The sequence below is a fragment of the Cyclopterus lumpus genome, chromosome 19 (assembly GCF_009769545.1).
Source record: "Cyclopterus lumpus isolate fCycLum1 chromosome 19, fCycLum1.pri, whole genome shotgun sequence".
Classification (NCBI taxonomy): Eukaryota; Metazoa; Chordata; class Actinopteri; order Perciformes; family Cyclopteridae; genus Cyclopterus; species Cyclopterus lumpus.
Window position 1 is genome coordinate 11,386,058 of NC_046984.1, and position 72,089 is coordinate 11,458,146.

At 41.0% G+C, this 72,089-nt stretch overlaps 2 protein-coding genes across 2 annotated transcripts; both read right to left on the bottom strand.

Moving 5' to 3' along the window:
- Positions 1 to 8,254: 8,254 nt before the first annotated feature.
- LOC117749006 (SH3 and cysteine-rich domain-containing protein 2-like) lies at positions 8,255 to 30,284 on the bottom strand. The gene is made up of 11 exons (XM_034559187.1): positions 30,201 to 30,284; positions 18,915 to 19,281; positions 17,384 to 17,478; positions 12,009 to 12,093; positions 11,729 to 11,841; positions 11,557 to 11,620; positions 11,127 to 11,182; positions 10,834 to 10,922; positions 9,818 to 9,869; positions 8,586 to 8,723; positions 8,255 to 8,353 (listed from the first exon to the last, which is right to left on the bottom strand). The coding sequence occupies exons 1-11, from the start codon at positions 30,282 to 30,284 to the stop codon at positions 8,255 to 8,257; spliced, it is 1,242 nt and encodes a 413-aa protein (XP_034415078.1).
- Positions 30,285 to 43,479: 13,195 nt separating this feature from the next.
- med1 (mediator complex subunit 1) lies at positions 43,480 to 54,837 on the bottom strand. Its single transcript, XM_034558395.1, is given in 30 exon segments — positions 43,480 to 45,060; positions 45,062 to 45,121; positions 45,123 to 45,221; positions 45,224 to 46,174; positions 46,176 to 46,211; positions 46,213 to 46,797; positions 46,799 to 47,050; positions 47,053 to 47,094; positions 47,096 to 47,681; positions 47,683 to 47,741; positions 47,743 to 47,792; positions 47,795 to 47,975; positions 47,977 to 48,021; positions 48,106 to 48,161; positions 48,164 to 48,230; positions 48,349 to 48,440; positions 48,945 to 49,146; positions 49,993 to 50,120; positions 50,226 to 50,350; positions 50,574 to 50,685; positions 50,823 to 50,986; positions 51,315 to 51,389; positions 51,544 to 51,615; positions 51,731 to 51,759; positions 51,937 to 52,069; positions 52,256 to 52,287; positions 52,289 to 52,311; positions 52,698 to 52,776; positions 53,185 to 53,291; positions 54,653 to 54,837. Coding segments are annotated over 30 exon segments (5,520 nt in total). The 5' UTR covers positions 54,774 to 54,837; the 3' UTR covers positions 43,480 to 44,103.
- Positions 54,838 to 72,089: the final 17,252 nt, after the last annotated feature.

Sequence of the window (72,089 nt, forward strand, 5' to 3'; positions counted from 1 at the left end):
TAAGGGCAGGGGGGGCTGAGGTTGGGGAGGTGAGGCGTGAAGAGGACCTGTGGGAGCACGCTCTTCCATCATTAGAGGAAACGCATAGAAAGAATCTGAGAGCAACCTTCTGTTTAGTCAGAAGATCTCAGTCTCTTCCGTATTTTATATATATATTTTATTACACTCCACTCAAGCCAAAAGTCCTCATGACCCTTAATTCTAATGCTGCTTGACCATCCTTGATTTTCATTTTTTGGCCCGGATTGAGAGGCGAACAAAAAAATCAAAGCTAATCAATAATGATTGCAAAAGGTCAAAGATGATGACAAAAAACACAAGTGGTCAGTACTGGTGGAGTGGTGGGTTGAGTGAAATGCTGCAGAGTGGTTGAGTGAAAGCACTGAGAGCAGGTGTGGAGGTGGACTGGATTTGCAAGAGTGGAACTTAGTGTTTATGTTTTCATAAGGTGTCATAGCTTAATTCAGAGCCACATCTGCGATAACCCATGAAACAGCCATCTGGTTTACAGGGCAACTTCCTGGGTAGACATTCACCTCAGTTTATCAGGTGGAGAAACAGGGATAGTTACTATGGGATAAGAATACACTGGACTTGACTGAACTGGTATTAGCACAGGAGGAGAAGCAGGTTCCATTACTGCAGAACATATTTCTTATCAGCTGGTGCCACAGTCCGTGTGAACAAACTCATTAACAAATCAAGGCATTCGGGAAGTAAATTAACTCACCGGGCGAACACGTCACGTCTGAGGTCAAAGGTCTCATTAAGTGTAAGTGATAGCACCTGACGGGGCGGTGCATTTCCATGCGGGAGCGTTTGTTTTATCCACCCTGCCTCAGGTTCTTTCAGGCCAATCCCGGAAGTTAACATCGCACTGGTTCCCTCAACAAAATAGATGTGGGATTCATGATACTCACACGGTTTGTTCAGCAAGATAATCATCACAAACAAACATAACCTTTAAGATTTTTTTTTATCATATATTTAATAGAATCTAAAAAGCTAATATTAGGCTATAAACGAACAACACTACAGTCACATGAGACGGTATATACACAACAAGGCTATAATTGATGTGATGACATTTGGTATTAGATAACTTCATCATTGTAGATAGCTTAAAATGTTATATTTCAGTATGTATTATTTTAGCACCCTACATCTATAGGGTGCAGATGCAGCTAGCTCTGTGTTAGTAAGCTACTGTAGTTAGCTAAGGCACTCGCGTTTGCATTACAGCTATAACAGTTGCATTCCTTCAATCGGCTTTAACGTAACTTACAGAATTATAGTAAATAAATCTGATATTTGGACAAATGCTTGTGGCACATGTAACATGAGGCATCCTGAGTGCCAGGATCGCACAGTTTCCCATTCTTCCTGCTGATGCTCACTTAATTGTCCTCTTAAAGAATCTGTTTTTTTTTCTTCGTTTGGCAGCTTATGAAAACTTAGTTCTGGGTTCTTTAACCTGTTGGCAGTGCATCCCATAAACACGGCAGCTTTAAGGACTTTTCTGTTGTTTGCTGACATGGAGGCACCGTCACACATTGTCAATGGGGAGCGATACATGTTTTTTTCCTCTGCTGTGGGCAGGACTTGATTGCGCTCAGTCTCTATGGTCGGCTACACTGACCCCCTAATAGGAATTTGATGATGGCAACTTCCATTGACATGATTTTATAATTGGTAAAGATGTAAATTGAAATGTCGTGATTCATATGCCTGTCTACGTTGACGAGTCGGAGAGGGTCAATTCAAGGTTGGAGGCTCTAATTTGTGGGATAAATACTGTTAGCTTATGTTTTTGTACTTATGTGCATAAAAGAGGTGCTTGATGTTATGGTTGCTCAGGAGCAATCAAACCAAAATAACATCTTTCCAAGCACTGATGACCTTGTATATGATGACAAAGCAGCAATTCCATCAATCACATTTTTTTTCATTAGTGGGATTTCTGGGATCCTCTGATTTCAAGTAATTACAGTAATGCTGGATATCGTGCAGGAGCCCTTCAATTGGCTACAGAACTAATTCGGTACACAAACACATGTACAGTAACATTAGATACCCAATTACTAATTACAATTTATGTGCAAAATATAATAAGGCTGGTAATAGTATTTCCAAAATTAATTTGTTTCAAAAACACATTTTCTGAAAGCGTCAAATATTTATTTCTGATGTACTCATGCATCATTTTACCCAGTTAGATCTTTTCTTCCGAAAACCAAAATTAATATAAAACTTACTTTAGGGTTGTTTCATCCTGCAGAGCTCTTTATGTGTTTCTACAATGCCACTCTTTTCAGAAATGTTTTATCAAGAAGACATTGCTTTTAAGATTAAAAAAGGATGAGTTTGAAAACTGTTCAGGGGACAGTGGTTTGAAGCTAATCCATCTTCATGAATACAACTTACTTGATCTCCTGTTATTGTGTGTGAGAATAAACAGTAAATCGCCCTGGGCCTCTCCTAAAATACTCTATTGAAGCAAAGAAACATATGCGATGCCTCAAATCGTAAATTCCCAGTGTAGCATTCTTGCAGCTTTCATGTTTCAACCCCGGGGCCTATTTTCTTCATCCTGCTCAACCTCTAAGATCAACTCAGAGGATATATGCGCTAACGTTTCATCGTTCAGACTCGGAGCCCTGGACTCACCGACAGCGTGTTTGTGCACGCAGCATCCTGAGAAAGCAAAGGTATAAACCTCAGAGGCAGGAGATGAGACCATGCATTAAACATGGCGTCTCAGTGTACCTTCTTCATTTTTAATGGTCCAGTTGGCTGGGAGTGTAAACACGACTGGAACCTGAGGATGGGGACAACATAAGACAGGGAGGAGGAAAATTAACACCAGAAATCAGCCGTGGTCATCAAAGGCTGCAGGTGGAGCGTTGATAGTCTGAGTCACCCGAGTCGTCTGGTTCAAGAAATAATATGGTTTGGAAAATGACTTGCAACTATCAGTTGAATCCATTACCATTTATGTCGAAGAGTGTTTTTTTTTTAAGTCTAAAAACCTAAAACCAGGGGAGCAAACCAGATTGTGATCACAGCTATTTATAGGTAAAGCTGAACAATGCATCAAAATTCTTTCCCTTTTTATTTCGGGCGGTACAGAGACAGCTATAAACAGGTGCAGGTTAAGTTTTAGGTAACAGAAGGTCAAATGCAAAAACACAAGGCATGCTGCAACTTTGATGTTCAGGCAAGAAGGCAGGTTATACACTGCAGGGCTGAGGACTGGAAACAGATGACCAGGTGTGCACGGAAGGTCATGACTGCAGGGAAAGTCTGAGGGCATCTGGGGGACAGGGAGAAAATGGAAATGAATGGGCTTGGCTGCAGGGAGAGACAGTCAAGCAGAATCTAACTCTGTTTTGTTTCAGTCTCACGGTTCAGCTGTGTTCAGCAAAGCTAAAGATAGAGTTAGTGATTAGCTGGTGAAAAAAGTGGAAACTTGAGCGTGTATGTTGGACTTACGGTCTTCTTCCCTTGAAGAGATTTGGGTGTAATATCCTCTCACATACACTGAATTAAACAGACAGTAAGAGGAAGTGAGGGATTATTTTTATTTGCGTGTTTTTTTTATCTTCACGTCTGCCAAGCAGCAGAAAGCTTTATTTCTCCCTGACAGTGCTTTGCTGATCCTTCTGCCTGCCTATATAATCAAGTGCTATTTTGGGCACATATTTTGCATTTGAATTTGCATTGTTGCTATATTCCTGGTCCTTGTCAGGGCCCTTGTGCTGCTACCACCACCCTTACTGCGAATCTAAAAGTGCAAAGAACTGAGTGTGAAGAGTAAAGGCAGGAGATGACAGTGTACCAACTCACATATTTAATGAAACATATGACTTCCTTTTCTGCAGCAGGGGCGTGATATGCAACCGGACCAGCATATCTTTGATAACCGGTTTGGATTTGTTGCTCCAAACTAAACCTTCAATGTCTTGTTGTGATGTTGATGGGTGTAGCGTGAAAGAAGGGTGAGAATGATTTGCTCAGGGAGAGACCGACACTCAGCCGTACATCTTCTGCTTATGGCTGCCGTTAGAGAAAAGAGAATTTCAGAGACGGATTTCATCCTCCTCTGCTCATTGTCATGAAACGGAGAGAGAGAGAGGGAGAGAAAGAGAGAGAGAGAGAGGGAGAGAAAGAGCTCAGTGGTACAGTAAGTGCAGAGCACCATGCCATCTTGAGCACCAAAGTCAGCAGTTTTATGAAATGTAAGAGAAGCTAGATGTTCTGCCAGTTGCACACATTTCCTTCTCTCTCTCTCTACAGAGATGAAAATCATATTTGATCCAATTTGATAACAGAACTGGGTCATGATTTGAGAAATGTTCCTCACACCACAGCAGGGACACGGACACGCACATGCACACGCACTCACACACACACACACACACACACACACACACACACACACACACACATACACACACTCTCTCTCTCTCTCTCTTTGCCAGCTTAGTCTATGGCCTGCCAGCAGCTTCTCCGTTGCCAATTAATTTAATTGGGAGTTAATCACATTATTTATGGTCATTAAAAACAAGGAGTCCTCTCAGGCTCTGCTCTGTCAAGTCACATGAAAGATTTCAGTATATTTCTGTGGCCATGAAGGGAGACATTTTCATTTTGGATTCAAATTATGAATTTAGGTGTGAAGTTACATGTTGAATATGAGGTGAAAGTGCAGCAGTCAGCAGTAAATTAGTGCATTTTCTTGATAGTGTTTTAGTCATGCTAGCAGCTCTATGGCTAGAACTGTCAGTCCACCTCTTTTGGCTGAACAGACATTGATTACCAAATTAAGTTTAATTTGAATAACTTTGACCAACATCAGGCCAGACTTGTTACCAATACTGAGGACCAAATTCATACCTACGTATGACACTTATATCAGCCTCAGCTTTGTGCTTATTAGCAAATGTTAGCATGCTAGCATGCCAAACTAAGACCTGCTAAACATTAACATTTGAGCGTTTAGTCATTTTGTATATACATATACATATATATATGTATATGTATATACATATATGTATATATGTATATACATATGTATATAAATGTATATGTATATATGTATATACATATATGTATATACATATATACATACACATATATGTATATACATATATACATATATACACATATATATATACACACATATATATATACACATATACATATATATACACATATACATATATACATATATATACATATACATATATACCTATACATATATACACATACATATATATATATACACATATACACATATAATATATGAGGGATCTTGAAAAAATGGTGTGGAAGTACACAAGTACTACTCCAACTACAAGTTTACTGTGAGTCTCCAGTGTCCCAGTATCGGCCAACACCAGAGTGTTCTTAGCAATGTGTTTTATACAATGGTGGAAAGTCACTAAGTATTTACTCAAGTACTTTTACTTGATTATTAAGAGTATTATTCAAAATTATTGTTCCAATATATTGACATATTAGAGTGAAAGATTTTTGATATCTCTTTGTATCTCAATAAAAAGAAAATAGCCATTAACATTATAGCCCAACATTTTTTTTTTATGATTAAGATGAACAAACCCCTCTACAGAAATCTTCAGAATACAGAGGAGTGGAAACTTGATGTAAGAAAGTTTAAGCAATGTTTTGACCCAAGGTGAATTGAAACAATATTTTTAACAAATATATATAACCATAAAACTTCCCAGTCAATTACTAAGATAAATACAATATGTTTTGTATTACAAGCCTTTTGAAGCGTTATGTTTCAATATGTAAATGAGGCATTATCTAAAGCCAAGTTGTGCTAGATTTAGGAGATTGTCTATTAGGTCGCTAATAGACAATGACTGAAGACATGTTATAAACAAAATAAATAACCCCACATCTAAAAGATGATCAGTAGATGAAAAACATTGTTTTTGCCTATGATGCATTATTATAGATTACGGTAGCAGTAATAACATGTGAGCTAATTAATGCATTAACAATAATGATACCATAATATAACAATGAAAAGGTCCAGTATACATAATTACTTTACTTTGATACTTTTAAGTTCTACTTAACAGTGGCTTAACACTAAACAATTAACAACAATATGTCAGTTTGACAGAGCAACACAAAGAACGGAACGGAGGAACAAAGTATGAATTACTTCTCAAATAAAAGAGCACACAATTTGACAGTTTGTCTGACTTTATTGAGAGATGTGAGCATCAAAGGGCAGCTAGCCATGCAAAGAACTAGCCTGGTAGTGTGCATTAAGGTGAGAATCCACCTGGGTAATACTGATCCTGAGCCCATCTTGGTTCTAGCCAGTGAAGGTAATGTTTAGGATTAGTTCGGTGCTGAATGATCCAAGATGGACACTTTGTAAAAGCAGGAGTCCAAATTCAAATTTATGCAAAAAGCACAGGTATATACAGACATGTTTGTGGCTACGCAAGAAGTACAAAATAAAGTGAGTGACTAGAACTGTTGTGCATAGTATTGGAAAAGATTTGTGCTGGCAGGGCTGAATGTTAATTGAGCAAAGAGATGCATACATTAGTAAGTGGGACAATAAATACTGATCTCGTCATTTATAACAGAGATTAATGCCCTTAGTTGGCTCATGGATAGTTGCAAACCTCTTGGTCAGAGAGCTATTCAGAGCATATATATATATATATATATATATATATATATATATATATATATATATATATATATATATATATATATATATATATATATATGTATACAGTATCTTCATAAAGGCTATTTACAAATACAGTCATATCTTTATTTACAGTTATTGCCGCAACAAAGGCAGTGTGTCACTGCCTTATTGTTTATAATTACAGAGCAATAAATCAAATGGTGTACGGTGATTTTGACTTTAAGACCATAAATAACAGAAACAATAACAGTCCCTCAGAGTTACTTAAAAGTAATCGCATGCGCTGGGAGAAACATCAGCCATTCAGAAAGAATTCAGCACATTTTAGACAGCTGGAGATGTGAACATGATGGAGAGACTCCACGTGTGATAAGCTTTCGACACTTTTCTGACAAATAACACTGTGATTGATTTTGTTTAATCCATCATCCTGAATGAAAGTATTTCATTGCAGTGCTCTTCCGTGCAAGAAAAGGATCAGAAAGTTGAGAAATCCCACCATCCTCAAGTTGGAGCACAAAATAAATAAATATGGCTGCGAATATCACAGGACTTGAAATACAGATTTTAAAAAATGCTTACAATGTAATGGCAGGAAGCAGATACTAGTGGTTGATTTTACAGTTACATGGGACAGAGTGAGCGACAACAATCTGTGTGTGTAGGGAAAGTGTCATTGAAGGGAATAAAAGCTCCCAGAGGTGCACGCAAAGCATTTGTCACATCGGAGCTGTGAAGAGCAAAACTGTACAGTAATCTAATCTCTGGAGAGCAGTTTGAAATATAGAAAATCCAGTGTGTGTATGTGTGTTATGATTTTCATTGGATCAAGATGTAGCGTAGAAGACTGTTTTTTAAATCCTTACATACACACAATGTAATACCTGAATCATTTTCTATTTGGAGCAGGAGTGACACACATGCTAATCATAAACCCAGATGACAAAGGCTGACATGTGCACGACGTGAGCTGCAGTTTGCACACACAAAAATGGGTCGTCAGATACCCTCCGTTGAATCTACTATACCACATCTCTTAAAGTTGATGAAACAAGCTACAATAAAAAGCTACAATCTTTCACAACGTCTTGTTTTCTTTCTACACAAACTGTGAAATGAAGACAGTTTGCTCACAAGGCTTCTGGACACGTCTTGGCATCAAAGTAAGGTAGTCCTCTCCCGTCTTTCGTAGAGGGATGACCAATAGAAATGGCTAGTGAGGTAGCCAGACGTCCTGCACACTATCCTCTTCAACGTGATGCTACATTTCTTTTGTGAGTGTGATTCAAACCACACAAAGTAAAGTTGTGCTACAAGAGAAGTAGCTCTGAAGGAGCCACCACCGCCTTTAAGTCTTAAAAGCTTCTGCAGTAAAAAAGCTCATTTGTGGCTCGTCGTCCACTCAAGCTGCAGATTCACGGCCACTTTTTAGAGGGGTGTGGGTGAGTGTTTGGCGGTCAGTGAGGTGTCGGGTAAACACTCCTGAGTATACCTCCCTCATAGTGAACTTATTTTTTGAACTGAGGGTCAAGGAGAAATGCGCTGCCATCATATTTCTAGCAGATTCTTCACAGGGACCAAGCCTCTCTTCTTTCCGCTGCTCAGCCGGAGGAAACCGTCAACCTCCTCGTTCTTCCCCACACAGATCTACAGAGGGAGAGAGGGTGAGGGAGGGAGGGGAGAGAGGACCATGGAGCAGGAGGAGGAGTAAGTGACATTCAGTAATGTGAGAGAGTTTGTGGACTGAGGGGAAAAGTGAGCTGCATCGGACGCCACAACATGCTGTCCTCTGTAATCTCAGCAGTTTTCTGCATGAATTTGCATCCATTTAAAAAGATGCATACAATGTGTGTGTGAGAGAGGAAAATTGTGTGTTCACCTGGGCCTCTTTCACAGTCATCTGGCCTTTGTCTCGGTTGCCGTGGAAACCATCCGTGACCTTCCACACACGCTCACCAGGGCGCACCCGCTGCACGAAGTTGGCCGGGAACAATCCCACCTTGTCTCTGCTTTTCCCCTGACACACACACACACACACACACACACACACACACACACGCTTGTAGTAAATTAATGATGCTGACTCTTGTAATAAGCCACAATTTGCCACCTTGTTGACAAACAGGAACTACTGTATTTTAATTGTCTGCCTGTCTAACCCAACACAGACAGCTTCTACTACGGCCTTTGACAGTCCTTGGCTGAGCATACACAATTAGATTCTTTGTGTTTTCATTTCTGTTTACTTGGCCAGGTGCCAAAATATGCATCACATTTCTTTTATCACAGTAACACATTGGAATTTAAATAAACCATCACAATTAGCTGAGAAACAGAAATAAAAAGATAGTTTGTTGTTCTCTAATTAGCCACGTCAGTACCAGCCCAAAAAGCATCTGCATTTTGCGGAGCCCTAATCCCTCTATTCTCTTCAGAGGCACACAGGCGTGCAAAGCCTCTGGGTGCCAAGTTGGCTATTTTGCTTGTGTCCTGATGTTGGTTCCTCCACATTAAGCAGAGGCATGTTTACACTAATAATGGCAGGAGCGGTGTTTAGGTGTCAGTCTTCTGTAATGTAATGGGTGAAAATGACTCTCAATACTATAATAATAAAGATCCTTCATCGAGGTTTACTTTAAAATCTGCTATTTAACATATATTTGGAGTAGATCCTAGCTGACATTGGGTGAAGGCAGGGTACACCTCGGATAGGTCGCCAGGCTTTTTAAACCAGTAATATAGGAAATATAAATACGATTACTCTGCTTATTATTTATTTATTTACTAAAGTGGATGTCTCTGTACTTTTCCCTGGTGACAGACCTGTCCGTCCTTCGGCAGGTGAGGGTTAGTCTCTTCCGATGCCTCATTAAACACCGACTGCAATCGCTCTTCTTCCTCTCCGTGATAAGCAGCTCTGCTAACACCCACACCTGCCGTCCTTCAAGCACATCCCCAAATCTCTTTAGTCTTACGGTCTCCGAACAACTCAGCTTTGAATGACACAACGTCAACTGATTGTACCACCGTCTAACTGAAGTCCATGTGTGTGTTCCCGTCATATCTATTCAAAGGTAATGCGGAGATTTGTAGTGATAATATTGAATTCACCTTCCACCAGTCCTCGTTGGAGTCATCTGTGACTTGAACTCTGTCGCCAGGCCTGGAGGAAAAAAAAAAAGAGTCAAATAAAGGGTTCGACTTGTAAGAGAATTTTTTAAGCATTTATCACCACATTTGTGGAAAATGTGCTTTCTTGCGGAGTTGATGTTTGTTTGCTAAATAGGAAGCTACAGCCAGCAATAACGACTGGAAGCAAGCGGAAACAGCTGGACTGGCTCTGTGTCTTTGTTTCTTTCTCCTGTACAAAAACTTACATTTTAAGGAAGTTTTCTGCTGGAGCCAGGCTAACTATTCTCCCCCTTCTTTCAGTCTTTGATGCTAAACTAAACTAACCGGCTGTTGCCCTTAGCTTCCTGAGTGAACAGGCATGAGAGTGGTGTCAATCTTCTACCCCTCAGCATAAAAGAGAGATATATAGCTAAAATATTCCTTAAACAGAAACATGTTAGTCACATTACAAGAAGTGTCACATCATGTGCCACAGTGAGCACCCTGAGTGGCATGTTGACTGTTTTTACATCAAGTTATGTTTTCAGTTTGAATCTCACACACAGATTAGAAGATTAGGCTACTCTAGTCAGGTTGGACTCCTTGTTCAGGTGTTAAGTATAGTACTGTAAATGTCACCATGACAATTTCTTTTTCAGAGAAAACGGCACTGTTCTGTGCACGTGACAAAACACCTCGTGCACGGTCCTCTTGCACAGACGCATCCTCCAGATTAGTGGTGGGTGTCAAGCCACACTCAGCAGTTTCCTGCACCTACTAACATACATAAGACTCTTTTTTTTTTCTTCATCTCACACACTCAACACAGTGGTTTGTCCTTCTCAACCTCCCCCCCCCCCCCTTTCCAATCCAAACCTTGCAACCCCCCTACAATATTCCTGCTGAGGAGGCAGATGGTGTGTGAATAAAATTTTGGCCAGGTACACACTTCCTCCTCTTCTCCTGATTTCTCTCCTGCGCACAATCAGTACAGTATGCAAACAAATTGTACTGACTGTAGTTCCAAGTCATTCTTCTCCTGAGGCAGAAACTTGTAGAGAGCCACATATGTGTGGATGGAGTGGACCTCTACTTTCTTAGGAGTCTAATGAAAAGAGGGAGTATCAGAGGACACACAGAGACAGAGAGAGAGACACATAGAGAGACCGAGAGAAGATTGTTATCTGCATGCTTTCTCATGTGGAAGTCTGAAACTGAGTGAAAAGGATGAAGAGTTTGAAGGGGGTTGACAGAGTGCATGTTCAACAAGGAAAGAAAGGCTGAAAGAAGAGGAGTGCTGACTACTCACCTTCAGGCTGACCCTGTCTTCTGAATCAGCCTTCTCGCTTTCAGGAGGGGTGAGCACTGGATAGACAGAGAGGGAAAAGAAAAGGGGAAGGGAAGACAAAATGTGTGAAAGGAAGGATTGGAAAAAACAGAGAAAGGGGGAAAAAGTGCAGGTGCAAAAGAAAATAAAGGGAGGGATACACAGAGAGGTCTTGTTCTCTTTGTGGCAAACAGAGTGAAGGCAGAAGTCAAGGTCATTTACTGTAACGTGGCAGCAGTACAAACGGAGATGATTCCTTCCCCCGGGACTAAAGACAGAGGTTAGACTATTGTGGGGGAAAAGGGCAACCGAGCTCATTTCCTAAAATTCCAAACGGTTCCTTTCAAGTCTTTTCAATATTTATCTTAATAGCTGCAAAAATAAAAAATTCAAGGGGAAATGATGGACTTACTTCCTGGGATATGCTCCTCTTCTACTATTGGCTGGTTTTCTGGTTTGTCTTGCAGTTTTTCCTCCTGTCATAAAGAAAGAGTTGCAGCCAGCAGAGTCAGCAATATTCTTGGTATGATTAATGTAAACATGAATTTATATGAACAAATAGGGCTGTACGCGTGTTTTTATACCTCGTGACAGGGCGACTCTGAGATACTGCTGAAGCTGGAGCGACTCAGCTGAGCCAGCGACGTCCCATAGCGCAGTGCCTCATACACAGGGTCGACAATGCCATTATCTGCCTCTACACAGACACAGAACACTTGTGCAGTTTTATAGCGGACACTATATTGACACACACATACCCCCCTATGTACACAGAGGCCACCTGGGATCGAAGGCCACAGACATGGTGATTAGTCATCCTGAGATTTTAGTTGTTTGTCTTGTGAGAAATCAGACATAACTCACCTTGGGCAGCAGGAGCCTCTATGACCACACCCAGCGTATCAGTGGCTAACAGAGGAGAGCTGAAGTTTCTCTTGAAGGCTCCTGTCTGACAAGCCGGAAGGGAGACAGGGGAGAGAGAGGACAGGAGAGAGAGGACAGTGGAAGGAGAAACGTTACTTGAGGCAGAGAAAATTGACAGAAAAGGACCGATGTAATATTTCGCTGTGAGGCCATACCCGTGTGGTTTTATCTGAGAGATGCAGTATGCGAGATGAAAATGTGCACGTATTAAGGGAAATCTCCTATAAATGCTGATATATTTTTCATTTCAGAAATGCTTTAAAAAAGGGAACATGTGGATTATAGTACTTGTTAAATTTATTTTTAGGAATATAATAAAAATCTCCAATATAAAAAAGACACAATAACACACAGTGGTGGGAAAGTAAGGAAGTGCATTTAATTAAGTACTGTACTTCAATTTAGATTTTAAGCATTTCTATACTTGTACTTCACTATATTTCAAAGGGAAATATGCTACTTTTTACTCCACTTCATTCATCTGACAGCTTTTCAGATGGATATTTTTCATACCCTTTCAAACATTTATTTGATTATAAGAGAGCTACAATACCTCTCTTTGTTTACATATCTTACTTTCACAGCTAACATGTTTAAGTTATTCCGCTATAATATCTGTGCATGTATACAAACATATGATTTACGTACAATGAAGGTTAGGCATGTAGAAATGTTTTTAATGGTGAGGTCAGGGTTAAACTCTCTTGCCTCATTACCTGACATCTCTCTACTGTTGGCTTTCTAATAAAACCGCCCTCTACTGTCGATAATACACTGAATAATGGATAAGTATCTCAAACAGCAGCAATACAAAAGAATCCACAGCACCCCTTTGATTTGTTTCCGCATCTAAATAAACGTCACACCTGGCATAGACGGTAAATCACTGATGCAGGAAAGTTGCACACGCAAGTAGACGCCTAAAAATGTTTTGCTCATTTTCTGCGGCGTGGCCACAAATAACAGAAAACATAAACCTGACAGTAATAATCCAAAAATAAAAACCGTTAACATCATTTTCATCTCGACACATAGATTAGCTCATATGATCTATGACTGCAAAACGTACCACTGGTGGTGGCAATAATACACTCCCCATTAATTTTGACAGGGAGCTTCTGCAAAATGTCCCCCAACACGGTTGCGTGGCTAATGGGGCATGTCTAAACCTTTTTCCTATCTGCCTTCGAGCCTATTCATTCATGTGGTCTGTCTGTCTTTGTCAAATTGTGCATGTGGCGCTGAACAACTTTGATATCCGATAATGTTTCTTTCTTTAGTTTTTTGTAAGTTTAGCTTACAGCATACGACTCATGAGATACAATTACAAAGTCCTGTTTTGACAGACACTGTAATGAATCGGTTCCGTCTTCTCCAAATAGAAACCGTTGATAAAGATAGTATCTTGGCTTTATCTAATCTCTGTATCTCTTTTCATCTGTTTTACAGTAAGTGATATCTGCTGATAACATGTCAACAGAAAAATGTCTTTAATCTTTGAGTTATTTCTCTGCCGTCCTGTGCTACATTCAGAGGTTGAAACAGCATTTACAGGTCCATGTATTATTGTGCTCCATGGTAAACGTGTCACCTTTTATCTAGGCAAAACTGAATTAAAAAAAAATAAAAATGCATGCATATGCTGTGTCATGATGTATCAATATAATTTACCCATTGACTGTCAATGATCACTACAGTCATTTAAAGAAATTGAGCAGTTTGTGTCTGAAAGTCATAGTAAAGAAATGTATGTATCAAAAGGGAAATCAATTAAAAGGACGTGCCACGGCGATTTGGCAGATCTGGTGAGTGTAGACCTTCTGCAAAGTACAAAAGTCATCCAAAAGTGAAACATTGCTTTAAGGTTCGGAGGGAGTGTGACGGCTGTTCAGGACTGACAAAAGAAAATTGCCCAGAATCTCTTCTTTATCTCCTTCGTCACAGAACACAAACTTCACCTCGGTACTGAAATAACTGCATGAAACACTACGCTGAACCATAGCTGAAGAGTGTGATCTCCAACAAAGTTATTATGGGATCTACCATTTGTACCCATTTAGAAAGCACACGGTTACTCACGTAATAATCTGCACATCTTTATCATTGATTAATTGATTGAATTATAAGAGTGAAATATGCAATTCAGTACAAGATGGCGTCATTAAACTCCTTGCATTGTCTCAACCACAGAAATATTACATTTACAATTACAATCAAATAATATCAAGTAATGATACAAAATAGTTCATTTGTTGTCAGTCAAACGATCATTGATAATAATAAATAAATAAATGTTTTCATCCTCCTTTTAATCTGTTTGCCACAAAGTGCTTCACATAAAAAAAAGCACAGAAACTAAATTAAAGACTTCTCTGTCTATTAAATTAGGATGTGATATCTCCTCGTCAGTGTTCCTCAGCATTAGCAACCTTGAAACATCCCTCTCACATGCAATGGTCAAAGACTTACAATTACTATTACTATGACCTACAATGACTTATCAACATAGCAGTAATGGGGACTGTGGAGCATGAGTGGACAGTTTAAGAGAGCAGACCAGCTGAAATCTCACTCTTTGGTCAGTTGAGATCCACGGAGAGCAAGATTGGACTCTGAAGAAGACTCGGGTGAGGATGAATGTGGGCGTAAAGCTTTCCCGCAGAAGCAATTATTTTGTGCAGTGCTCAGCAGGCTCAGACATCTTTAAGTTTAATTAACATTGACTAGCAGAATGTTGTCAGGATTCCAAAGTCATTTCCAAACGCTTCATTCTGGAGATGTTTTAAAGCAATCGGTCATATATGGGTGCACTCAGCGAATGGGTTGAGAGCGAGCCAGAAGAACCGCAGCCATCGATATTCCTTTTTAATTTTTAATTACACTAATCTACTCTTCACTCTAGCTTGTGCAAGTTGTGCCTGCTAAATTTTGTGTTTTTATTGTTCATTATGAATGATCAGTGGGGACTCAAGATTCTTTACTCAACAACCTCACTTTGCAAAATACTCTGTTACAAGTACAAATCCTGTATACCCAAGTAAGTATACCACATCACCAGAAAATTAATCTCTGAGGTGTTAAGGGCTGAGTAAAATAACTTCAGTTTTTTCTGAGTTTAACATCAGGAAGTTGCAGGTCATCCATGGTCAGACATGCTTGAAGTTTAGCGAGCTGGCTGGTCTCTTCTGGTTTGATCGATAGATATAATTGAGTATCATCTGCATAACAATGAAAGTTTATGGAGTGTTTCCTGATAATATTGCCCAAAGGAAGCATATATATGGTAAATAAAATTGGTCCAAGCACAGAACCTTGTGGAACTCCATGATTAACGCTGGTGGTCATCGAGGCTTCATCGTTTACAAATACAAATTGAGTTTGATGTGATAAATAGGAATTAAACCAAGTTAGTGCGGTACCTGAAATGCCACTCGACTGATCCAGTCTCTGTAATAGGATGTCATGATCAATGGTGTCAAACGCAGCACTAAGGTCTAACAAAACAAGTACTGAGATGAGTCCTTTATCTGATATAGGAAAACTACAAATACCTGAAAAGTGTACTATGTCACCTTCAATGAATGACTTTATTTAGTATTTGCACTGATGTATTCATGTTTAGTCACACTAAGATGGCCTGCTCATCCTCTTTAATGAACTCTCATGTCCCTGCAGCGACTACATCGCTGCTCTGTCTGTCCTCAAGTTATCCTGAGAGTCTGACTGCATTTCTACTCAGAAAAACAAGTTTCAATTCATTTTAAAATGTCTTCTACACGCCATTGTTGCTCAAAACATTCCGTTTCCTAAATTTCCATTTCATTAAAATGTATATGATGAATGTTAACACATAAATAAAAGAAAAATTCAGGTACAATTTCACAAGCAACCTTTATGCATACAAAAGCTTAGGATGACGCACTTCGGCTGAGAGTCAGTGAACCCCAGACCTTAAGTAACGTAGGTGCATAAGAAGGAGCTTCGCACTCCATCAAGCGTCCGTAAAATGCCTAATCCTCGCTTTGATGAGTGTGCAGTGATCGAAAAGGACACCGCGGAAGGCTTGGCGAAAGCTGGCCGTGTCATATCCTCGAGGGATTGTGTGCGTTCCCAAACACACTGAATTTCACACTGAATTAGCCAGACCAGCTGGTACAGGGAGATATTGATTTTCTAACAGAGTTGAGAGGGGAGGAAGGAAATGTAGCACCCAGACAAGAGAGAGGAAGATTGGATGTCGTTATGTGAGAAGAGCAGCACATGCAGCAGAAAGGACAAAAAGGCTGAGTGAAAAACAATGATGGGACCCGGCCACTGAAACTTTATCAGGGTCATGCTCCTCGGCTGTTGTTCCTTTTATGGCATTTACAGTTGGCAGATGATCCAACTGCTGCCCTTTCACACACTTAACAGTGCCTTAGTCTACCTTTGAAAGCTCTGGTCAACCCACATTCCATTTATAACCTCTACATTTCTGTCTCTGCTGGTTGGCTTTATCCTCTTCTCACAAGACAAGGGCTTTGAGGCTAAGCATATTACCAGGACTATAGGCTATGCCAACAGACAAGTACAGCATCCAGATGCTGTTTAATTCTGCTGACACAATGCATTCTGGGTTAGTTACTTGCCTATAGTGAACCCTTACATTTCCAGCACATTGACAAACAAATACACAAAAATAGGAAAATGTAATTAACGATGTACGGAAATGTTTTGCCCCTAGTAAGCCTGGCTCCTGGGAGATAACTGTACCAAATGAGCAAAGCAACAAGGGTACATTGAATTTAATATATCATTAATTAATACACAGCTGCCCTGACCCCTGATTAAGAATCGTTTGCTGGAGAGTTGTCCCTTCAAGGGTGGCATTCCACAGGAGAATGAAAAAAATACAATTAAACTACAATACCAAAACATTATTATTATATATGTTTTAAATAAAGCAACTAAGGACTTCACAATCATGAGAAAAAAAAGAAAGAACAAGTTCCAAAAAATGAATGAACATGTGATGCATTTGAGGTTAATCATTATGATGACTACAATGCGATACCATTTTATCAAGATTAATAATAATAATATAATAGCAATATGTAATACATATTTCCCTGCCGTCTCAATGAGCAGGTAGCAACTTTTGGAAGATTGTGGAATAGCATCTCAGAGATTCACACCCCCGTTAACACTGGAAGACCACATCTCTGGGCGTCCCATCGCTGCCAGGTTCACTTGAGTGTTACTATGTATTTTATGTGGGAAGTGTAACTATTAGAGGTGCATAGTGCGTGGGAAAAGTCTGTCTGAGGTGTTCTTACCTTGCCAGTACAGGGCTGCTGAGAGAGCTCCGACGAGCACCAGAGGTGGGCTGCCAGCTTACAGGCTTTACAACGCAGCCCCTGCTTGGAGTTTCCTGTAGACAAGACAATTCACTTCAACACATCTTAGTTGGACTGAAGAAGATGTCAAATTTGATATTATCAGCAAAAGGTTAAGATCGCTGCAAACCACAACATCAGGTGCGGTGATGGTAATCGCAATGGAGGTGGGAAGCAATCACGTTGATTTTGTGTTGCTGCTCAGCATTATCTATCCAGAGTGGTTTTATCTTTTGTATAATTAGTGAGTGAAACGCTGCTTTTTCTGCCAGTTTATCATCAATGGTATTCACAAACCACATTTTCTAGCTGTGTGACTGTTTTCCAGTATTTGTGTTGTAAAAGAATTGCAATTGTAGGCGCTTCAAACAATTAAGAAGACTCCAGAGATGCTTTGTAACTGAATTTTAATTGTTCCGAGTTTATTTTTGCAAAAAACTATGCACACCAGATTTTTGCCTCACATGTCGACCCACAACCAAATTAGACTGTCTAACTATCAGTTTTGACACTCACATGCTTCAGGTTCTGCATGCAATTGTTTCTAGTGGACTGGATTGTATGTTACAAAGTAAAATACAGTATGTTAAATGTATTTGTTTAATACTTTCCTAATTTCAATAATAAGTCTCATCTAAAGCATTTGAGCTACAACAATGAAAGCCCAGTAAGTCCTGGTCTTGACTTGTGAAGATCAGGTCTGCACGTAATTAAGCATTTAGAGTTCACAAATGTGTCCCCTGTAAACAATTATCAATCCTGAGTTGATTCTGAGCCACAGCCGAGGTCTTTACCCAGCTGATTGTATACCAACTTTAAAAAAAAAAAATTTAATCTCCATTTCATCACCGTTTGGAGGAAGTTACCGGCCATCCTAATCAAACAGTAGCTGAGTTTTCTGGTAAGACATTGGACCTGTTCAACCAACTTGGTTTTCATGAACGGCTGAAACATGTCAGCTTGCCAATTGTAAGAAAAGGAGATACAACTCTCCAGGGAGGCATGTAAACATGATTGGACCACACAGCTTGTTTTCAATAATTTCCATTGGGACAATTTTATGCTGAGGAAATATACCCACATTAATGCTCTTCAATCATTTGAGAACCACAAACAAAACTGCTTTTCATTATTTTGGGTAAAGAATTGAGCAGGATTCCCAGTAGACAAAACTTCAGTGAAAACACTTATCTACAGTTCCCTTTAAAGCTGATGTTCCCTCAGGCCTATTTTTAACTTATAGCTTTATGAGCACAATAATTAAGCCAGGGACTGTAGTTTGACTAAACTTCGGTAAAAAAGTAATATGCTTGCCGAAAATATATAACCTAGAATTCAGCAAAATCCACTCACCAGTTTACAAGCCTTTTGGTGGATTCAGACTTCCACCTCTCTGAACACAATCATGTCCTCTGTGCCAGTGATGAAAGTAATCAAAATGTTCTCGAAATAACCGGCACAACTGACCTACCTTGGATCATGTGTTTGCATCGCTGGCAGCTGGCAGGCCGACGGAAGACATGCTCTTGGAAACAGTGGGTCTTGACCGGCTGGGCCTGAGACTTTGGCTGGGTTTTGAAATTCATTGATTTGGAGGGACTGATTGAAGGTGAGCGTGATGACAATGAGGGGTTAGGACTGGTAGACGGGGAATGTGACGGAGAGCGCTCATAGGCCAGGGGGGACTCGGAGATGGGGGGAGGAGATGGCGGGGGTGGAGGTGAGGTTATAAGGGCAGATGGAAGGCGCAATTCTCCGTTACTGCGCTGGAAAAAGTTGTCTGTACTCTTGCTGCGCATGACTGATTTGAAGGACAGGGAGCGCTTCAACCGCTGTAACTGGAAGACAAAGAAAACAACAAGAAAACATGAACTTGAAGAATATGTAAAATTACAACTGGTTCAAAGATAAATGTGTTTCCACTAAAGGAAATAAGAGCCAACCTCAGTAAGCACTCAAACAGTCTGAAAGTCTCAAAGATCCTATTTTATCAATCAGCTACTCGCTGTGAAGAAATGGATTCAACATAAACCCATACCAAAGTTAAAGGTTTTCACATGCAAAATATATGTATGTGTTTTTGCCTGTGCTCTGAAGTGAGCTTGGCTCAGATCAAGAAAGGTGACGCAAATGTAGTTTGATGCACCAAGCAACATTCAATCAAAATGTGACGAGCCACACCAACACAATCCCCTAACTTTGAATTTGATTGTCTAGTTATAACGATTTCATGTTATAGAAAAATAGTTGTCCAGGAGTTTTAAGGTCTTAAAGTGATTATTGAATACAACTTGAGAACCATCCTTTCTTTTACATGTGACACGATACACAGCAACGGGTGACCGTTTTAACTAGGAACCATAGAAGTGGCTTTTGAATTGCCAGAAAAATAAGTTTCGAGCTCGAGGGAATGTGCAGTATTTGAGAAATCTGTTAACTAACGGTCTGTCAGCTCTACCCTCTGACTGCCCTTGCCATGCCAGGCTGGCTTCTGGCCATCCATCTTCAGCTTTTTCACTTCTTTCCTTAGATCACAAATGTGCCATCCCCTGTGAAGCCACACGCGTCAATAGCCCTTAAAATTCACGTTTGATTAGTTTTATTGAGCGGCCTGCACCTTCGCATTTGAAGCAGTCAGTGACGCAAACACTGTGTTTATCTTGGACTCTGCCGGCCTCGATTTCTCCCATGTTTCCTATCCAGTGCTTTTGGCTACAATAAAGTGGAACTGATAATGACAAACAATTACGGGGCCTTAGGAGCGATGGGATCCAATATATGGAAGTAATACCTGCTGTGGACTCATATCAAGAGAGTTGCCTGGAGGATGAGGGCAAGGATGTAATAAGTCCCTGAGACTGAAGAGCACCTCCTCATTTTACACAGAGCTCATTAGCTGTCTGTGCTAGCGAATGGATTGATAAGCAGAGACCTGCGTCTGACTTTAAAGTTCAACAAAGTTGTATTAAATTATGGATATTTTTCTTTTTTTGTGGCGTTAACAGGTTTTTGCTTTTAGGGATGTGTCCTCTTCTACAAAGGGTATCCTCATTGCACCTTTAAAGCCATCGGGAAACCCATGACACTCCTTCGCAGAAAGTCTGATCAATAGCATTGAGCAGCACGTTCCTCTTTTTCTTCCTAAAGCTTCAGATTCACAGATGCCAATTAGTTTGAGTGATGAAAGAGTCCTCTCTGTTGACCCATTAGCGAGTGCCTCTCATAAATGTTTTCTACAGGGAGCTGAGTCCATGCTTTCCTTAATGGCCTTTTCTTGGCTCGACTGGTGGCCCATTCAGTAATGGATGTTCCTCTCTATTAGATTTTTTACTTGTCTGACTTTGTTAATCTTCTCTTTGGTGAGGGCCAGTCTTTGCTCCGGGGAAAGGAACAATGGCTTGAGGCACAGACTAGGCAACACATGACTGATAATCAATAGCTATATACCACCCTGAGCTTTTACTAAGATTAAAAAAAAAAAAACAGGACTCATCTGAAGATAAAAAGAACAAACGCTTGTTTAATGCCAGATGTAGTAGATTTAGAACGTTGACTAATCATGAAAATTGGACTTGCACCAGTTTAACTTTCATTACAATCAATATCGCAGTCACACACCTGCACTTAAAAAAGTAATAAATAATGAAAGAACAAATGAAATGTAAGTGTGTGTTTTATACAGTTGGTTCTATTATTCAATGGTTTCTGTATCTACACTATCCCATTCATCATGTCCTATAAAAGGTTCATCCAAGATACCGTCGAAGAAAATAGTCTTGAAAAAAGAGGTTTATGATCAAAATGTACAAAGATGCAATGTGTTTTAATTGCCACTCTGGGCACCTGCACAGTTTGACATTAGGCCAAGCTGAATTACACTGAATGGCCAGAAGTGAGTGGACATCCTTGTTCATGTGTGTACTTTTGCTCTTCGCATATTTTTTTTAAAGTTTTGGTCAGCACCTTACTTTAAATTAAAGGAAATATTACACTACAGAATATAATAGTCTGGATAAATGTGTGGTTCTAACTTTCTTTTTCTGTGACAATGCCCTGATGCACAAGTTGAGGTCCAACTGGCCACAATAGAGTCATCACATGAAACCCTTCCAACAACTGACACATTATCTATGACACAGGCCTTATTGCCCAACATCAGTGGTCAACATCACTGATACCTTTGTGGCTGAATGGGAGCAAATCCCTGCAGCCAGGTTCCAAACTCGTCTCAAATAAGTAGGATCTGTCAATGTCCTTGGTTTTGAAATGAATTGCTCCTGTTCTAATGTACGGGTTCAACATACGACATTTGCATGCACTTTGGGCCAAAGCAGTCGTGGTTTCACATTCAGGACCAAGGTCAGTTCTTCACATTGTCCTCCAACCAGCTCCAAACTGTCCTATGGTTTGGGGTACTACATCATAACAAGACGGTATACTTTAAAATTGCTTCTAGAGGAGTTTGGTGGGCTCATTCTGATTGGTGAAGCCATTACGCACTTCAGTGTGGTAAAGAGCATACAATACCTGTTAAAAGGGATCTGATCATAAAATCAGGGTTTAACCTCAGATCTTTAACACATTTAGGCAAGCTTGTTTATAGAAGTACTAAATAAATCCATCTATCTTCTATCACATCTAATTTTAGCCCGGTCTCATTTCCAGGGCGTTGAATACTAACACTTTGTCACGCCTCTTGGCGTGCAACATTGACGTTAACCATCATAGTTTGAAGCGCTGTGCTACCCAGTGCATTATCAAGGGTCTCTACTTAAGGGCACAGTACAAGTACTAATATGACAAAATCATTATTGTAGCTTGCCGAGTTTATCAAATTTTGGAGCTGCAGGGCATCAAACGCACCACTATCTTGATTATTTCCAATTATTTATGGTTACTCGTATTATACTGTATGTGGGGCTTTGTGTTATAATAGATGCTACTACCGCTTCTGGTGTTTTCTTCTTACATCCATAACATCCTCGGCTGAAAACAGAACAGAAATCAAAAGCAAAGCTCTAATGAATGCAAATCTCTATATTTCTCCATGGCCTTCTTGTATCTCTCTGTAAGGTTTTGAAAAGTCTATTTATGGATCACAGAACTGGAGACCCATCACCACTGACGGCAATTAGCTCATCACAGTGAAAGTAGCATGGCGTACTAGAGCAGACTGGTGTTTGAGAGAGAGGAGGAAGCAAAGAATAAAAGAAAAAAGAGTTACAATTTATAACTGCACACTATGAAGCATTAGTTAAGTATGAGTAAACACTTAATTCATAATTTATAAAGCATTGTTCCACACTTTATAAACGATGGATTCACCATTTTTAAATTAAGTATTATACAATGCTCCATAGCGTGCAGTTATTAGAAAGTGTTACCGAGCCATAGGACCAGAGAGAGACTTCTCTAGGCCACTGCTGCCTCTACGTGACCAAACGTTACAGAGATAAACACAAATAAACGGCAACAATTTATAATAACTGCACACTATGAAGCATTATGTAACACATAATTTACAAATTATCAATCCATCGTTTAGAAAGTGTGGAACAATGCTTAATAAATGATGAGTTAAGTGTTTACTCATACTTAACTAATGCTTCATAGCTTGCAGTTGTCATAAAGTGTTACCGAAAACAGTACGAGGGCACTCAAAGAATGCTAGGCAAAAAATAAGTAAAACTGAAGAAAAAAGCCGAGTCAGAGAAGAGATGGACTGAAAATACACCACCACTATACACCCCTCTCGTCTTTGAAAGCCCAAAGCACCAGGGCCTTTCTCTAACACCCCTCTGACAGACAAATGGTACAGTGGAGATAGAGCAGCCTTGTTCCTCAGCAGATTTAAAATGAGCACAGAGCAAAGGGATGTTTGGTGAAGGTTTCTATAAATAGGCTGTTGTGTGGAATGCTTGGCTATATTAATGATTAAGCAGTGTGGGGGGTGGGTGTTCACACAAGATGCCTGCGAAAGGCAAACAAGTCATCCTGCTGCCACTACGATATAGTTCCATCTGCAATGCTTTTATTTGTTTACACTATCGAGGTGATGCAGGGAGGCAGACTGAGGAAAGAAAGAGAAAAATATCCCTTATAATAGTTCTACATGTTAAAAAATCATGATGTTAAATACTTCGTTTGAGGTTATGTCTTAAAAACACATACAGCCCATTTGACTGCATTCGTTCCATCTTATGACCAATCTATAATCAATCCTGCTATGATATCAGACTACCCATGGTGTATTGTTGGACTGTAATTACAGTTTTCTTTACAGAAATAAAAATAAAAACATAAAACAATAACAATCCTGTCACTTAATATCTGCCAACAGTTTCAGCTGCCAAATAGTGGGCGCATGTCCTCTGGCGGTCTGATGTAGTCACGGTATCAGTCCATTGTGCAGATACATGCAACTCAATTAAAATACATATGAGCACTTTAGGTATAAAAGCCTGGTTTAAGTAAGAATGCTTGTTTTAGCATTGGTCTGACACCACTGACATCCATGAGCAGAGCCAAAGCTGCCATTGAGCCTTAATATGCACAACCATTACACATCAGTATACTGCATTGTTGAGAGCTGTAACAGTATATTAATTATGAAACATTGATACATTCAAACACATTGTATGTTCCAGAATAATTCCTCTTATTCCTACAATATTAGCATAATACGCACAGTGTTGTGTGCATGTTATTCCAACATCTTTTAAAATGTTGGCTCGGTGTATTAATACCTTACTGAGCAGTTAAGATGACAGCATTTAAATGTCAGCTAATGCACCAAAATTAAAGTAGACCTCATTAGGTATTGTTCCAGCTGCACCCTTTTAGGTTAAAGAACTGCAGAACTGTGCAGAACTGACAAAACAGATTTTCCCTCTATCAATGTCGATAAGGGATTTATTTACTTTCGGGGGTGGGGGGTTCACACCATACAAAAAGCATGTATGAGAGGTGAAGCCCTTAGTATTTCTGTAAAGTATTTAAAAAAAAAATCACATTCAGATGTAATGACATTAATTTTGTATAAAACCTTTTAAATGCTTGGGAGGTTGATCTGAGCCGACATATGGCTCATTTGATATCCACTGCATTACTTTCCAAATTACTCAAGTCACATAAAAAACTTTATTACTCAAGAGAATATAGATTGAGGCAATCACAAACTCACAGACGGGAGGACAAGCTAAAATAAGTCTTTTTATTTTAAGCATTTTCCAGATGGGAAAGGGAACCTAAAATGAACCTGAAGCATTAGAGGTGTCTCTGTGATCACTACTATACTATAGGTAAAAGGAAAAGATGTGAATCGAGGTCAATTATTCTCCTAGCCTCCTCTCATTGGCACATTCGCAGCTCTTTGTGCGGCTCCGACAGACCGAGCCATAGTTCGGAGCGCTGTTTCCTCGTGATGCCTCTTGCTTGCAAAGACCTTTCCAGCTCACAAGCTGCCTTCCCGAGTGGGCAGCAAAGGAAGCTTGCATTTCCTCATTCAGCCGTTTAAAGCGCTTAACTGCACACGGGGCTTTTGCAGTTAGCATTAGGTGACTGCCACAAAGGCTCTTCGATTTTAACACAATGGTTAAGGAACAGTACTCATTAGGATATTCATAACAATTTGGTTACCCTTTGATTACTCACTAGGACTAAACTTGCATTTAACACAGATTAAAAAAGGAAAAGATTGGTTACTGATGTCGGTTTTTAATTTAAGTTACTCAGCCCTATAACTGCTACCATACAGTAATGCAAGTGGATGATATAATCCTGTTCTTCTATATTAATTAACATCTACGTATATCAGGACAAGATCCTTATATTCATATTTAAAGCACAACCTTTGCAATTGACTTCTACATTTATTTCAGATACTTGAGGGACAGATGTAAAAGGTGAGATTCAGAGATAGATAATTAAAATGGCAAACCACAGTGGGGAGCAAGTTAGTCTATTTTTTTAACTTTAATAATTTGATGCTATTTCAAGCAAGTAACTTGCAGTACGCTCTTGAAGAATTTATTATAAAAGGGACTTCATAGTTGCTAAGCAACACAAGCTCTTGTTCAGTGATTATTTGCTGATGTATCAAATATTCAAGAAGTCTTGCAGCTACATGTGTACTTTTCATAGTTTTTCTCAAGGTGAGTTGGCCATTTGGAGCTGGAGATCAGAACTATAATTAAAAAAAAGTATTTTTCCACTACATTAAACAGTAATGTTTCAGGGGACAAAAGTACATCTGGAAGTCCACTGTCCCTAAAAGCACCAACCTAAGATCATCTCTAGACAAAAGGACTAGATAAAAGGCCATATGTATTCCCAAATAACTCCGCTCTAACCCCGACACTGAACATGGGATTCTGCTGGATCAGCAGAATTTTAGAACTCAATCAAAGACAGTAATTCAATGACTTCATCATTATTTCATTCATTCAAAGCGACAGTATTGGTATCCTATTCCTTGTGTGTTTTCTGTCTTTCTGAATATCCGTCCCTCCTTCATTGAGTCTGTCTCTCTGTAACTATTCATCCGTTTTCTGTGCAGACCATAGTTTGTTTCAAAGGTCAGCGGCACAAGTCAATCATTGTGGTAGGAGAAACACAAACATATCATGATCTGTCAGAAGTGAGTGATGTTTCCTCCTGCTAGCGGCGATACGGAAGAAACAAACATGGGGATGCAGAATACATTTTGTTCAGAAATGTCATCGTCAAAGTAAAATCCTTTGAATGGCACGGACGCATTCTGGTACACATGAGAAAAGCTCATTAAAGACATTTAGATACCTTCTGACGCAGGACCTCAAAGTTAACCATAGGAAATTAAATGTCTCCACAGTCAAAACTTGTCCAAAACTAATTAAATAAAACAATATCATTCTCTAATTTATAGCCACACGTTTGTGTTTAATGATGCGTTTCATGACCTGAAGAAATAACAAATTGAAATTTGATTGTTTTCATGTTTGCACATGAAAGTATCTATTTGTTACTGTAGTTGGCTTTAACTGACTGAACTGGCCACCCTAGTCTTGTTTAATTGCATACTTTAATGCTCAGACAAAAGGAGACATGTCTTCAGTCTCTCGCTTCTTCTTTTCTAGTCTTAATTTGGCATTCTTTTCTCTTTTACAGTTTCTTATGGCCACCTTCCTGCTTTCCTCCTCACACATGTACTTCACCCTTCTCCTCTTTCTCTACATTTTTCTCGTTCCTCCTCCTCAGGCTGGCTAACCTATTGTTTAACCACCTTTATCCTCTCGAGCACTGTAAAGAAATTCATTAGACGAAGAGAGGAGAAATAATGTGGCGGCTGATTCTTTGCACAGCTCTCCTTTCCTCTACTAATAAATTTAATAAGTTTAAATACATATAGTTTCACATTTTGGGAAATATTAGTTTTCATGACGAGAGGTAGATCAGAAGATCAATATCACTATTATGTTAGTAAGGTAAATATGAAGCTACAGTCTGTTAGCTTAGCTTAGCATAAAGACTGGCAACAGGGGGAAACAGCTAGCATGACTGTCCAAAGAGAACAAAATCTGCTTCCCATCACCTCCAAAGCTCAATAATGAGCACATTATATGTTCTTTGTTTAATCCATTCAACATGACAATTTGCCTTTTAATGCAAGCCTCTATGGTCAACGAAGAATGAAAAACCGAAGAAAGGTCTTGATGAGAAGACAGCGAGAGTATATCAAAACATCCGTTTACAAACGTGTGCAGTGCAATCCAAGTCTTACTGATGCAGTCGTATGCTCACTACTACTTCCCAAACACATGCATCCTAGCCAAACCCTTACTATTTAAATACATACATAGTTGTGAGAGAGTTTGTAAACAGATGTCTTGATTAAGTTTTGCTGTTGTTAAACGCAGCCTCCCATTTACAGACTCTTCTCTGTTCTTTGATTCCGCGTTCACTGCGGAGGCAATAATTCAAGGTAACACGGAGTGAGTAACTGATATACAAATGATCATTTTGTGGGTGAAGTATTCCTTTCACCATTGCTTTCTTTTCCAAACATGTCATCTACTTTATTGTACTTACCGTACCACTATTTTAAACACTACTCCCCAAAACCGGACTGGTACACTCCAAGATGTCGTCCTTTTATGCAGTTCTTTGGTTCCCCTATTTTAGTTTGTCTGTTCTGCTTTATTTTGTATTTGTAATTTTTTATTCCTCTATTGTGTTCATTGCCTATATGGAATTGTCTCCTTTGCCTCATGTATTTTCTGAAATGTTTACTTGTATTGATGTTATGTTTTTACCTTGCTTCTATGTAGAGCACTTTGTAAACCCTGTTTTTAAAGGTGCTATATAAATACATGTATTATTATTACTATTATTACTATATGCAAAACAATTGAATGGCATGCTATCCAAGTGATATGGCCCATAGGGGTAGGAGGTGGAATAACTATTCATTCGCTGTCACAGCATATATTAGAAGCACTCTAGAAAGCTGGTAGGCCCACTTATCACTGTAATAAACGCTCTGAGAGCCGAGGGACGCCGCAGAGACAGAGAGGGAATGGAGAGTGAGAGATGAAGTAGAGAGAGCTGATGAAAAGATGAGAAAGACTGCAGAGAGAGGCGGTAAGAAGAACTGAGAAAGAGACAGACATGGATGCAAAAGAGGGAAAGCACATTGAAATAGTTACGAAATGCATACAGCAATTCACGCAGAAGTGAGAGGATTGAGAGTGACAGAAAGAAACAAGTGAAGCTCTAGAGATACCCTCGAGCAGACTACTCTAAAAGAGACCCAGCAGTAACACACATTTAATCTTTTTTGTCCTCCTCATTCTACTTCGGCGGGATGTGGAGCGGTCGCGGCTGCCAGCAGGGACTTGGCAGACACAGAGCTGCGCGGCTGACGCAGCTCGGAGGATTGCTTCCTTTCCGTTTTGTCCAGTCGACCATTTATGTGAATTATGACCCAGCCCCCAGCAAGAGACACAGCAAACATCTGCCAGCTGATTGGCTCGTAAATCCACGCAGCACCTCAACGCCCACCATCCATTGTGTTTGTCGGTAGTCAAATAGAAAAAGCAAGAGGCCCCTCCAGCCGGGCTTGTTTCAGGTCCCTGTCATGACGACCAACAAAACCTTAATGTGATTTGTTGTGGCGATTGCTGCTGCAATTAGGGCTGTTCTTAAACTCATTTGACAATGTTAAAAAAATAAATGTGATGCAGGAGATTACGGTCAGGTCAGAAAGTGAGAATTGATTCAGCCCCCCTTTTTGTCAAGAAAGATCAAACAGCGAAGTCAAGTCCATCTTTTCTTTAAAGAAATACTGACGATTAGGCTTATGGAGGATATTATACTCTTCCGGAGTACCAACAAAGAAGAAGACTGCCATAGGGGCCGAGAGCTTTGGGAAAGCTGTTTACTGGTTTGTACTAATTCAATTGAAAATGTGGATGTAATATGCACACCTGATACCATGATAAATGCCTTCAGGTGGGTCGTGCTTTACTTCTTAATCTTGGGGCACCTTTTGGAGGATAGTCAAAATCTAGTTTTAAACCATCTGTCATCAGTCCCATTGGAAACCTCTTTTGCAAAAGGGCCACAACAGCAGCATAAACAAGTTGCAAATACAAACAGAAATAGAAAGAACAATAAAAAGGCAACTGTGCTAAAAACAAGACTAAAAGTAAGCTGAAAACTGAGAGGAGTAACATGGAGTTAATTACCCAAATTATGCCACATATTTCAGATTCATATGGCTAGTGCAGAACACATGAAGGCTTTCTTTCCCATCTTTGACCATACATCAGCGGCAGATATATGGCTCGGGATCCGGGATGTTGAGTGAACGATGAACTCAAGATGGTTATGGATTGCATACTCCTTCAGCTAATCTGGTGGCGGATTGTATTTCAGCAGGGGCCGCACAGGAAACAACGTATAGGTCACAGAGAATGTGAAGTCGGGACCAGCAGCCCTAAAGCAGGTTAATCGGTCAATGCCTCTAGCATGTTTGCCATCCTGGTACCTGTGATGGTGCCATGGGTTTCGCTAGAGACAATATGCTAGCCCCCCCCACAAAAGGTACAGGCTGATAACTCATCTGGTTGGATGTATCCATTACTGCATGTACACAACATTATGGATGGCTTCCTTCATATCGATCTGAAGCACAACAACAACATTATCTCCAAGCATCTCATTCTCTTTAACTGAATAACAGTTTTAACCTGTGTTCATCACATCATTGTAGTTCAAGTTTCTTGAACTGGAGTCCTTAATATATAATATATCACACACACACACACACACACACACACACACACACACACACACACACACACACACACACACACACACACACACACACACACACACACACACACACACACACACACACACACACACACACACACACACACACACACACACACACACACACACACACACACACACACACACACACACACACACACACACACACACACACACACACACACACACACACACACACACACACACCTCTGAGGTCAGGTATATTACAATAATTAAAGCGGCTATCACAGCGGCTTAGAGTTGTTATGCAACCACTACAGAATTAGCCTCTTAACACAGAAACCACCGTCGTCATAATTGCCAGAACAAATCCTGTGAATGTGAAGACAGAGCAGTGACTTTCGAGACAAACGTGTTTTATTTTTATTTTTATTAAGCCTTGATACAAACTAAACAATTGATTACCCAGGTCTGTTGTTACCTTTGACTCGGGCTGGCTGGGCACGGTAGCGTGTGGTCGGTGAAGGTGTTGTGGTTCGTTCTCCTTTTCGCTGATTTCCGTCATATCGTGTTGAGCAAATGCTCCTTGAACAGCAACACCGAACCAAACGTACACGTCCACGGTGACAGAGGAATGGAGGGAACTATGTACGCACAGGGTTAAGCATCGCTGCGGTCCAGAGAGGGAGAGCTATAGTTTTAACTGTCAAGTCATCTTTCATCGGAATGATACGACGTCCCGAGAAAAAGGTGCTTCTTATTTCCCGTGGAAGACTCTAAATGTGTGCAGAAAAGACCGATGGAGACGTAATTGCTGTAGGTAAATATCCAGCAGCCGCTGCCGGTAGGTTTGTCCACTTCTCCCCGCTGTCTCGAGCCTCTTTCGTACACCGGCACCGTTTTTCTCCCCACTCGCGCACACACGCGCTCTTACAACAACTTTGATTTCGCCGTGACGAAGCGCCTGGCTCCTTCTGATTGGTCGAGGCGTCTCAAAATCCGCTCGTGGGACCGGTAGGGCGCGTGCTGATTGGCTCAGGGATGATGACGTTTGGAGAAGCAGGTGCTACGAGATTTAGGATTGAATTCTACGTTTTTGGGGTCCAGCTTTGTAAGCGTCATCCTTTACTTTCCAGTATAGACACATATATGACATAATTCACTTTCATATTAATCGGAATCAAACCAATTTGAAATCAAAAGGCCATTGATTCAAATAATAAATGATTCGCAAGCAAATACTTCCATTGTTGGGGTTTATTAATTATTTACAAGCATGAAAACAAAAACATATAGAAACTAGAAAAATATAAAAAATATACCCTTACCATGCTGGTCCTGTGCCTGCATACTAATATAAACCTGAGATAAAAGTTTTGCTGAACAAACAAAACAACTAGCAACATTAAATACAATCCACAACTATTGTGAATAGAGCAGTAAATCAAATACTCAAAACAAATAGTAAATAGCTGCTAATGCTCTTTTTAGCTACCATGCTGGTGCTGAAATTAATTTAAAGTAGGTTAAAGCAGACTGTAAAACTTACTCTTACTCTTTGAGAGACCCTGTTGGGTGGAGGAGACCTAGGGGTCGCCCATGTGCCTCGTGGCTTCGTCAGGTTGATCGTTACTTCGGTGGAATGGGGCTGGGACGAGTGTCCGCCTGGAGGATGGCCATACGGAGACCCCGGGAGTACCGTCGGAAGGTGGACGCAGCAACGTGCTGCCTTGGCGCATGCCCCCATACCTGACCTACCTGACCTGTAAAACTTATCAGGCAAGCAATGCTGATGCGTAACACAGTTGTTGAGAGCCACAGGTGACTAGAAAGACACACCAGTCTGAAGAAAGCACCAGTAGCCAAGCACAGGTGGCTGCTTCAGCACCAAGGACAGCTCCTCTCTGCCTGCCTGCATGTGACTATTCAGAAGACTTCCCTTCATATAACTGTGTGGTTTCATACTCACCCGAGTAGGTTTATTTTTAATCGAGACACTGGGAATTTATTTGTGTACAGTATGTGCTGTATTCTACTAGTATGAGCTAAATATAGATACAACTTGGAAGAAAGAAATGGCGCTGACTACTATTTGTTTCTGCTTCTCACCCAAGCAGGCATAGTGCATGATAATAACCCGAACCCTAGATGCATAGGCACATCTATCTATGTCTATGTCTGTCTGTCTGTCTATCTATCTGTCTGTCTGTCTGTCTGTCTGTAAGCGAAGGTAATTATGCAGATGAAAGACCCCATTATTTTATCATGAAAGGCTGCTCACTGTAATTGTGTGTGTCAGAGACAGAGCTAGTATCAGCTTTAAAACTCAATTGGGAAACTGAACTGAAGAAGGTATGACCTTACTGCATATATAGGCAAAGTTCATCAGTCAGGCAGACACCACACAATGTTTGAGTGATTATCTGTGCAGGGCGGGGGGGGAGGGGGGGGGGGGGGGGGGGGGGGGGGGGGGCTGCTTGTTGGATCTAAATGCCCAATGGCTATTTGTGTCTTATGAATGCAAGTTTCATAACTATTGGTCCCTGAAAAACATAAAAAACAGCATCAATCTTTCACGGCAAATCACATGGAAAACAGATAAAAGAATAAAAACAGTCATATCTTTTTTTCTCTTGTCACGTCAGAGCTATAGCTGGTATCCATTTTGTAGCATCATCTTTTATTTACTGCTCGGGGGAACTTTATTCACTCTAGTTACGATATATATTACCCTCCATCCACTCACTCTGTCTCTGTCTCTTTTACACACACATGTAGTACACACACACACACACAAAACGCACACGTTGGACTCTCTGTAAAGGGCAGTATACATTTCTTTTACTTTGAACATAACACGGGTGACCAGGTGTCTGACTTCATTTACATATATGATACTGAAAGTGCACAATTCACTCTCTCAGTATATATCCTCTCTTCTTCTCAGCTCTGCACTCTTTAAATCTGTCAATACACTCTCCCTCTTGTTTGCTCGTTATCACTCGTCATGTATGCCAACTTTGTATCTCATCTATTTCCAGAGGAAAAGGAGCCATATCGCAGCAGGCTGTCTGGTGAGACAGCTGACGTCAGCTGTTTCTTAGCGCAGGGTGGCCAGAGATTTTAGTTATTGCTTTGGGAGGCATTGGTTCGGCTCTGCTTGGTTTGTGGTTTATCTGGAGTCTGACAGGTTCCCATGTGGTGCTGCTTGGCCACCATTCAATACAGGTCCTTCTCCACAGTGAAAATAGGTCTTAGATTTGTGTTGTTTTGTAAAATCGATGCTGTAACTGAATACACATTGATGATACGTACAGGTATGGTTGACTATTATCATAAAACTATTACATAAAACAAACCATAACATCCCTGGAGTAACTTTGATAAGTTGTTCTCATACTTCAGCACAATTCAAAAGCTTTTTTCTTCCTCACTATATGCACAGACACTGTGGGAATGACCTCGCTTAATGCACATTATCTCTCTAACATCGTATCCCCAACTTCAAAAGAAAGTGCAGGAAAGTAAATTAAGTTTGCACACATCTAACCCAGGGCTCGGGAGCTTCCCTGCATGGTGCCAACTGATTTTATGAAAGACCCACAGAATTAATGTGGGTAACATGTAGTTGTAATTAATGCATTTGTCAACAGCTTAGAGGTAAAAGATAATACAATTTAGTGGTAAAATTAAAGGTAAAAAATGTGGGAATAAAGGCTGTAATAGTGAATAAATAATCAGTATTTTACAGTAATAGTGGTAGCTGCGGCGTATTGAACAGATCAAAGAAAGTACAGTATCTGTGGCCATAAAGGACGCATGGATAGATGGATGGATGGATGGATGGATTTTTTCTACATATGATATTCAAATTTCACAAATAAAAATGTCACAAATCACAACAATTCATAATAATTAAATAAATCAGGTCATCATCATCCTCACTTACATCCCTTAATGCATTGACAATCGTTGCCCTTTAGGTACGTCCTCAGGCTTCATTGAACAGAATAAACTAATATTTATGTGATACAAAGGATTCATTAAACACTCAAACTAATATCTGTTACATTACTAACCAGATGGAATACAATTATAGGAGATTAGACATTTCTGTATCATGGCTGGCTGGTTGGTTGGTTGGTGTCGAGGTTAAAGGTGAAATCTACATATTATACACATCAAAATACAGGTATTGGGGCGTACCACTGCATATCTGAGAAAAGTTGTGACTTTTGTGAATCCTGAAGGAACTGCGTAAAATCTGCCAGTGACATCAATTGAGGCAATTGATCAGATTTCACACACAGAAAAAAAAGTGAGCTTCCCATTTCTCTGTAGTCCATTCTTTATCTCTGTTTGAGGCAAGCAGCCTATATTAATCTTAAAAGAGGAAGATTGCATGGTATATACAAGAAACAATATATGGTCAGACAAATTGATTGTTTCAAACTATCCACCTTGGGTCTGACAATGTTTGAGAAGAGCAACGCTAAATCAATGCTGAGCTCTTTAAAGATCAAACTAAGCATTTGCTTTAGCAACTAAATTCCAACAGATTCCTTCCTCTCTTGGTCAGGCCTGCCAGACACTCTCAGCAGCCACATTTCCCTCATGTCACTAAAGTCTGAGACACACTGCATGATTCAGATTGTGATTTTAATCCTGAGTTGGCCCAAACTACAGATTTTCAAGATCTCGGAGAGTGTGAGCTGGTATGTGCAACATCGGGTATGTCACTGCGGACAATTGCCACATGTTATCTTGTGGTGAGCAGCAAGGTTTAGGATGCAAATCTCCTGCCTCCCGACTGAGGATCAGAACTGTCGCAGAGATCTTGATTTGAACTTTACGACTGGAATCTAGACAAAATCTGCATGCAATTCCCTGGTAGTTGGTTTATGATGGAAATATGAACAAAGAAAGTGATTAAATGTGTGCTGCTGGAGTGTATGTTGGAGTTGTAGTTGTGTTGGAGAGTAGATTTCAAGGGCAACGTGAATTTAAGTTTGGAGAGAATCTGAATATTCGGGGGAAAAATGAAGAACAACTACTCATCCTTGTTGTCTTACAACAGCAAAAAAAAAAGCTACAAGTCACTCCGCCTTGCTTGAAGATGTAAGCCCACGAGGTGAAAAACTATATCATCTATTTAAATGAGTTGCTTAGTTTAAAGTCTTTGATGCAATGCACATGCACATATCCCAGCTGTATCTGGGTCAAACGGTAACCTACTAATTCCTGATGGAAGACAAATCTCTTTCATGATGTAACAAGCAAACGTTTGCTCATGTGCGAAGCTGCCTTGTTTTTTTATTTATCACTTTGAAGAGTTGTTCACAGTGATCCCTCTCCTTGTAGAATACATGGCCCAGATTTTTCTACGTTTGTGTGTTGGATCTATGTTGCTTTTTTTTTTAAATGTAGGCGTTGGTGTGTCTCTTTTCATAAAGAGAATGAGACATTTTACACTGTGTCCAGAATCTGATGACACAATATGAAAACCCAATGTTCAGCTGCTGTAGGATTTATTTCCAGCAGATAATCTGTGAATTATTAAATGTAAAAAAGTGTGAACTATCACAAAATAACTGAGCGAGCAAGACTTTCAGGCTGTCAAGAAAATAAGATGTTAGGAGAGAGTTTGGTGCGAGAGAAGGAAGAGTGAAAAAAGAGAAGGATAGAACAAACAGAGGACGGTCTTGAGGTGTGAAACCTGATTTCATTAAAAGGAATCACAATATATAATAATCATAATAATAATAATAATAATACATCGAATTTATATAGCGCTTTTCAAAACACACAAAGACGCTTATATATAATATACGTATATATAACCAACCATATATAGAAAGCAACATCTGATCTTACTACAGGTTAAATTATGTAATATGTATAGACAACCAGAATAGGCATCGTAAGACCACAAGAAACACATGTTCCTGCAGTAAAAACCCAAATGCTGTGAATAGGCAGAAATGGAATACAAGGTGTGAGTGTTACATGAACAACAGATGCTTGTGTCCGACTGTGAGATAAATGAAAAGATTCAGTCTAATGTGTGCGTGTTTGTGTTTTGAGGCAGACATAAACAGTGAGGCGCAGCGGCATGTGAAGCGATCACAACTCAGACGTTAACCTCATTATTAGAAAATAAAACGATTATAACTTAATAACAACAAGAAATTAAATGGTCTAACCTTTTCCTGATTATATAAAAAATTATTCTGACCTGATTACAGGAAAAAAGCATATTACGTGCTGCCTCACACAATAACATGGATAATTACACACTCAGTCAGCAATCAAAGATGAATATAATGTGGTTAACCTAGAGAACACTTTCCCTCATGTGGTGAAGTAGTTACAAATATATATGGGACAAATTAGTCAAGAGACCGCTTCTATCTGGAGAGGCTTAGTATTGCATGCTTTGTGTCAGTTTAACAATGCACGTAACACTAAAAAGCATCATAATGTAGATTCATCCCAACACAGTGTAGGTTACTGTGTGAGGGGAAACTTTAGTCTTTCGTGAACAACAAAACCCTCTGGAGATGCAGCTCCACGAGGCTGAGAGTCTGCAGCCGTTCTATTGGCTCTGCGAGGCTGTTGTGCACGACGGGGCTTTAAGCTAGATGCTAACATCACAATAACAGGGCTATCATTCTAATGTTAAGCCGCTTTAATGTTGAGGCGATTATGATCAGCATCTCAGTTTAGCGTGATTAATATGCTAACATTTGCCAATAAATACTGACATTTGCGTAGCAAGTTTGTGGTCGAGAGATTTGACCGGCTGGGGGCGCTGGCAATGAAGAGGTAGGAGATCAAAGTTGTTGCTCTTCATCCTGGGGGACAACATGAATGTCCGTAGAAGAGTTCATGGCAATCCATGCACCAGTTGTTGAGATATTTCAAGGAAAATAAAACCCCATGGGTGTAGAGGAAAAGTCAAAAAGATTCAAGTACCAAACAAACTGCTAGTTAAGGTAGCTACTTCGAAAAAAGCACACATGTTAATATCATGTACAGGTGGAAACACATTTCCACTGTACTTGCAGTACAGTTCTGGAGTACTTTAGTTGGGTCTTTCCAGTTTGTGATACTCAGCTACATTTCAGAGGGAAATGTGATTTTTCCCATTGCAGATTTGCCAGATTCACTTGTGGAGCCAACTTCTAAATAATTTGCTCAACAAACGTGACAGTTATATTTAGCTCCAGAGGCAGAGCTGCTGTACCAAGTGGCGTCTGTTCACACACTGTCAGTGTCTGACGGTGCGTGTGGCTGCTTGTCATAGTTTTGGTAAATGATATGAGCTAAAACATAGACCATGAAATGCCGCTGATGCTCATGTTTCTCTCTCCATGTGAGAACCACTTTGGAATTCACTACTCTTGGTAAGAAGTTCGGTTGGGTCTTTACTGCTTTAGGGTTTAGGGTTTAGGACTTTAGGCTCAAGGTTTTGGAGTTAATGCATTTATGAGTGAAAACTGTGTGTGTGTGTGTGTGTGTGTGTGTGTGTGTGTGTGTGTGTGTGTGAGTGTGGCATCAAGTCATACTAGACCAGACCATATCTAAGTGGAAATTGACCACATTCACAATCTCTCTCTCTCTCTCTCTCTCTCTCTCTCTCTCTCCTAATCTAAGTTTTTTACCATATCGTAGGGAAATGAATGTAAGCCACTGGCTGACTGGTGATAATAAACACAATTTAGAAAAGAAAAATATATTTACCTTAAAAACTATATATTTGTGTAGCACCTGTCTACAACATGTTAATTCAAAGTAATTTACATAAAACACCAAAGACATGAATATTTTAAAGAAATACAAAACATTATTAAAAGACACATTTAAATGGGATTTAAAAAGATTAAAACAAAATACAAGATACGGTCATACATTTAAAAAAAGCTAGAATAGAATAACCTATAAATACACAGTTAATTAATTGAAAGGTACAAACCAGAAAAGTCTTACGCAGGGGTATAAAAGAACGATATCATACTTAATAATAGTTATAGTATAATAGTTAATATTATAGTTAATCGGCTGAAATTCCAACACATATTGTGACATTCACATCATACACGGGATGTGACTCACAGAAATGATTAGTGCACTGGGGGACATTAATGTGTCCTTTAAATCAGTTTACCATAATAACACTACGTTTTAAGATATTACACGAGTGTTACGGCACACTTAAAATCCTCTTGGGAGTAAGATAATTGACCATCATACCATAAAGAAAAACAAAGTTTATATTAACATATGATGGAGCAGCACACAGTAAATTTCTGTGATTGTCTACAGGAGTAAAACAGTGATATTTCTCTGGAGAGACATCGGAAAAAAATATGTCTTATCAGCAGCAGTGAATCAGTGAGAGAGGAGAGAGATGGAAAGAGGGAGCGGTAGGCAGAGAGGATGGGCAGGTGGCCAGAAGGACATTGGGGTTTGTGTTGGACATGCCAAAAGGGGTTGTCACTGCCATTTGACTCACGCCCCAGCCCCACGGGGATGAAGGGACAATAAACTTTCATTGCTTTTTAATGAGTGCTACAGATAACCTTACAGACACATCATTGTGTGGAAAAACAGCTGCTGACAGGAGAAATGAGTGGAGGACACAGGCCAAATGACACAGTCTCAGATACTGTACAACTTACTACTACTAATTTCCTGCTTAGAAATGGGAGGATGGCATTTCTTCTTGACCTTTTGCTACTCATGCCAGGGATTTATCAAGTAGCTCTTCCGGGGCGAAAAAACAAGAGGTGAATAAAACTACCTGACAGGATTAAAAAACTATTTTGTATTGTTTGACCAAAACAAATGTTATCACAAGGTCCAATATGGAGCAGATGCAGTTTGCTTATCAGTTTGATCAAATTGTTGTCGCTGGTGAAGGCCATGAGATATCTCTGAAAGCCCCGGGAAAGCCCAGTAAGTGGACCTAGTGATGAAACGTGTTAGTTCCAAATGCAAGGAGCTCAACATTTACGGTTGGTTTTGTTTGTTTATATAATGTATTGTGAGCGATAATCTTATATTATACAAGCAAATGTTTATAATGAATATGACGGAATGAATATTACATGTACTGTATATATCATAATATATATGTCATAATAGCTAACAGTAATCGAGTGGTGTGGATCTCTCTGTGGTGCTGAAAGCTTACCATAGTTCTAGAAAAAAAACCCACAAAAAAACATGTTCAATATTTTCCATTAACAATACAATAGAAGTAGCAGACAATGAACAACTAGAGCAAAATGCTCAGTGTCGACACACCACAGCCATGAACTTAGGTGTACCTTCACTTCCTTTAGTTTTGCTGATGTTTCGCAAGCAATACAGTTTTATAGCCACTTACTTCAGATTGCCTCAGCATAACTCTAGAGCTTGATACAGTTATGGAAACTTGCCTCAGCACTGCATTAAAAAAGATCTGCAAAGCCATTAAACCGTAAACTGATCCCACAAAGAATGTGAAGGTAAAATGTGATTTTTAAACTCTACACTACGACGATCATTTCCATCTGAGGAACACATTCTAAATCAAACAAATTAATGCAATGTTCATAGTTCAGTTGCAGGAACTTGTAAATTAAAATGTCTGTTATATTAAATATCAGTCTCAGTTCATTTGGCTGCGATTCTATTTCTTGTCAGAACAATTTTTGTTCAGTGCTTGATGCTGATCTACATGAACAGGCACACACAAATACAAATTAGCAGGACAGTGACACCATTGCTTTTCTATTAATGTTGAGTAAAACCAGGAAATTGATATTCAGTTCAAGACTAAATTTGCTCAGACAGCAAAGATAAAATGTTGCACTGCCTTCATGCTGTAAGCTGCTGCCTTACTCCAGAGAGCATAGCTGGAGTTTTTTGCTGTAATAATATCCTTAGTTAAGGATGTAGCACTTTCAGGCTGAAAATACATCTAAGCTCTCTTCTCCTGCCTCCTCCATTTGCCTTTATTCTTACTTCCTCTTCTTTTCACCACTTCTCTCTCCAATTTCCCTCCTTGTGAGCAGCTATAAAGCTTAACTAACTGGCAAATGCCTGGCTCTCTTGCTTGCTTATCTACAGGATAAGCTGGGAGGTTATTTTGATGCTCTACGGCTCATCAACAAACTGCAAACTGTCCTTATGTGCTGAAGGGGAGATGGCAAATTGCTGAACTCACTGTCTACATCTTTTGTGGCTCATATGCCTGACATGTAATACATTTGCACACCACAGTGATGGGAAACATGATGCGATTGTAACACAAAGTATATACTGAAACATGAGCATAGCGGCGTGTTATCTTTGCCAACTTGTTATTTTACATTTAACAAAGAAAATGTTAAAAAAAAGAATAGTTACCTGTTGGGCTAAACTGGAATTGCAAATGGGGATAGGGACAGTAGATAGTAGAGGAAGAAAAAAAGCAGAAATTGTTGGATAAAGTTGACTAACATGTAATTACTTTTTGATGACTAAAATTGGATTCAAATATTCATCATAGTCATAAAAATGGCTAAAATGTGAATAACTCTAATAAGCATTTTCGTTTGAAGACTTAATCTAAAATAGCTGCCAAAATCAACAATGCTGCAATGAGCAATGCTGCTAGCATGGCAACAAAAATATATATTAAAGTGGAATTATACAGCAAGATCAACTTTGACAGTCTAGAAATGTTGACAGTTATCAGAACTTAAAGTGACTGTCTTTAAGAAAATACCAGGATTTAATATAGAGGAATTTTGTAAAAAAAAATTAAATAATCAGTGTAGCCGAGCAAATCGGAAGCTGCTCGGTAACATCACAGAGACCTGCAGTCGGCCTCAGGCTCGTGTTTGAGGAACGATGAAAGAGTATGCGCGGGATGAAAGGATGAAGGGAGGAAAAGGAAGGATGTGGATATACTCCAAGCAGTAACATTGAACGTAAAGCCAGGCAGAACGTTTGAGTGACACGGTCGACAATAGAGAAATTAGCAATGCCGAAGAAAAGCGCGGCTCAGCAGTTTGAAAAGGTTGACAGCAAATAGAGATTCAAGGAGCTCCAGAAGGGAGAGCTTGCAGTCTCAGGCTTTCTTTTATTTCCCTGACATTTAACAAATTGGTTGCAAAGGCTTGCCAGAAATGGCTACATTGATTGTAATGAAGCGCTTGGTAGTATTTGAGTGTGGAAGTAAAAAGAAACCATTCGTGGGAGAATGCACTCAATGGGTCTTTCAACCAGTCATGGTGGGACAAGCACAGGTGTTACTAATACCATTAACGATGGCTCCATTCTGCCAGCTTGCACAACAATACCAAGAGCCTGGAACTGAAGCCGGTGAATGGAACTCGATTTACACGTGTGCTTTAAAATTTAAATGTTTTAATAACCAAAGGATATTCTATGGCTCCAGTCGAGCCATATAGTATACCAGCGGGAGCAAATGCATTGAGAAATGGTGGAACCTTTTCAGCTAACACTATTCTGCTAATGTGACTGAATAAAGCTGACAAATCCAAACCCTCATGTGAATTATTGATTCAGTTTGGGACTTAGATATTACTGCGAGTCGCTGTGTGGCATCATTTTCATTCACCATTTTAGATCTGGGTTGTCCACCAGCAGGAACATCTGTAAAAGGGCTTGCTGTTTATTTATTGCAAACTCTGATATTGGGAAGTTAGGAGAAACCGAAGATGCGTAAACTACACATGTAACAAAATAAATAAAAAGATAGTTTAGGAAAAAACTTGGCAAGATACGATTATCAAAATCATTTCAACAAACAATGAGGAATTGAAGGCAATGTCAAGAAAACCGGTACATAACAGTCCTGTTTATTCTTCCCCTGTATTTGTCCAGCTTTGTTGTCCTTTTCCCGAGCTGATATTTATATTTCTGTGGAAGTACTTTGAGAGAGATGCAAAAAAGTCACATTTTTGTATGTGCACATACTGTATGTGCGCAGGCAGTGGAGGAGTCGACTGTGCTGCAGCTCAATAACAGGAGGACGTGTGATTTTCTTTCCAAGGATGGATTAAACCAGGGGAAAGCAGCCTCAGGCAATGTGCCATCATTGACACTTGGCCGCTCAATCAATGACACACTACCAGTAAGTATGTAAGAGTAAATGTGTAAGTGTGCTCTCCTCTGCATGAACATTGGCAGTAGCGCCTTATTCAAAGTAGTTTGATGGATTCTGTGAAGACCCACCCTACTGTGCCTCTGACTGGCTCGGACTCGCTGCCTTCTCGATTGATGATTATGGGAAAAAAAATGTTTCTTAACAATGTTGTTATGCATGTCTAAATGGATGGAATAAAATAACAGATGCTTACTTTAATGTTGATATGGCACACGCCAACCACTGGGTTAAACCACAATGGAGGTTACGACACAGTGATGTTGTATAGTATTTAGCTGAACCGAACATTGTTCAGCATCTGTCCTTTGGGGCAGGTGAGTTCATACAGTATGCAGTACAAAGGGTTAGAGGACCTTCCTCGGGGCCCCTTCAGTAGGATACTTCGGACCCAAGCAAGCTGCTGCCTATATTGGTTAATTATGCACTTGTGCCATTCAGCACTTTAAAAAAATATATATTATTTTGAATATACAGAGACTCTAGTAGTTTAGCAGGGCCTCTGGAAGAAAAAGAAAAAAAATAGCCCAGTCAGCAAATCTGGGAGAAAGTGAGGCGATGGGTCAGAAGATCTTTCTGGGAGCCGAAGAGTCATGATTGGTTTCACATGCTGTCACCCGGGACAACCATTAGAAATATGTACAGGAACATGTTCTATTGATTTATTACTATATTGCATGCTGGCATTGTATTGCCACTTGTGAACCAGTCATTCTAAACCTGTGGGTTAAGAAATATGAAGTGACAAAATTATGAATACAATAAGGAAGCAGAAAATATGTACCAGTGTTGATGTTTTCAATCTTTCCTCTAATATTTGCTTATATTCTTTTGAATTACTGGATACGTTTACTACTAAACATTAAAAAGGTAAAAACTCAAAATAAGCTGTTCACTACCAGTAGATGCAACAAGTAGACATTATTCATTGTGTACATTTCTCATCACCAAATCAGCATTTAAACGCTACCACAAAGCTGCTGGTTGCATGCACTGGTTACTTTAATCAAATATGTTATACATTTAAAAAATGGTATACTGTTCACTTTACAAGTTCATTTTGCTGAACTGTCAGTGTCTGATTGTTATGAGTTTAGCATAAATGCAACAAATGCAATTGACAAAGACTCATGATAAGAGTGTGCAGTTGTCATGTGGACAGAAGTATCTATTTAATGTTTATGTGTAGAGTTGTTATGCACAAATGCAATTTTAAAGAGTTTATAGTTCTGAAGTATTTAATGATGTATTCAGATATTTAGCCATTTTGAAGCGTGACATTTCATTTAACCTCTACGCATCACCTCCGGGACTGTAACTCACTAAGTAGCATGAATGTTGCAACCACGGATTGAGCAGCCTGGTACACTGCTGCCATCTAGTGGAGCTTGTTGGTGGAGCTGTTGACGTAAAGCACCTATTTTATCTTTACCCATTCGTTCAAGAAATATAAAGACAATCAAATATTTCAAACTGAATAAATGTATTTACAGATTAATTTCACTTCAAATTAATACAGACACATTAACGTGTTACTACAACAGACAAACTACATCCTACCACATAAAAGTAAAACACAGAAATGTGACTGAACTTTTTTTCCAGATGTGAAATGTTTATTTTAAGCTTCCAGAACTTTTACAGGTAAAAAATGGTCGAGCATTTCTATTTCCTCCATCATCATCATCAACACTACAGTCATCAGTTGCAGTCTTTTTTATCTCCACTAACTTAAAATGTATAAAAATCTAAAAAATCCCAGTTGAAAACCAGGCAACTGAACACTGTATCCTTCTTGCTTTACAATACTTAGGTTTTTACCAGGAGTCATACTTATTTAGTAGCAATCCGTTTGTATGTAACAACAATGACTTATGAACCGCAGCGAAATGCATTGAATGCAAAAAGAAACATTACAGGAAATAAAAAGTAAATTTCTCTGAAAATATACTGTCTAAATCCATTTCCTTAATGAAGCTTAAGGAAGTTGGTATTTCTGTATTTGAATAACCACTTTCATCTAAAACTGGCATCCAATCGCCAGATATTATACACTGATACTGAAACAGTCAAATATAACATTAAAATACAGCTTAAACAGGACAATGATCACTGAGAGCCACAATAGTCTTGTATCCAGTTCCAATGTGTGGCTCGAGTTAAATAAATAGAAGTTTAATTTGTATGTTAAAAGGCACGCGTTAAAAACGTGAGAAGAAAATAATTAAAGGTTGCCAGTAAGGGCTGAGTCCATGAGGTCGTCATCTTCATTTCTCATATACATTGGACTGGGCCGGGATGGACGCTCTGAACCCAGCATGGACAAAGATGAATCTGAAGCGGCGATCGGTGACCGGGACCAACTGTCTGCTTTTATTGGATGAGAAGACGGCCCCATGGACAGAGAGGACTTCTTCTTCTCTTTGTCCCTGTCCCGTTCTCGGTCTCTGTCCCTCTCCCGTTCCCTCTCCTTCTGCTTCTTCTTCTCCTTCTTGTGCTTCTTGTGCTTCTCCCCTGAGCTGAGGGGGATGGCGCTCATGTAGTCCTGGGGGGGAAGCGGTCGAATGGTCTGGTCGTCGTCTGAGCTGGGGCTGTTCTGGTGGGACTTCTCGGCCACTGAGCTGCTGCCTGACTCGCTCTCGCTGTCGTGGTTGAGTGGGGTGTATCCTGGCGAGCGACTGTGGCTCGGGGAGGAGCGGTCGTGCTTTGGCGTAGAGCCACTGAAGAGGGGGGAAGCTTTGAGACTAGGAATTTGTGGACGCATGGAGTCGCCAGACCCTTCCCCTGCTTTCTGAAGGGTCACTTTGGCCTTGATGCTTGGTGAGCCACCATCAGGTTTGCTAATGATGATTTTGGCCAAGCCGGTTGCACTTCCACTTCCTGTTTTGGGGTCCATCAGCTTTTTATCCCCACTGTTCCCACCAGAAACAGACACTTTTGCTTTTGCCTCTTTATCAGACTTTTCCCGCTTATACTCCCCACTTTGGGAGGACGAGCCATGCTTGGAAGGGCCCAAGTTTGAAGGTCCACTGCTGGGAACATTTCCATGACCATGACCACCTCCACCACCACCTCCACCACCTCCACCAGGAGCAGATCCCGAACCAGTTCCCCCTGCTGGTGGCCCTACCTCACAACCATCCTCCCCCACTCCTCCTCCACCTACACTCTTCAGTTTGTCTGATGACTGCCGTAAGAGAGGGTTTCTTGTTTCGACTGGGAGACTTCCCTTTGGCGTTGGGGGTTGTTTGCATTGTTCTGACCAGCCCCTCCACCACTGCTTCCTCCTCCTCCTCCACCTCCACCACTGCCTACACTTCCACTTCCACCGCATGTCCCCCCCTCCTCCACCCCCCTCCACTCCCACCTCCCCCATACTGAGATTGAGAGCCTCCTGAGAAGGCCATGGAACCAGAGGACGAGCTTGAGGATGACGAGGAGGATGTGGAACCAGAAGAGCTTCCACCCATTGGCTTCTGGGAGCTCATGCCTCCACCAGAAGACTTTGACCCCCCAGAGCTACCACCTCCTGAGCCCCATTGGCGATTTGGCCTTGGATAGAAGGGCGGTGTTCCTGGAACCTGGGACTGCTGCATTTTCATAGGTGAGGACAATTTGTCACCAGAGCTACTGGATCGGGAGTGAGAAGGGGAGATGTTGGGCTTTATGTTGGGATTCATAAGAGATCCAGGAGGCTTACCCCCCTGAGGCTTCATTTTACTACTACTTCCCATTCCACTACCTCCAGGCCCAGACAGCCCATGTTTGGTGATTGGGGAGGATCCTGGTTTGCCAACACCCATTCCTTGAGAGGAGCCTTTAGACTGGGATGACCCACCTCCACTTCCTATTCCTGTGGTCCCTGGCTTGGAGCTGTTGCCTTGCATTGTGGATCCTTCTTTGGACTTGATCTTTCCAGATGAGGATGAGTGAGAATGATGGCTTTTGCTGCTACTGGTTCCCCCAGCTCCACCTGTGCTGCTTGTGGCTGAGCTGCTGGAGGTGTATCCACTATGAGATGATGTTTCCCCCCAGTTTATGGTCCCTTTTGCGATCTGAATCGTGATTTTTGGAATTGGAGGTGTGGCACCACCAGGAGGAGTTTGCGAGCGCCCAGAACTACCAGGAGACTTGGAGCCTCCTCCACTTATACTTCCCCCTGAGCCTGAACCACCACTAGGAGGCGTGTATGGGCGTCCCCCTGAGCTGTGTGAGGGGGACTTCCCATCTGGGTCCATCTTTTTGCGTTTGGGGGGTTTTTCTTTAGACTTTCCCTCACTTGATGGGGTCCTGCCTACGTTTTACCTGTTTTCCTTCCGTTAAACTGCTCCCCATACCCCATCCCCATCCCAGAGCTGCTCCCTCCGCTACCCCCATTTTCATCTTTTGGTCGCATGAGTCCCTGTTGCTGTTTAATTTTGGGTTCTGCACTTTTAAATTCAGCACATGCCGCTGCAAGGCCCATAATGAGGGGGCTCTGGGACCCTCCGCCATGCGTGTCTCCCAAATCAGGAGCTTGCCCTAGAAGCGGTTTACCACCACCACTACTGCCTCCAAAAACTATCCCAATATCAAAAGGGTCCTTAATTGATGGCTCTGGGGTGCCCTGCCCATGTAGAGTGGGATTCTGAGGTGTTCCTGCTGGGGTATTCTGCTGGCTACTTCCCCCAAAACCCTTGACCAGGTCCATGTCTCCATCTGCACTTGGAGAGCTGTCATCAAAGTAGCCATGGCCTGAGGTCAAGAGGTCTGGGTTGAAGTCTGCAGCATCTGGGAAGAAGTTGGTGGAAGACGAATCGCTGGTGGGTGTGGCAGCAGTTGCCTCAGCAATCAGGTCAGCGGCATCAGTAAAGGGATTCTCATTGCTGTTGGTGTTAAATATGTCTGCAGAGTCAAATACTGCACTGCCCTGACCTGAGGCTGGAGGAGTCACGGATGGGGGTACCTAGGGGGCCTCCGTCCTCCCCACCATTGCCCATTGGGTGCTGCCCGTGGCTCCCACTGCTGCCTTTGCCTGTCTGCTCGGGCAAATCTGACAAGATTTCTGTGATATCATGCCCAATGCTATCAGAACTAGAGAGGCGGACCATACGAGGCGGTACAGGACCTGGTGGTTGCTGTTGCTGAGACTGGACATGAGACTGTGAATAAGGCATACCTGGGACCAGAGGGTGGAAGTTCCACATTGGCTATGTGCCGGAGTGATGCTGTGGGGGCGTATCTAGGCCATCACCGGTCAGGTTAACATCAAAGATAGAATTTTGAGATGCGTCCACATCCATAGAGAGGAGCTCGCGGTGGAAGTCATCCTCATGCGAGACGTGCTGGTGCTGGTGATGCCTGCGGCATCGAAGATCCTGTTGTGATTTCATGCCTAAACCGCCACTCCCACCACCTGCGGCAGTTCCAGGCATCACGCCACCCTTTTCTGTCCCCCGTGGGCGCTTCTTCTTCCCTTTTGCGCTACCTCCAGGGCAGGTTCCTCCCATGCTTTCAGTCCGTGGGGAACCGGATGAAGAATTCTGCCTCTCTAATGGACTAGAACCATACAGAGCAGCAAAATCTTGTGTGGGGTTGTCTTTCAACAAGTTCATCAACATAGGATGATTCTTGGTGTTGCTGGCAGGAGAGGATGTTGTGGGTGGAGTTTGGTGCGGTGGTGGTGCATTCTGGGAGCTGGGGCTAGAGCCCACACTTCCAGTTATCTGTAATAGACTTGTCAATATGGGATTCTGTGTGACTTTGTTGAAGTCATCTAAATGGCCCTGACCAGGCTGTTGTTGTTGCTGCGACTGTTGCTGAGCCAGCCACCCCTCCTTGGGTAAGGCACTCTCCTCCTTGGGCTTGCCTATCTGTCCCGGGAAACCCCAAAAAGAGTATTAATTGGACCTCCAAAATTAGGTCCCACAGGGTTCCTGTTTCAGTGGGTGTGTTGCCCCCTGCGAGCCCAGGCAGTCCCATGGGGTTAGTTCCTTCACCTGCTGCCATGTTGTAGGTGGGACTACCGGAGGGTGGCAGGTTATTCTTCACCATGATCTCGACAGTTTGTGCAATCAATGAGAGGGCTGGAGTGTCTGCCTGGATGGTCTCTGCTTTCCCTCCGAATGGCCCGCCCCATGGTTACAGGGATGGACATGCATCTACAAGAGGGAAGGAATAAATTACCATGAAAAAAACATACTATCAAACATGTCTGCATTCAGGAGGATGTTACAAATCTCACCGCCTGGACCACTTTGGTGATAAATTCATCAGTGCAGATCAGAGCATCCGACAGTCCTTATACAGTTTGCAGGATACTTGTCTGGAGTCAATCACCTCCATCACCACTAGAGGAAGGAGGACACAGGACTCAGATAAGAAAAAAAACTGACATTGTAAAAGATTCCTTTCACCCAAGGATATATTGTTAAAGTAATATCGACATTATGGCTGGATTAGAGGATTTTGTTAAAGTGACGCTTACCACAAACTATGACTCATTGACTGGATGCTGGAATGAGACGCTGAAACTTGAGTCGGTAAGAGGACACACTTCAAACTGCAGCAGGCCTGCACTGTCTGAGGGAACAAGAAGCAAAAATGCTTCACTCATCAAATGTGATGTTACACATAATGCTGCATTCACACCAAAAGCGAAAAGAAATTGTGCGTTGCTTTACTTGCAGACTATTTGTGGTTATTCACGTCGGAGAGGAAGACTGTGTTATCTCCGATGGTATAATAATTTCTGACATCCACTATAGAAGAAACAACCACTATTTCTGCTTTGTAACATGTTGTGGAAGTCCCGCATCCGTAGCCGCACACAGATCAGTGCTACTCAAGGCTGACCACTATCCAGTTTGATTCAACAATGGCAGAACGTCAGTAATGACAGACGGGCGCATCTCATCACTGATAGGCTTTCGCAACAGTGACGCACATTTCACGCAGCACGGCAGAAATTTGCGTTACAAGCATTCCAAATATGCTTCGCTGTTGGTGTGAAAGCAGCACAAGACCCAAAAAACAGTAGATGTTGTTGATTTACCAAATACTGTTCATCAGGGGGCATATGCTTACCTTCTTTGATGGAAGTTTGTTTCACACAGCTGCCAACCAAGGTGTTATAGGCTGCCTGGTGTCGGATGATATCCAACAAGAGTGCTACTTGTGCTGGGTGGCTGAAGGGGATCTTGGACACCAGTGCTCCTTGAAGAGAACGACCGTCTTGCACCGGGGCGTCACCATTCAGGAAGTAACAGTGCTGCTGATCTGGCAACATCTGTGAAAGCACAAAGCAAAAATGTAATGTGTGTATTGGCGGTCTATAACTTTACGTTTACGTAATCAACGTTCTCCTTTACAAACTACAGACCATGAATGTAGCTGTTGTTCATGAGCAGCACAGCACCATCTAAAACCACTATTTATTTACAGAATGACAAGAAATTTAAATTGTATTTCACTAAATATTGGCAAGATGGCAGAGAGATGATGTCGATGAGAACATGTCTACATTAACGGCCTTGCGGTTGTATCCCTTTGATAACCAGCTATGTTGCAGTTTACATCCATGTCTGTCCAAACTGCCTTCACATAATTTTCTCCCATTAGATATTTGTGTGACATTGTGATAATGCGCAGAATGACTCTGTGTTTGTGAGGTCACAGTGACTTTGACCACCAAATTCAAATTCTAAATCAGTTTAACCTTGACTCAAGGTGGACATTTGTGCCAAATTTGAAGAAATTCTTCTCAGGCATTCCTGAGATGTCAAGTTCACAAGAATGGACCGGACTGATGCACGAATGGACAATCCGAAAACGTACTGCCTCCGGCCCTGGCTGGTGCCGGCAGAACAAGGGGCAGTATACATAGAGATACTGCGATAGTAATCCTGACAGCAAGAGATGTCATCATAATTGTAAGACCAGCTCTGTATAAATTTACATTGGTTCACAATACGGCAAAAAAAAAATAGGTGACAATAATTGTAAGCAACCAAAAACAACAAGCAGAGGCATCGTACACCCCATAACCATGAATCTGTAAAGCACAAGGTGGATTAAGAAAGAAAGAATGAATGAATAGGGAAAAAGAGATCATTTTAATTGTGTGTCTGCTCACAGAGTAGAAGTGCATGTTGTGTGAGGGCGGTGGCATGGAGCTGCTCTCCTCCAGGAGCTGGCGTTGGCTCTGGACAATTAACTGGTAGAGAGGTGAGAGGCTGGGGGAGCTCTCAAACACTGGGATTACTGTGAAAAAATAAGGATGCATGCTGTTAAAGAGGTTAAAGTCCAAATGATCAATCAAATGAGCACTGTGCTTAAAAAGCATATTGAAGACTTAAAAATACGTACAAGTAGCATTTCCAAGCCTCTGAATGAAGGACAGTGAGAAAGGCATGGGGCGGTTCATCTTGAGGAAAAAACAAGCAGGCAAGTCCACACAGTTGGAGTTGGTCACAGTGGAAAAGGAAGGCATCCTAAAATGCAACAAAAATAAATTAATCAGCTGACTTGCTCTAATCTCTACTTCAAAGGTCTTCAAGGGGGCACTAAAAAAACGCCCACGATAATTGCCTCATATCAAAGAGATGTGCATTCATTATGCATGTTTAACACATCGCATGCTATTAATTCTTAGACAGATTTAGAGGTTGCTCATTGCAAGATTTCACAAGTTTCCTGATAACAGGAGGTTCTTACCCCTTGTTATCCACTGGGTGGGATCCAGTGATGAGTGGGGCGATTGGAAGCATGTAGACAGCTGAGGTTCCCTCAATTGTCACAGAAACACTGACACCCAGAGAGCGTGGAACTACAAATATTATCCAATAATCCAGACAAAGAGACAGTCGTCATAAATCACACAAGGATAGTTACGAGTCTTAAGCAAATCACTTGGCTATTGGCTGGTGTCTTATAGGAATTCACCCATTTGCTCTGTGCACTTACCATTGCTGTCTGGTAAATTGAGCTCTGTGCTCGGACCCTCCTCAAATATGTCATAAGGGGACAAGTAACACTGAAGAGAAACAAGATGGCCACCACTCCTGGCTGTTAGCAAGCCAACATTGCCATGAAGAATAGTCTCCACTGCAGTAGCATTGGTAGCTAACCTAGAAAACACATCAATCAAAGCTTTATGCATTAAAAAATAAGATGCTCAAATTAGGCTTTTTGCTCAACATTGTTACTTTATACTACAAGTTGAGCAGGTGAATATTTTTACCAGGTGTTGTGATTTATTACATAGATTACATTATATTGCCTTTAAAGACTGAATAGATTTCACTCTCATGCATGACTATCGTTGATCACAGTGCCGCTTGAATAATATAATGATATTGAGTATATACACTGCATGTTGAATATGCTAAACACCGGTAGCCCAAATATACTCAGGATGATGTACAAGGTAACAAAAAGGACATTGTGTGTGCTTACCTAAACATGTGCATCATCTTAGTGAGATCAAGCTCCAAAGACTGCAGTGCTAAATACATCTTGGTTTTCAGTTTACTGGGGCAGAGAAATAAATTAAGATAATTAGATATAACTGGCATGAAAACAAAAAAAATAATAAAGTATATGTCTCCTTTAAAATAAAGTGCCTTTAAATCATTGTTTAGGTTGGCTTCAACCAGAAAACCCTATTGCCTAAAAGTCTACTTACTTGTCCCCAGGGAGCTTGTATAGTTCAACGAGTCCTTTAAGATGTTTGGAGAACTCTTCAAAGTTCTTCTCCCTGATAAGATGTTGGAGAGGAAGTGATTTAGACAGCTTATTAAACAATACTAGTAGTTCTCACAGGTGCCTGCACCACTCCAAACCCTGCAGTGAAACGTATGGCTTCTACTCACCTTAGATGCTGAATCAGCTCAGGACAACTCTGTGATCAACAAATCAAGAATAATATAAAACATTTTGAGGACAACGTCTTCACCAAGGTGGGTGAATGGAATTCAATTGTAACACACAAGTATAACATGTATAATAAACATCGACCAACATTAAATCTTATTTGGCTGAGCTTTATGGATCCATATGGAAGTTACAGTAAACTGACCGTAGGGTTTTCTCCCTGATGAGCCACCTTGACATCCACTAGCTGGCCATTGGTGTCCAACTGCACCTCCACATAAAACATATCTGATGTGATGTAACACTCTGTCCCCGATGGGCTGAGGTGAGAGCCAAGCCTTTTCAGAGAAGACAAAAGAACAAACAGAAAAAGAAAGGAGGGATATACTAGTTATACTTAAGTCTTTTTTGTATGGGTTTTGACTGAGCCTACAAAAAGGGTAATTATAAGGAAAACAGTACAACGACAACAATCTAAACGCAGCGTATATGTCCTGTATTTGGCAAAAGGGGACAGAACTCACAGGTTTTGCCGAGCGATGGATTCTAAACGATCTTGTCATCGACGGCAGAGATGAAACTGAAAAAAAGGCAAGGAAGAACAGGGAACTTTACAAATCATATAAAACAACTATATCACAACATTGTTGCCTTATGTTCCTGCTGTCTCTTGACACAATGTGCCTGCAAGCTTGACACTCAAACAAAAGTCAAGTGAGGCTTGCTGCACTCAATTAATGCTGATTGAGTTGAAGAAAATACGGTTACATTATAGGTTTGCCCTAAAACAGCTCATCAGTACCACTGACCCTTTTCATTCAAATTCACTAGTGTTCAACAGTTAATTTAAGTCTGTACACGGTTGTATTTCTTTGTCTAATGATGGACACATTCATGGACACACTGTCATGAACAATATTGCCCTACTCTCCCTTGTGTTTCTGTCCATTGAGTTGACGGTCTCACCTTTCAGCGCTCTCTGCAGGGTCTCCAAGCAGGTGAGCAGGAGCTGGTGACCTGCAGCATTCATCACACCGCGTTTCTCCTGGGACACGTGGAGGTAAACAGAGGAATGAGTAAATACAGCTGAGAAAAAATTAAAGCTTGTTTTTCACTGGCTTAGTCAGCATTATAGGTCAGGGATTTAAATGGCACTGTAGTTTCACAGGCCCAGTAGGTACTTTAATTAAGTTAAAAACCTTTTGTGCAATTAAGTGATTAATTGCTACAAATGTATATTGAGCAGGTTGGTAGTGAGCCTCTCTTGTGGGTACTGATGATGGATTGTCAAAAACACTTTACAAAGTTGCAAATTGGATACTTTATATGGCTTAATTTCATGGTCTTTAAAAAAATACTAATTAAAACATGGAATCTTGATAGCTAGTTTAAAGAGGTGCTTAGTGAATTCAAGCCAATTCATTCATCTCAGAAAAAGATGTCTCCATCTTACCATGGCCTGACGCACAACCTTGCAGGTCTCCTGCCATGGCCGTGTAGCGTTGTGTTTGGCATGAAGCTTCTCCAGTAAAGATGCCACCCGACTCTGCTTCTCTGACTCTAAAAAAGATGCAATATATATACGAGACAACAGTTAAACTAAATCACAAGTTACACACATTGATTGTCCTACATTTAAAAAAAGGTATTAACAGCCTCATCCCACTGATTCCATCTCCTCTGTACTTTTTATAAAGCTCACCTAACTAAATATCGGGGATGATCTGCATGCAGATTTCACAGAATGTTCATTTCACTTAGCTTTTTAACAAATGTAAAGTAAAACACAACACAGACATGTCATGAATTTGCATTTGACATTCACGACAAGAGTCAAACATCTTCTGAACATCTCTACAGAAGATCCAATTAAACTTTACCAACATAATTGTAATTAAGTGACACTCCACATCCATCGCACTTTCCTTTGTTTTTGTTGGAATATTCAACTGTAGACAAAATACACTCAGTAACACAGCATGTTCCAACATCATCATGAAGTTGAATCACCACCTCAAACAAGTTTGAACAAAAACTGAACTACAACACCTTCATGAAGGTCGGATTTATTGCAGGATTGTTGCATTAGACTATTAGTTTCTGCTTGGTGTATCCTATAAACAGGCAACTAAGCGTATACTGTTAATTGTAAATTGTGATAATTTGGTGAAAGTAATCATTGAACTGTGAGCATGAATCCCTGTTGAATGAACTCAAACCACACATTGTTAGGTAAAGTCAATTAAAAGGTATCTGTGATAAGCAAAAACTCCTGATTTGTTTTGTATGAGGGCCGAACCAAAACAAATGCACCAGAGTTTCTCTGAGTTTCCCACAAATGTTGCAATTCCCATTAATGTGGGCGGCAATAGGACGAGTTATTAGTACAGAGCGAATAACAAAACACAACATATGAATCGAGTCACATGACATCCCGAACAACTATCACACCATCAGGACCCTCTGTCAGACATGATGGTGCCAACTAAAAACAGCCTCATGTGCGTTAATACTCGTCATAACGGGCTACAGCTTGTTAGTTAATATTGGGTAGCTTAGAGGCGGTGAAGTTTGCATTATTGTTCAACAATAAGGACTTATCGGAGACTTCTGCGTTAGTGACCCAGCTAACTGCTCACTACAAGAAGCTGCTAACGCTACTTTACCAAACAGGACACCCTGTCAACTCCACCAACTAGCTAGGTTAGTGTTTCACCCTCTCCGTGTTTAATAATTACTCATCGCGCTCTACTCTCACCCCATTTATGAGTCAGCAAACACATAAAAAGCACCGTTCACGTTAAATACTCGGCTACGTCGGCTGTTAGCCGGGGTTAGCTTGAGTCGCCTTGTCCCACAAGCCAGATCATCATAATCACACAAAAAACAGTCAGCCGGATCAAATTACAGCACGCTCTTACCCGTCACGTCCTCGGATTTGATCCGGTCGCCGTGGGTCTGATTCCCTCCTTGCTGAACCGAGACAGAAAGGTCTCTCGCGGGGCTCCCGCTCTGCATAGAAACACCAGGCCCCGTCGCCATTGTGCCCCAACACCCGTTTCAGTTTCCCCGCTTCGGTTTTCCCATCGTCCCCACCCGGGCTTCCGTACTATACCATACTCGTAGGAGTGTCAAAGGCTTTTCTCTTTCTTTTCTTTTTTTTCTTCACTTTTAATTTTAGTCCCAGTGGTTGACTTTGTCGTTGAATTCAGAATAATGTTTTTATTTTAATTTAATTTTTTAAAACATTTATTTAGCTATTTTACTAATTTCTTTAAAAATAGAAAACATAGGGGCACGTTTTTAATTGGCAATGTTACGTGTTTTCACCATACAGTCTATGGTTTCTAATTATTTCTGATTATTCATCAATATAATTTAAGGAGACACCGTTGCCTTGATTCCTTCAAAACCAAATACAATCCCTCGAATTGACTGCCTGTTTAAAATGAAAGGTAATGATCTGATGAAGACTCCAGATGGCGTACAATCGCCACGAGGACATGATTCATGATTTGCCAACAGCATCTCGCCGCCAAAATCCAAAGGAAGGTTGAAATATTCATGTTAATTGACTTCAGAAACAGAATAATGCAGAGACTTCACATGATTGCTTTTTCCCCCTGCAATTTCTACTTTTTATAACCTCATCTATACAGCAGTCATATGAAGCAATAGATAATTAAGCGGTAGATAAAGACATTTAAAACAGCAAAAAGCAGCCATGCATAGGCAACCACATGCACATACATGCACACACCTGAGCCTATTGTACAGCTGAGCCTGTGGCAATGAGTGCTCTCTGGGGAGGATTTTCCCACCAACCATTATGACCTGCCTAAGAGAGGGAGCAGGAGTGTGTGGATGAATACATGCACATTTGTGCATATGCAAAGATATATTTGTGAACATGGGTATAAAAACACACACACACACACACACATAGCAGATAGCTATAGACAGCAGTGGGGATGGAGAGGAACCAGATTGGCATTGTCTGAGACAGTAGACAGACCCACAGATAGACATAAGAAAAGAGGGGAGGTGCCGCTATGTAATTGATGTGCCCACCAGGAGCTTTAGCTGGCTGCCTGGCATGGAAGAGGAGGTTGGCACCGCTGCCAAGACAGCAGTAGGAGAAAGGAAAGGGAGGCACAGGCCTTGGGGAGCACAGTAGCGGACTGAAACCATGCCCATCAATCAGAGGCTAGTTCACCTTGCCATGCCAAGCGGGACCCCCCTCTGTGCCGAGGGAAGGGGTGGCACAGGGAGCAAGGCTGGCACCGTTGCTAAACCTTCCCTAATCCTCCTGGTGGGTGTATCAGCGCTACCTCCGAATGGCCGTAGAGTGGGCAGAGCCAGACATGGGGGAAAAGAAAAGAAAGTTCAGCCCCTATTCTGAAAGAGGTGTCACTGCATGTTGTTAACATCATGATGTAGAAATGTTGATATTATTTCAACTAAAGGCTGAAAAATGCCACAGCTTCTCATAAAAAAAGCTGTTTAGGAATTGTGATTTTGACCAAAAAGGGTATGTTGACAACATTCTAAGTCCTCTCTGTTCTTTGGAAAGAATTCAACAAAATAAGGCCAATCTGTCTTTTAACATTTTTTTTTTATTTGCGCCATATGCTGTATGACATTCTGTGATTACGCTGATTGTTACTTGGAGCTTTTGCATTATATTACACATATTTAACAGAATTGTATCCTGGTACAAATGGCAGACTAATGTGGGTGGCTAATACTGCACAGTACAAGAAGCTCTGTCTTAAAACATATACAACTGTGAAGTAATATATCCACACATGCACACACACACACTTCTAGATATAAACACTATGTGGTGGATAATATACATATATTATACACACCTACATACTGTGCACAGATACACACATAATCAAGTTTACGACAAACATCTGATCATCCTTTGTTCCTAACTTCCTTATATTATCAAAATCAAATAGTGTTGAGGGCGATGGCTGTATAACATCTCTATAAACACATGTATTTGATTTCCTCTACATGTTTCCAGTTTTAACACAAGGGGATGGTGAACAGCTTGGCAATCTTATTGAGTGCTTTGAAGTTGACTACCCTCCTTTCCCACTATCTCTCGAGGTGAACTTACATTTTACCTGATGTGAATAAATAAGAACAGGTTATTTGATGCATGCATGCCTCCTTTATAATTCATGGCTACCAGAGGAAATAACCAGACAATGTAAATAACAGATTTGATATGGTTTGGTGGTTGGTTTACAATAAGTTTTATTTCGGTGACTCTTGTATAAACCTGCCAAACAAAAGGAATACACTGAGCCTTTTGCTTTTCACCTTTAATACAAGATTGAGATCAGTGAGCCTGAAGGCTGGAAACGGTCCAGAAAACACTGAAGCATTACCAGGACACAGTTTCTGCTTCTTTGGCACCGAGTGCCTTGACGTGCATGGGCAGCTGGGAAGACTAGCTGGGAGGGTGATAGAGGGAGGGAGGTGCAAGAGACAGAGGGAGCGGGAGAGAAAAGGGAGGGGTCGGCCCTATAGGACCATTTGTGATGAGGCTCATTTGCACAACGGCACTTAATTGGCTACAACAATTAATTAATGTGTTGGAAAGTTGGCACAAAAAGTTCATTTAAGAGGGTTTTAATAAGCAATTAGGGAGAAGTGAGGTAGAAGCAACCACAAAAAAAGATGCTGAAAAAGTATAAACTCCAGCTCTGAGGGAATTATGTGCCATATCTGGAAACCAGGATGGGGTTTGCTAATATGGGGTAGTTACTGCACATCCCATTGTGAGCACTGATGACATTAAGATACATTATTTTTACCCAATACTTTTACAACGCCAACTGTTCATGGCACCCACTTTCCAAAAACAGCATTGTCTCCTCTCCCCTTCATTCTCCCTCCCACTGTCTGCCTCCCTCTCTCTCTTCTCACTCTGTGTATGAAATATCGCATGACTAATGAGTGGAGCAGGTTGAAATCCTGGGGAAGATGTCCTTGGAAGACGAATGCATTTTCAGCAGAATAATTAACTTAATTAACAAATTCACATGCATATTCATCAGCCTATTAATGTCTCCTCTGCGCGGCTTGATGAGCAGTGGGGTAATAACCATCTCATTTGCATAGCCTGTTCACACGACTTCCCATTTAAAGACAAAATAAGGGAAGGAAGAGCGCAGGAGGAAGAAGGAAGAGAGAAATTGGAAAAGAAGACAACAAATGGAAAACAAGGGAGAGACGCAGAGGCGAGGAAGTGACGTGGGATGCTTAGAAATAGGCTAACAGTTTATCTGACGGATGGGTGACACGAGGAGGGCAAACATGAGCCCCAACAGACTGACTCCATCGCTCTCTTTCTCTCTCTCATCCCTCCAGTCAACCTTGTAAGCCATTTCCCCCCCTCCTGCTGTTCAACCATCACCATTTCCTTGCATGCATGTCATAATATTCTCAAGCTGAAATAAGTGGGCTTTTTTAATGACCATTTTAGAGTTGAATCCAAGTCAAGAGTACACAAATATCCCCCATCAGATGTTGGTCTTGCTAAATTGTTCATTGCAGAACCCATGATCATATCAGCGTGCCCTCTCCATGTTTCTCTCCCTCTTTTCTGTCTCTTTCTCCCCTTCCTACAGTCTCTCAGGGGGAATCTTCTTGGCATTGCTCCACTCCTTTCTTCTCCACCGCCAGGCTGCTGCTGCTGCTGCTGCTGCTGCCGTCTCTACTCTGTTACCACTGTCTGCACACAACCTGGTGCTCCTAGCAACGCCACCTCTCGCATACACTCCACATGGCGGTCCGAATGCCACGCGTGTTTGTGTGACTGTGTACTAAACACACACACACACACACACACCTCATGTTTACCGTTTACACTGCTATATTTGTGTCTGTACTAAGATAAATCCTCGGTCTATATATATAGCCGGATGTTTATTCTGCCACTCAAAAGAAAACAGAAGAAAAATGTGAGAATCAATAACCTGTAAGCTGTCAAAACCTCTTCTGTTCCAGTTTGGAATGGTACAAGGACAATAAACCTACTTTTGTGTTATGGAGATAGAAATAATTACCAGGGCGAGACAAGTGAGAACATTATATTACACTTTATTCCCTTTATTTTGTTACTCCATAATCACAACCATTTTACCTTGTTTATCAAAAGAATGCATTAGAAATGTTCAGACTATTGCTTTATGAATTAAACATTAAACTACAATGTCTTTACAATTTAGCTCTTAAAAGTGTCATATTTTCATTTTTCCTATCTTACATTTTTGCTGGGACTCTGTAGACTGTCAGATCTCACAAATAAACACATGGGAGAAATTAATTTGTGCTATCACTGAATATGCTATGTAGACGACAAGAAACGTGCTCCATAAAACATACTACAAAAACGGAGTCCACAATCAAGCCCTGATGTATAGACATGGACATGATGTGTTATTTCTTTATTTGCAGGCTTTCAATTTTTCGTTTGCCAAGTCATGATCCGATACGTCCTTGGTGGCATCTTTTCTGTTTTCTGTCCTCAGTATTCATCTGAGTATGCAAAAATGTGCAGCAACATAAATTGAGAAAGTACTGTTTCGCATTAGCGGTTGGCTTGTGTTTCTGTATAAACAGACAGTCAGTCTGTGATGAAACAATACAATGTTGTGTTGCATGATGGGTACAGTTGTCTCTTTTTCTTTTTGGGTTCTATTTATTAATAATTTTCTCTGCCTTTACACAGTTTGGACTGTTCTCTCAAACCACCCTTTTCCTCTTTATAGGAATAGCATTGAAACTCCTATTATTATAATATAATTGTTATATTTGTTTATTGTCGCCCATACAAACCAACTTGTTTCTAGCCCTAAATTGACTATTAACAACCCGGATACCTTGTGTGTAGACGTTTCCTCTCTGAATGTTTGCTGCACAGGTTAACTTGCATTTAAAACAATGTTCCCGTGGTGAGAAACACAAGTTTAACACCTCTTTTGGATTTTGGCTCGCCAAGCGGAGTGACCTTCTGTCGTGTGGCGAGCGTTTCATCTTCTGCTGTGTTATGTCAAGTCTGTTTGAGTTGGTTACTTCACGCACAATGTTAACCTTGCTGCTTTTGTCTGGGCAATGTGTGTTGCTGTACATTTGAAGTTAGAGTATGATGTCCTGCAGATGTACGCATGGGTTGAAAAGTAAAATGTGGTCAAGCATCTAACGGCATATATTTTGCAAGCATTTGAAAAATGTAAAGATCCTGGAAGAGTCTAGTCTTAATTATGTTCTGGATGCCCACCCACACTATGATTCAGTGTGACTGTGTAACTCCACAGGGACTTTCAGAGGGTACCAGCTAACGGTTTGACACGATAACCAAGTGATGATTTTGAAATTCAAAGGTCTTTCTAAGGTTTTGCTTAATTTTATTAATGCCAAAGTGAAATATTCTACTCACACTTATTGTGTTTACATGGAGCAGATTGTAAGCCCTCCCTCCATTAAGATGTTAAGATTCTTTGACACTTTTAGTTAGCAAGCTTGAAATTGGTCGTGGTTTGACAATATTTTGGCCGTTATTTTCTCTATTATTTTCCGTACATCATTTTTGGGGCATCAGTCCATTTGCATTTGCCTGAGCTTTGACGCAAGGTTTGACTTCAGTCCACGTTCATTCATTCATAAGTCTTTTCTGTGCTCGGAGAACACCATTTTGGAATTAGGCGTACGATCGTTTTTGTTTAATGTGATGTTCTTATTTCATGATGTGTCTCTCTGCAGGCTGATGTGTAGCAGTCGTGAGAGGAAGGGCTAGGAAAGGCGATTGAGATACAGAGCATTAGCCGGTGTCGGGAGGAAATTAAAGGCCAGATCGCTTTCTTAATCAGAGCACAAGCACTGCGTTAAGAAGGAATTAGGTCGACAGCTGCTGCGTCGCTGCTTACCTTGCTCACGCTCTCTCCCTTCTTCATACACACACACATGTTGTTTTCATTCTCCTTTGCTGTTTCACTCCTTCACCCTTCACTTTTGTCTTTTTCCTTTCCTGAGGTTGTCGCTTTTTTGTTTCCTCGTCTACTAGCGCTATTTCCTGGGCCTCTCCTGTACTTCCATATCCAATCTTTTCCCCCCCCCACACACACATGAGCGCTGAGCTTTGGCCACTTGTCAGCAACCGAACACACGCTCAGACATTCAAGCAAAACCAAAACTATACCCAGACAGATAGATTATACTGCAGACGAATACACGAGAAGAGAAGAAAAGAGATGAGGATGTTTTTTGGTTCTGTTCCAGGAGGCTCAGTAGTACCCCTGTGGCTGATGGATGAGCTGTCATTGTTGAGCTCTTTCGCGTACACCTGAGATGAATGGACAAACAGCAGTGGCTCTTTCGTTGTCTATCCATCATATTCTGCTTAGATACATTCTGCTGTCCACACTTGTCCCACACCCAAACACACAAGGGGCTCATCAGATATGAGTTTTTGAAGACCAATACCATTATTTTTATAGACACAAGTTGCCACTAGCCAAAATGTTGTGCCGGCATTATCTGTATTTTTGATTTGACCAATTTATGCCCAAAAACCCGACACAGATTCAGTGTTTCACAGAATTATTATTGTTGCTGGAAAGATTAAAAAACAAACTGTACTCCATTGAAAACCGATGAGATGTAGGTTGGCAGTGGAATAACCCACTTCACTTACTTAATTAAAAGGGAACTATATAATGACATCATGAGTCGAATTGAATTGTTCAATTTGTTATTATTAATAATCTGTGAAGTTGGAGAATCTGCATTGTAATGCAGGTGGATCGCACTGACCAGGCAACATCGGTTGAAAGGCCAATATCAGCTCAGGGACAAAAGAAATATGTCAGTCTGAATTTTACGCCCAAAAAAACATTTGAAAGTCAACGCATCCAGTCCATATTCAAGCTCCCACATGTCTTTCAAACCATGTGTCAGAAATAGGGAAGATTGTTGACTAAGGTCAGGAGTCCCTCCACTTTTTGATTTGGCAAATGCGGCGTAACATTTTTAATTTGTTGCTTTAATCATTTGAATCAACTGGAATGACCCTGAGCCTGATTGCCAGCGACTTCACTTTTTGGCATATTGTTCACGCCATGGGTCTAAGGAAATTACAACCAAGTGATAGCACTCAATATTCAGCCATGGATTTCCAGTTCTGAAGTTTTACTTTGGTGAATTGCTGTGTTGAATTCACTGCTTAAATCCTCAAAAAGTTTCCCCTCAATTTAATATTTTATATGGATTATGTTATAACAAATCATTAAAAAGTTAGACCTAAGTTCATGCTTTGAACATATTGTGTTCACTACATTGATTTAAAAAAGGCAACCACAAAAACTAACTCCTATTATTAAATATTAACAGTAAGGGTTTTGGATGTAAAGAAAAGGACATGGAAATACAAACTTTTATTTTGCTCCTGCTTTACAATTTTGATAAGGAGCATGCCAGTGAATGTAGCATACAGTCCATATTCACCAACCTCTCTGTAGCACAAATACACTTTGGGGTGAAACTACACTGTGTCCTCTCCAAGGGGGAAGGTTTAAAAAACATTTAATTAGGCTTTTGGCATGGCCTCACTTTTAGCCTGGAGGTGTTGGAGGAGGTTTTACAGACTTCATCCCTTTTAGAGCCTCGCAGATTAAACATTCATGAGAGCAATCAGCAGACCGTATGTGTCCTCTCCTGCTGTACAACTTCATCTGTAGTTTGTACGTCGCGTCACGTTCCTGTAGGTTTATGTCGTTGAATGCTGCACACTTTATTTTTACTGTCACTTTCCTGTACTGATGCAATCATGAAGCCTTTGCCCGTAGAACATAGAACATAGAAGTGTTATTTAAGTAGGCCTAATTTCATTAAAAGTGTGTATGTGAATCTTAAAATCCTCCTGCTTGCTGGTGCCCAGAGTCGGCCTAGAGAGGTACAGGATGGAAGGATGGCGCAGGAAGGCGGAGGAGGTTTTGGGGGAGAAGGGTGGAATGGTGGGGGTGGGGGGAGGGGGCAACAGATGGTATGCCACGCTGCGAGGGACGTCGGCTGCCACGGGTGGGGGGTGGGGGGTGGAGTGGGGGCAGATAAATGGGGATGGGAGGGGGTACTTTTCCCCAAAGTGCCAGCAGGGATGACGAGGAGGGGGACTAGCTGCATGAGCGCGTGTTTGCGTGTGTTTGTAGCGTGCCTGGGTCTCCGTGTGTCGAGGAAGAGCCACATTCAGACTTGAGTTTCTCATGGAGTGAGGTGAGAAGCTTTTGCCTGAGTGCTTCATGCCCGCTCAGTGTCAGTCTGTGGACTTCCAGCATCGGAGAACAGAGTGATGACTCTCCCCCCCCCCCCCCCCCCCCCCCCCCCCCCACCTGTCTCCTCTCTTCTAAAACACCTCTACATGCAGACAGCACACACGCTCACGCTCATGCACATAAACGCACACACCAACCCCCAATTACAGTGGCTGTCTGTAAACATACCAGCTTCAGTGGTATATATGGTCCTGCCTATTGAACAGATGTTGTGGAATTTAAGATGCAAGCGCACCCCTCCACCACCCCCTTATCCAACACACACACACACACACACACACACATTTATTTATATTTATAAACACACACACACAACCCCTCCCTGTCTGCCCCCCCCCCCCCCCCAGATGGCCCTGCCATGAACGTGCCATGTGGCGCTCCATTCCCCCTGGCACTTCGACTCTGGCTGTGCCAACTCTGCCGCGTCTGGCCGCCGCCAACTGGAAAGACCAAGAAAACGGCAGACTCAAAGTGGACTGTTTATTTGTGTTTCTGGAAGTGTGTGTTTGTGTGTACCTGAAGAGGCACAACTCTGCACAACTTCAGCTGTCGGTCTTTGTGACTGTTATTTATGTAGAACAGAAGAGAGGAGAATCCAACATATTATTTTCCAGCATAAAGAATTACTCAAATGTCCAGTATGGTTTGGCGTAATGTGTGTCTATATTATATATCTATGTGTGTGCATACATTATCTGTGTCTGTGCAAGTGAGCAGTGTATGCAGCGCGCACATCGTGTCACACTGTCAGTCCGTACATGCTGGTTTGCGAATACACTTGGGAATGGCGGTGGAATTCCTGTTACCATGGAGATGTCCAAGCTCATCTGTAGTACAATTTCAACTTGAGAGAGATTAATTCAGGGTAAAGTGTTGATTTATTCACTTTATTCATGGTTGCTGATGCACTTCATCATTCGTTCTGATGTTTTACTGTGATGGCGGCCCATTCGCTGACTGGCTTCCATTTTTCAAACCCAAACCATGTCACTGTTGAGACGTGGCTGCGGGGACAGCCGCTGGGCTTTTCTCTCTTCATCACTACATAAGTTGAAGGATGAGTCTTGTGATGTTTTCCTCTTACAGTTAGAAAATGCATGAAAACAACAAACCCAACAATTAATTGATTTTATTAACAAGCAATGGCGTATTCCTCTTTGCCATCGAGCGGCATAGTTGTCCACAAACTAGGAAAAACACATGAATGAGCTCCACTGTACTGGAGTTTACTTTGAGTCAACCCTACATGCACCATCCTGCTGCCATAGCAACAAGTCCTCCAAATTAAACAACAAAATGCATAAATTGTCTATGCGACGTGTAATGACAAATAGATGTGTTTTCTGATTTGATGCCCCTGTCGGCAGGACAGCAGGGCCATGTTATTGTACAGCTCGTTATCACGTACACAAAATACACAATCTCCCAGCAATCAAACAGACGCACATAACTGATAGTTATGCAATATCAGAACATTAAAATGAAAAAGTCTTTGAGAGCTCCGGTTTATGTAATATTTGCTAAAAACTAGTGTCCAGCTATTTAAACCAATAACTTGTGACCCGTTTTTCAGCTCCTTGACACATGTGACACTCTACACTCTACGTTTATGTCATCATGAATACGCATGTATTTGTATTGGTTCAAGAGATTTTCGATCACTTGCAACTGAAGTGGTACCAGTCTGTGCTCGTATGTATGTTCACATACACATTGTTGCATTCTTGTGTGCATATGCATGAACATGTGTTGTGTCTCTATGCGACCCTTAAGTCTCTCGTTAATTCAGTGGATGACCTCCCCCTCACCCCCCTTTCCTCTCCCCCATGCAGTGATGGGAACTGAGAGCTCCTCTCCTTATTCCTCTTCTCATAATCTCTTTTAATCTGAGAAAGCAGGCGAGGGCTGCTGTGTTAATACGTCGCCTCAAGGCCGCCACCGGGACTCGCACTGCATTATGTTTACTTCTTCTTAACATCCAAAGAGGTGTCCGGGGAGACAAAAAGAGGTGGAGGGAGAGAGGCCGAGCGGGATGTGGAGAGGGAGGAGTAAAAGGAAGAGGAGAGAGTGGAACAAGTGGGCTCTAACCCATGGGAAAGGCAGTGACATATAGGTTTGACTTCTGATAAACAGCACGAGAGAGTTATGTTAATAACAGTACCAACTAATTAACAGAACATTATTGCCGGTTGTTAGTCAGTTGCTACTTTACATAATACAGAACAGCTTGAATTATCAAGCTTTGGCAAACTCATCATAATCAGGATAAAAGTGATTATCAACAGCCATCACCTCAGAAGAGACGGGTCTATCGGGAGTCTATCGTGTGGGCGAATGTGAACACGTTTGACCTACTTCCTCAAAATGCCCTTCAGTACATCGATACACGCAATCAAAACCCTGAAAATGTAAACTGTTATTGTTACATGCTAAGGCAAAACATACCTCTTTGTGTCTCAGAAGGAGGAGCAGAACATTATACAAATAGTGACATAGTCAGTATTTTGTGGTGGACCTATATCAAAGTTTTGAATACAAAATCTTTTATCTTTATGATGTCAAAAAATGTACTCTGTTGTAACTATTGTGCTGCAACAGACATGTGTCATCGGGTATGTGAGGTAACAAACGTCTTATTAATTGATAACCACTTTGTTTTAGAAATGTCCATTGCGTTCTTGGTTTTAATGGCTGTTTGTGGTGAATAATTTAGTGATGACCATGATTATAGATTGTGATGCTGTTATGTCCTTTCACATTAAGTAGACCAAACAGTTAGCAAAAGCCCTAAGAAATTGTCCAAGTGGTAAAAAAAGAAATACCAAAACTGATAAATAACCAATGAAAGTATAGCTGCTTCAATAAATAAAACAAACATGTGCTTCAAAAACATATAAAAAAGTAAACGTGTAAAAAAGACGTGTGTAATGTTGTACATTCTCTCAAAATATCAAGCTTATACATGCAGTAAAATACATGCAGGAACAGATCTAAAACCTCATAAAAACACTTTTTGAATTGTGTTTCACGTGTTACATGAAAATACACACATGGTCAAATGCACACTTAGAGGTCAGACCCACACAAAGTCGAAACCTGTGGGTGGCTGCTAAGTCAAGGCCAGCGACTAAAGAGATGCATGTGTGTGTGTGTGTGTGTGTGTGTGTGTGTGTGTGTTTGTACGTGTGTGTGTGTGTGTTGTGAGCATCTGCATGTGCGAGGGACACTGTGGTCATCTCTGTATGTGAGAGAGTGTTTAAATGCAGTGGCAGCTGTTCATTCGTCCATTACAACCCCACACTGCTGATTCCTCAAAGCAGCAGACACCAGCAGAAAGAGACGGTGGCACAAACTCTACGGGAAGGACACAACACATTTCATAGCTGCGGTCATTTTTTTTTTGTTCGTCTCCATGCTACAGATTTTAATTTTTATTCTGATATTTATGAAAAAGACAAAGTTTCATTGCATGCAAAGTGTGGCTGTTAAAATACTTGGAAGCTATTACTTCTTCTATACTCTTCTTTTACTTTGACTTGCTATTACATCTAGTCACTGTTATCTGTTGTATTATGTGCAGTGTCTGGGACATTATGGAAACATATGGACGACAACTGGGGTATTTTACACTGAACTTTAAATGAAATCGTCACACCTGGCAGATACTGATTGCATGTACAGTACAGTATGTGTTGGTAGTTGCACTTAAATGTTTTGATATATCGTAATGTTCTACTTTATCCAGAAAACTGTTTAAATTAAGTAACTATCCAATCTTTTATTTCATGGAAAGGTTCAACACAAAAGACATGAAATGGAGAAAAGCCAATGTGAAGTGAGAGCAAAGATAAGAACATTGGAGTTATTGTAACACAGCATAAAAGAAAAATGATTGAGAGAGACAGCTTGGACTATATATTTTCATTTTTCTTTACTTCCTCACTCCATATAATTCCTATGATCAAACTCCTCTGGGATGTTGACAGCTAACAGCGACTACAAGGCATTACAACTGTATATTGCTCTTGTTCTACATCCACTAATAATTTAAGTTACACTTTAGAGATTATGGATATTACATTTGTTATAAAATTATTGTTTTTTGGTTTTGTGTTGCTTTTATTCGTATAATTTTCACTACAACCTCTTGGACATCATTCTAATATTAAAGGGATGTAAAAGCAGCTTTGGTCAAATCTAGAAGTCTAAAGAAAGTTTTGAAATGTTGCTTGTTCACTTTCCCAGATTGTTTCATCTGGGAGGAGATTAAAACCCAGTGTCACCAGATCCCCTTTCTCTGACCGCTATCACCTCTGCGCTTCACCTTTGAGAATTAACCCATCCATACTAACATCCATATGTCCTGATATCACCACACTTGGCAGCGAGCCTGGAAATTAGTATATGGCGACTATTTCAATCTGTTTCATCAGAAAAAGCACAACGGCGGCATCACAGAGTCGTCTTTGCCAACGAGACGACATTCTCAGTTAACTTCAGTCCCCGTTTCAACATGTTAAAAATACCTCAACTGAAAAGATTAGACAAGCCCTCCAGTATATTTTCCTGACCTCTAACTTGACCTATGTCCTCATCTGGCAAGAAGTCTCTACTATACTGCGACGTATAAAAAAAGACAACACTTTTTGGACTGCAGTGTCGAAACTTACTCTAAGATGGCAGACACCGAGAGAGGGGGGTGGCAACTGTTCTGTAAGTCTTGGGATAAACAAATCGCATGGACTGTGTTTATGTGAAGACAGTGTGTGTATGTGTGTGTGTGTGTGTGTGTGTGTGGGTGACCAGCGACGGAGGAGCCAGGCGAGGGTGTGATGTACTTTAAGAAGTTGAATGTGTTACATAGAAGTGACCATGTGCCACGAGTGAGCAAAAAACTGGAGAGAAGAAAGTAAAGACAAGAGAAAGGTGAGGGTAAAAAAAAGTGATATGCTGGGATTGTAAAAGTGCTGCGTGGGGAAGAGAAATTAGTGATGGGTGCTCGATGTCGATGAAAGAAAAGAATAAGGAAATGTATGTTTTTGTGTGGGTAAAAGGGGGGGGGGGGGCAAAAATAATCAAAGATGCCAGAGAAGGAGAGGAGACAGAGGGAAAGAGAGGAGAAAGGAGCAGAGGAGCGAGGGCAATGAGCTGGATTGAATACCATCTGACAGGTCCAGCTGGGAGTTTGCCCGCCCCGCAGCACCGCAAAACCCCTCAATATGGAGGCCAATTACTGCTGCCCGCGTGACCGTGGCATGGCAGCATCAGAGACGTAACCCTCCTCTTCGCCTCTCCTTTCCCTTTTCCTCTGCCCCCCCCAAATTAAAAAAACTCCCACCATCTGTGCAGAGTGACAACAACCTCTATACCTTACCATGCACAACACAGACTGCACACACGCCCACACGTGGGGCAAACACACACATCAAACATGGCAAATCCTCACTCATGGGCTCTGTGTGCTTTCGTACTCGACAGCAAGTCTTGGTTTGGATTCAGTGTGTTTGAGTGTGTGTGTGCGTGTGTGTGTGTGTGTGTGTGTGTGTGTCCAAAAAACCACATTGAGGTATGATACCTTCACACTTTCTCTATGTTTTTCCCCTTGTAAGACAGAAAGACATAAAGGATGGGCATTCAGGTAGTACATAATCACACACACCGACACACACACACACACACACACACACAGAGACACACACACACACACTACCATTGTTCCAGATGTAGTGGAATTTCCCCCTATGCCAGCTCCATCTCTCTTCACAGAGCTGGGGCGTGGCGCTCCGGCTGGCAGGGTGGTGATGATGGTGCGAGGGTGCAGGGTGAGTGAGCATGATGCAGTGGCACCCGATGCCCATTGTGGTGGAGGTGACTCCTCAAATTTAGCCTTGTGTGCACCCAGACAAGCTCGTCTAAGTGCTGTTTTTTGTTTTGGTTGCCCTCTCTTCAACTGGTGTATTGGAAAAAAGTGAGTGTGTGTGACACAAAAAACATGTTGCATATACATCATAGAGCTTTCTCCTGTCACACACACACGCACACACACACACACACACACACACACACACACACACACACACACACACACACACACAAACTGGGACTTTGTCTCTCATCTTTTAATATTACAATTGTTTTTCTGATGTCGGTTTATTTGTGGTTCCCACCTCTGTCACTGTCCTCTACCACAAAACAAATTGTTCTATAATATGTTTATGACACTGATTAGTCCCATGAAATATTTTTTTTCGAGATTATCCCAATAATTAATCCGATAAATATTAACCTAATCTGATAAATGTGAGTGAAACTCTCCAGATGGAGATTTATTTGCAGTAGGCCTGGGCCTACTTTGTGCTGCGTGTTTCCACATGCTGCAATTTTAGCGGATCAGTTGATCATTTTTAAAGTAGTTAAATTGAGCTCTGTGTGCGATTATTTAATTATAGTAATTGCATGGTATTTTATAAACATTCATTCAAACAATTACGATAGAATAGGATCCCGATTAATTGATTTTATAGACTTTAGTTACGTCAGTTGAGCCCAATGTGTCATGGATATTTAGAATAGATATAATTACATCATGATGATATATCGCCCACTTAAGTGAACGTCTAAACTCAGAAAAATATGAGTAAACACACATCATGTGAAGAATTCATAAAACCATTCGTTTAGATCCATACAGTTCTGCAAGGGTTAATGCACTGCGTCTTCAATTCGTTTTGTTCCATGTGTTAATAACGACAATAATAACAATCGTGCCAATAATAATAATATGCGTTTTGATTAAATCAATCCCACTTAGTTTACGGGCTAAAATAATGAATGATCTAAATGAGGCCGGATCCACAGGTGAGTTTTACGCGTTAAAAGTCCTACTCAGTTCAAAAGTGTTTTAACGCAGCAGAATGATCCGTTTAGTTTCAAGTCTCGGTCTGTGATGCAAAAAGTGCGTGACCGGAAGCACAACAAAAAGGTCTCTTTTTGTCCGGGGCCGCGCCTGGACACTCAGACCTCCTTTAGCGGCGGAGAATAATGAACAGATGCTGAGTGAATTAGGAAAGAAATACTGGGTCCCTCCCACAAGGGCCACTTTGGCAGGGGCCGCCTGGCTGCCACGTGGCGCAGCTGGCACCGGGGTTGGTGATGGTGGGCTTTACTGGTCTCTGGCTTTACTGGTGCTCAGACATTTAGCGACTTGGCAACGCGCTCCGCCATCAAGTCCTCTGCCAGCCGCCGCCCCTCCTCACTAAAAGAACTAACCGGGGGCTTGGAGCAGAAAGTAAAAGTAGAAAGGTGTCTCTCACCTTGTTCCTGCGAGACCTGGAAACTAAAGTGGACCAATCATGAAACGGAGGGATGCTGGGAAGAAGGATTATTTCAGTATCAACAGATTTCACGGTGACCTGAACCTGCCACAAGACATCTAAAAGTTTAAATATTCAAATGTCTGCACTCTTACAAGTGTCTGAGGATTTTTTCGTTTTAATTATTTGACTCGGTCAACGGATGATGTAATTAACAAAAAAGTCAAAACCTCTCCATCTGGGATTTCAACCAAGACCTAAATTTGACAAAACCAAAGTGTCTAATTAATATATGATATCCGTGGAGTCGATGGCCAAACGGATAAAAAATAAAACGTAATATAGTTTGTAGCATATAAATAAATTCATTATTGTCTGTAAATGATAAATGTTCTTTATTGCACAATAGTATATTTAAGATAGTTTTTGGGAGGGGAAAGACCCCTAATTTCACTTCCTCTTTGTATTACCCAACACTAATTTAACTGTTGAAGGATATCATGTTAATGTTAGAGAAAGCAACGCTGTTCTATTTGAGAACAAAATGAATTAGATGACACAATATATAATCTCATATAAATATAAAATGTATATTTGTGCTTGTTGTTGATCTCCAGATTTGCAGCATTTACAATCATCACATCAAGCTTTCAAATTGGTTTATTTATTTATTTGTTTATTTATTTATTATCAGTGGTGCTAGCACCCATTTGGATTGTGGTGTGTGTGTGTGTGTGTGTGTGTGTGTGTGTGTGTGTGTGTGTGTGTGTGTGTGTGTGTGTGTGTGTGTGTGTGTGTGTGTGTGGTTGGATGTATTCGTCCATTATGTCTCGGGCTTCTTCATTTCAAACCAACGGGCCATTGATTCACCTGATATTTTACCTGCCCAACTCTTTAAAAGATCTGGCGAGTCAGATGAGCCTATAGGCAACAATTAAATCAAATTAAGAATGTGAAAACAATCATGATGAATGCATATTTTCACAGTGTAAGTCATGCATGTGTAGAATCTGCTTATGTCTCTTCTATTCCCTTTTTGCCTGCCTGGGTCAGTGATGGGACCGGTTCCACCCTGTGGTGCCCGGTGCTGATTTCCCCTGCACGACATATGGGACATAGGGCAGCGGTCCAAAGATGGAGCCTGCTCCCACTATTGATTTGAGAAATCACCAATGATGAGACCTGAACTCAGTGTCAAATATTCAATTTAAATAGAGTTTAAAATACCAGGAATATGCATCCATTGCAATGTTGATATCAGTTTTTGCAATCAAGCTTTTTTTTTTTTTTATAAAATACATTTGGTTGGATTTATGCTCACAGGTCACTCGTTTATTTTTATGGATTACTTAAATGTGTGACTTAATTGCATATTTACACTGACCTGGGAAGTCTGACAGATGGTGATGTGACCATGGGCCCAAATCCACTTTCTCCGTGCTGAGCACCTTCATGTGAAAATGCACATGTATGAGATGTCAAGGGTCGGTGCATCTCTTGCTTGCATGGTGGAGGCCTTTGGCTCTCTAACTCTCTCTCTAACTCTGAATGTATTAGAAACAAAGAACACAAAACTAATGGGGAAAAATATGTATTTTCTTTGAATTGTGGTTTTTAGTCTCTATTGGAGCTCATAGTTTAAATCATCTCGTAGGCGGATCTGTTGATGCTAAAACACCAGTTGTTTTGTTGAG

Coding starts and splice junctions, on each gene's coding strand:
- LOC117749006 (XM_034559187.1), bottom strand. CDS start 30,284: ATGACGGAAATCAGCGAAAAGGAGAACGAACCACAACACCTTCACCGA. Junction 19,282..30,200: donor CCAGCCAGCCCGAGTCAAAG/GTAACAACAGAC, acceptor TTTGTCTTCCAG/TTACAGCGGTTGAAGCGCTC. Junction 10,923..11,126: donor AAGACAGGGTCAGCCTGAAG/GTGAGTAGTCAG, acceptor TCTTTTCATTAG/ACTCCTAAGAAAGTAGAGGT.